General features: G+C 33.5%; 4 protein-coding genes and 1 long non-coding RNA gene across 8 annotated transcripts; 4 read left to right on the top strand and 1 right to left on the bottom strand.

Moving 5' to 3' along the window:
- Positions 1–3,456: 3,456 nt before the first annotated feature.
- LOC105787860 (protein EARLY FLOWERING 5) lies at positions 3,457–8,135 on the bottom strand. Its single transcript, XM_012614436.2, has 9 exons — positions 7,944–8,135; positions 7,431–7,524; positions 6,574–6,659; positions 6,440–6,489; positions 6,274–6,343; positions 6,071–6,152; positions 5,583–5,953; positions 4,565–5,080; positions 3,457–3,968 (listed from the first exon to the last, which is right to left on the bottom strand). Exons 1-9 carry the CDS (start codon positions 8,022–8,024, stop codon positions 3,750–3,752), a joined length of 1,569 nt encoding a protein of 522 aa, XP_012469890.1. The 5' UTR covers positions 8,025–8,135; the 3' UTR covers positions 3,457–3,749.
- A 1,471-nt stretch (positions 8,136–9,606) lies between these two features.
- Positions 9,607–11,458, top strand: LOC105787849 (uncharacterized). Of its 2 annotated transcripts, XR_008198008.1 has the most exons (5): positions 9,607–10,063; positions 10,237–10,331; positions 10,430–10,502; positions 10,759–11,125; positions 11,230–11,458. It is a non-coding gene; the product is annotated as an uncharacterized LOC105787849 (long non-coding RNA). The 2 variants fall into 2 exon arrangements; XR_001131695.2 differs by having other exon boundaries at positions 10,430–11,125.
- A 10,366-nt stretch (positions 11,459–21,824) lies between these two features.
- LOC105787824 (LRR receptor-like serine/threonine-protein kinase FEI 1) lies at positions 21,825–26,600 on the top strand. 3 transcript variants are annotated; one of them, XM_052633642.1, is made up of 14 exons: positions 21,825–22,087; positions 22,277–22,412; positions 22,519–22,590; positions 22,692–22,763; positions 22,851–22,922; positions 23,021–23,092; positions 23,218–23,289; positions 23,597–23,703; positions 23,798–23,971; positions 24,044–24,376; positions 24,468–24,722; positions 24,958–25,091; positions 25,196–25,342; positions 26,018–26,600. In XM_052633642.1, the coding sequence occupies exons 1-14, from the start codon at positions 22,003–22,005 to the stop codon at positions 26,063–26,065; spliced, it is 1,779 nt and encodes a 592-aa protein (XP_052489602.1). In that variant the 5' UTR covers positions 21,825–22,002; the 3' UTR covers positions 26,066–26,600. The 3 variants fall into 3 exon arrangements, with proteins under 3 accessions (XP_052489602.1, XP_052489603.1, XP_012469847.1); XM_052633643.1 differs by having other exon boundaries at positions 26,023–26,599; XM_012614393.2 differs by lacking the exon at positions 26,018–26,600 and having other exon boundaries at positions 21,827–22,087; positions 25,196–25,688.
- Positions 26,601–29,322: 2,722 nt separating this feature from the next.
- Positions 29,323–30,304, top strand: LOC105787840 ((-)-isopiperitenol/(-)-carveol dehydrogenase, mitochondrial). Its single transcript, XM_012614411.2, has one exon. The coding sequence runs from the start codon at positions 29,396–29,398 to the stop codon at positions 30,173–30,175; it is 780 nt and encodes a 259-aa protein (XP_012469865.1). The 5' UTR covers positions 29,323–29,395; the 3' UTR covers positions 30,176–30,304.
- Positions 30,305–40,306: 10,002 nt separating this feature from the next.
- LOC105787810 (uncharacterized) lies at positions 40,307–43,256 on the top strand. The gene is made up of 5 exons (XM_012614372.2): positions 40,307–40,694; positions 40,777–40,910; positions 41,944–42,091; positions 42,174–42,280; positions 42,956–43,256. The coding sequence occupies exons 1-5, from the start codon at positions 40,397–40,399 to the stop codon at positions 42,995–42,997; spliced, it is 729 nt and encodes a 242-aa protein (XP_012469826.1). The 5' UTR covers positions 40,307–40,396; the 3' UTR covers positions 42,998–43,256.
- The last annotated feature ends 26,831 nt before the right edge of the window (positions 43,257–70,087 follow it).

Raw genomic sequence — 70,087 nt, forward strand, 5'->3', positions numbered from 1 at the left:
AGAACAAATACCAACAAGCTTTGATGAAGAAAATGGTGAAGAAGTAAATCAGCCCCAACAATAGCATGTTCCAGTAGATGATGCCACTTCTGAAATTACACCGACAATGGACGAGCAGTCAGAAACAATAGCTAATTCATGTTCCCGCCGTGTTTGAAGAAGGCCAGCATAGATGTTAGATTACGAGGTAACTGGAATTGATCAATCTGAAGATGTTCTCACTCATTTTGCTCTATTTTCATATTGTGATCCAACAACTTTTGAAAATGCTATCAAAGAAGAAAAATGGCTAAAAGCGATGGAAGTCGAAATTGCTGCAATTGAAAAAAATAATACATGAGAACTGATCTTCCTGAAGGGCACAAAAAGATCACTGTAAAATGGTTCTATAAAATGAAATTGAAAGAGAATGGGGGCATCGACAAGTATAAAGCATGGTTGGTGGCGAAGTGTTACAAACAAGAATTTGGTGTAGATTACAAAGAATTCTTTGCTCCTGTTGCAAGGCTTGATACAATTAGAATGGTGATTGCACTGGTTGCTCAAAACTCATGGCCCATGTACCAATTAGATGTGAAGTCGGCCTTTCTTTATGGAGACGTACAAGAACAAGTATTTATTGAACAACCTCTTGGCTATGTTAAATTTGGTGATGAGCACAAAGTTTATAAATTTAAAAATGCTTTATACGGACTAAAACAAGCACCTAGAGCTTGGTATAGTCGTATTGCTGTTTACTTTCAAGAGGACGGTTTTCAAAAATGTCCGTATAAGCATACTCTATATACAAAGTGTGCAGATGGGGGGAAATGCTTATAGTATGCTTATATGTTGATGATTTAATTTATACGGGAAATGATAGAGCCATGTTTGAAGATTTTAAAAGGCCAATGATAACTGAGTTTGATATGTTTGATCTTGGAAAGCTGCATTATTTTCTTGGCATAGAAATAGTGCAATCTGTTGATGGAATATTTATTTCTCAAAGGAAGTATGTCGAGAAATTTTAGAAAGGTTTCAAATGAGTAATTGCAATAATGTTAACACACCTTCAAATGCTGGATTGAAGCTTACAAAGAATCTTGAAGGAAAGAAAATTGATGGTACTCTCTTCAAGCAAATTGTGGGGAGTTTAATGTATGCGACGGCAACAAGGTCAGATATCATGTATGCAGTTAGCACTATTAGCAGATACATGGAGAACCCAAAATAATTACATCTTCTAGCTGCGAAGAGGATCTTTCAATACTTGAAATGTACTTTTGATTTTGGGTTATTCTACAAAAAAGGGAGAAAAGTCAAGCTTGATTGGGTTCACTGACAGTGATTATGCAGGAGATTTAGATGACCAGAAGAGTACTTCGGGTTATGTCTTTATGATGGGTTCGGGTGCAGTCTCATGGTCATAAAAAAAGCAACCAATTGTCACCTTATCAACAACTGAAGTTGAATTTGTAGATGCTACTTCATGTGCTTCTCAAGCCATTTGGCTAAGAAATATTCTTGCTAGATTGCAGTTCAAACAACAAGGAGCAACAACAGTTTATTGCGACAACAATTCAGCCATAAAGTTGTCCAAAAATCCAGTACTACATGGCAGAAGTAAACACATTGACGTGAAGTTTCATTTCCTAAGAGACCTCACAAAAGATGCGGTAATTGACTTCATTTATTGTAGAAGTGAAGATCAGGTTGCTAATGTATTTACCAAGTCCCTCAAATTGGCATCATTTTTAAAGTTCAGAAAAATGCTTGGTGTTTGCACTTTGATCAAGAATTAAACTGATCACTTACAGCATCAGTTTAAAGGAGGGCATGTTAGAGTTAAATTTGTTAGTTTACTGGTTTGAATAAAGTTATTGATTCAGTCAAAATTTATTGTTGCTAGACTTTAGAAGTATCATATTAGTTGATATTTTCTAGTGATTTACGTATTAGGTTTGTTCCTATTTTTTAGTGATTTTTCAGTTGTAATTCAACCTATATAAAGGTTTCATTATTCATTCAATAAAGGAATTAGAATTCATATTATCGGAGTATTTCAAACCTCAATTTCCTCCTTTTATCCATCTGCTTAGTTTAACACCCCTAACCTCTTCAGGTCATCCCTTATCTTGATTCAGAGCTTTTGTATTTCCCTACACAACACCCGTCATCATACAAGTTTGGCGTAGACACTTCATAGCCAGTTCCTTCAACTGATTCACCTAGTTTTAACATAGCATAGACAAAGGACATTTCGAATTTTTTTTCAGTGGTTCGTACATCCCAAGTATATCAACTGTAAGAGAAACCAATAGATAATTGGTTCACTCCCCCTTAGCATTATGGGTTTAAGGTTTAGGGAAATTCCTATGTAAATGTTAGTGTGGTTAATTTTCTAGTAAAAGTTTACCCCCTTTACAAAAAGAAAAATTAATTATTTTCTTGTCATTTGTCATCAACACATAAATTATGTTAATCGCCTGCACTTTTTTCGATAGTCTCCTTCCCGTTCAATTACTAATAAGGAAAAAAATCTGTAATTTTATATAGTCAGTTTACCTTAGTGAAACTCTGTAAATTCATTTTGTTCTATTTTTCTTCAACATAAAATAAATAGATTTTTTTAGTTCTTACTTTTAGATTTAAAGAGATGTTATTATTCATAACACATGAAAAATTAATAATATGAATCTAAAAAATTGATATTGTCACCCTAGAGAGAATATTGATTTTCTTGCTCAAAGTTTCAATTAATTTTGTGTTTGTTATTTTGTTTTGGAGCCGACTCTTTGATCATCTGTGAGTTCGAGAATAGCAAAAAAGGTTATTAGATAGAAAACTAAAATCGATTAAAGTTAAAATCGAATTGATCGAAAAACCTGAAGACCTCCCTATAAAATCCTTACAATTTGACCACCTCCCCATGGCATCAGACAGGTTCATGCACAAGTACTAAGATTGATGTGTATAATTGTAATAAAAATCAGAGTTCTTTTTCTAATATAATTTTTAAAATTTCGTCGCAAATACTTGCATTTGCAATCTGGCACTTTTGATGGTGAAGAAGCTTCTTCTTTTTCTTCTTATTTGCTTAATGATGTAAAGAATTTATGCATCCCTTGATCCATGGAATTATCTACATCATTGCCGACGCACTGAATGATCAAAATAGATCATGACTTTAAGCGTGACCTCTGGTTTACATAATGGTTAATGTAACGTAGATTCTTATGCATTATTGAGTTCATATTTTATTCCTTTTAGTCAACTTTGATCTCCCTTATTTCTGGCCTTTGTGTCAATCTTTAATAAATAGCTAAAAAATAATAAGTATAAAAGAAAGGATGAGAACAATCTAGACCTATCTCATCCAGTTTGATTCTACCAAAACTGTTGATTAACAGGGAACCAGTGAATCAATAATATAAATATAATCAGTTTGTGGATAAAAATCAGAAGATTAAGATACAATTTTCAAACGCAAAATGCATGTAAAATTGATATGATGATCAGAGCAGATACATTTTATCATTCACTTGAGGAAAATTGCCCTCCATTACACCTATCGCATCAACTGAGAAAGTTTGTAAGTTTGCCAACAGAAAAATGCGGCAATCAGTTGATCATAAAACAGCTAAATGGAAAAACTGGACCAAAGAATAACAATTATCCCCAAACCCATACATCCATAAAATTAGCTTATACCTCTGCTTCATTCAGATTGCATGGGAGCCACTTTTCCTTGAAATCTCGCTATGGCAATATCAGCTATCAAGTGCACCAAGTGCCTTCATATCCTCGAGGAATGCTGTGTACGAGTCATCTATACTCTGTGCCTTCGGAGCTGATGATGTGCTAGCTGATTCAGGCTTCACAATGGTAGTAGCTACAGGCTTGGTGGTCGATGTCATGATTAAGTGTGAAGGCTTTGGCCTTGCTTTTGGGGCAGTAATCTCCCTCCTTACTCGAACAGATGCAGGCACCTAAGACTCGTAATAGCTTAAATCAGGACTGTGATAACATATATGCTGTCATTTTCTAGAGTTTTGGCAATATACCAACACAGCAAATTGGTCTTTAGGAAGAGCTAAGAACGTTCACAAAAATAGTATTTCTTTATCTGGTATAGTTTTCAAGATTAGAAAACAATGTTGGCTAGGATAAGTTATCAACTTAACATAAATGGCACAAAATATAGAAACAGAGCATACTTGACCATATTTGAGAAAAGATTCTTCAAAGTTCTAATCCTTACATGTAGGTTGTTGGCATAGACCTTAAAGATCATCTAAAAGAAAGCTACTAGCCAGAGGGGTAGGAGTGAAACTACTTAACCGTTTCAACATCCCAAATCTAAATAAATGGGAGCTCACTCAATGCTGATGCCCACATCATACCAAAAGGGACATGTTCCAAAAAAAATTATAAAAAAAAGAGAACATTTTAATCACCAAGCTACAGCAATGTGGCTCAATAAGCTCCAAAATTCTATATCTCATGCAATCCATGAATATGTATCAAATCATATTCATAGTCACAATAATTATAAACCAACATAATTCTAGCAAAGTGCACTTACCATAGCCGTAAGCTCCGGCTGGTGCTGAGCCAGTGGCCGCTTAACAACAGTAGATGCAGCAGATTTAACATATGATGGTTTCTGTGGTAAGGGTGGTCGGTTTGCAAGATTATAATCATCCAGCGCGGCGGGTGGTGGACCAGGCGGAAGTGGTGGTCTCATCATTGGAGGAGGTCCAGGTGGAGGGCCTAAAGGTGGTTTTGGAATAAGTGGAACCATCATTCCTGGAGGAGCAGTTTGACTAGGAAGTCCACTGGCAGATAGTGCTGCCCGCATATCTGGAAGCGGGGGTGGAGGGAAACCTGGTATTCCAGGGGGTAATACATCTGGCTGTAAAGCTGGGACCATGGCAGGTCCAGGCACCGGAGGTTGTCTGGGAGGAGGTGGAGGTGGTGGAACCATTTTAGAAATTGCTGTATGGTTATTGGTATCAGCTTCTGACGGAGCACCTTCACCTTGATTAGTAGCCAATTTAGGGGGCATTCCAGGAGGAGGGGGAGGGAGTACAGTTGGCACCTAAGAAGGAGAGCAAGACAGACAAATTAACATTTTTCTCAGAAAATATTTCTAAAGAATTAGGAAACAATTTCACCGTTCTCAGCTTTTGACCAAGTGTAGATCTTTCTGTGTAAGAAGATCAATGTTGACAAGACATGCGCCTAGACCTTGCACCTTAGGGCTAAACAAAAAATGCGCTAGAGGCCATAGGGAAAAAAAATAAGACCTAATTGGAGATCTCCTAAATTTCTGTTCTTTTTAACTTTTTTCAATGGATGTACCTTTGTTAGTGAGAAAGGGCACAGTATCAAACTCTCTACTGCTCAATATTTGAGTATTCAACAACAGACATGGGACCTTGAGGAAATCATGTATATTGTCCAATCAAATATTTTGCATGTTTTGTAGATAAACTAAACTCTTCAGATCTTAAGATTACACAAACACTTAAACATACATATTGTTTATATGCTCAAGCCAGAAAGGCAGCATATCCAGAGAGGCTGTTAGAAGAGCTTACCTGAGCCAGCTCCTTGGAGGTCGAGTCATCTGGCATGTTTCCACTAGTGCCAGGTGGAAGTGGCTGTGCAGACTGTGGAAGGGGAGGAGGTGGAGGTAGTGGAGGGCGAACTGCAACTTGCTCTTTAGGTGGGGGACCAGGAGGTGGTGGAGGCAAAGGAATACCCAAGTTTGCTGTGGCAGGCGTGGACGGCACAGGAGGTGGGGGTGGTAGAGGCAAAGATAAAGGCACAACCGTGCCATCCCCAGAGTTTGAACCAGCATCTGGCAAAGGAGGTGGAGGTGGTACAGCTAGAGGAACATCCTCTGACTCTGTCTGTGAGGATGATGCGGCAGCACTTGATGATGCAGCAGACAAGGGAATTCTAGGTCCTGAAGGCCCAAACAAAAGCAGACTAAAAGCATGAGTGAGAGAAAATAATAAGTAAAAAATGCAGGAGAGAGAACTATGTTTAAGCAGACAACAAATCAAAGAGGAAGTTGCTAGACCTATTGACGATTTGTACATGGGTGGCTTTCCAGGTGGTGGAGCCCCAGTGGGATTCAGAGTAGGGTGATAGTAAACAGAGTCCTGCAAAAAAAAAAAAAAAAACAGCAGCAGAGCAGCAAAGGAAAAGAATTAGGCTCCAAAGCAAATAGAGAGTCCATCAAAAAAATAATTGTACATGTTAGTCATCTGATTCAAATCTTACTTCAGGCTTAGGATGCTTTGCTCTCTCTTCCTCTTCTGCAGTTGTCCTTCTGCGAGGAGGCCCCAAGTGACTGCAGCAGAAGACAAACAATAGTAGGTAAATAAGAATTGGGAGATGATAAGAATGAAGCATTAACAAACATATTAAAACGATAATGTCTATTTACCTGAACATAACAGGGGTCTCACCCTTCTCCTTCATTTTGTCTTCGAATTCCTGACCAAGGGAGTAATGAAAACTGTAGTTATCTCATACAGACATGTAATTCTAATAAATGTCAGAAAAACCATAAATTATTACCTTCCTCTTCTTTAAGACAAGATTAAGTGTGTCTTCGAGTTGTCTCTTCTTGTGTTTTCTTGCTTTGTCTAATGCACCTTCAGCCTCTGCAGTAACTCAACAAAGTTATTGATCAGATTCTAAAATTAAAATCAGCAAAGAAATAATCAAATGTATTAGTAGAGAGAATAAGGTGAACAGAGGACACAACAAAATGAAGCAATAAACATTCAACAGGAATCACTGCTACATTGTACAAACCTACTTATAATACCTCTATGATACCCCCTGTCAACCTTTCTTCACATAAGAAAGAAAGAAGGAATTGGGAAAAGATAACTTATCTAGGTAGTTAATATCTATTTTTTCGTTAAGATCGCCATCTTACACTAGGAAAAAGTCAATTCATTTCCATCTTTATGCCGTATTTGATCAAACAAATACTTCACAGAAGGAAGACATATAGCCAAACATCCTAGTATTGACTTAAAAAAAATCAAATCATTGCTTAAAGGAAATACTGATTTTCTTCCATTTGTTTAGAAATTATTATGTTTCTCCAGCTAGTAAAAACTCAGCTAATGCCATGTTCAAGGAAATGTCCAAACACCACAAAAGATAATAACCAAAACCTACTCTAGATGAAGTAAAAATAAAGCAAAAAAAAACCAATCAGTAACGAAGGCTTGTTCAGTCCTTCATTAAAAGTACAGTCCTAAAATTTTGACCACTATAGGTAAAAAAGGGTAAAATCCAATGCTTTAAAATTTTGCAATTAAAGCATAACCACCACCATAAGCTCTACTCTTATTCGAGTTCAGTAAACAGAGATATTTACTCATTAATCAATCATGAAACATCTAAAAAGAACGACTTACTCATCACTTCTAACTTCTCAATCTGCTCCATGATTGCATGAGGATCCTTCTTCAAAATCCCCACCTCCCTCACCTTCTTTCTTTCCTTCTTGTTCTGTTATAACATATAAAACACCAACCACGATTTAAACATTCAAATGTACGAGAATGCTAAAACCAAGACAAGACTTATATTTATAAATTATGCAATCCTCTACTATGTTTTTTTTTTCCAATTTTGAATAAATAAAATTCAACAGCTTATTTAAGGCGAATATTAAATTTAAAGAAAATAATTTCCCCAGGGTTCTTCGGAAATTCACCTTTTTTAAGTAAATATTAAAACAACCGAAAAAAAAAATCAATTTAGATGACATCTTTTTTCCTTACCCTTTCAAACCGAAACAAAGAAAAAAAAAGCCAACAGGAAGATCGAATTGAATCCGAAACAATTAAAACCAAGAATTGAGTATCATTGAAGTAAAAAAGGAAGCAGAAAACCATGAAAAGAAACGGAAAGAAGTAGGATTGTACCCGTTTAAGTTCTTTCTTACGAAGCTCCTTACGGTAGGCATCCGTAGGGTTCATAACTTTGCCCCCTTTCGTCGTCTTCATCTTCTATTTCTCTTTGAAACTCTGTCTTCTTCACAAATTTTCTTAAATCTTTTAGGGCTTCTTTCTCCTCCTGCTTGTTATTATTCCGATTTCAAATTAGGGGAAAGAAAATCGATCGGCCTACGATGTTTCGGATATACACATTATTTTTACTGTCAAAATTACGGTTTTCTCCTTATCTTACTGAAGCTTGGGTTGGGCTTAAACTTTTTCAATGGCCGGGCATTTTCATATTTACGCCTATCCTACCTTCAGGCCCAAATAATTATTTTTGGATTAAATATTAATTTGGCCCCTGAGCTATACCTCATCCAACAATATGATATCTCAAGATTTTTTATCAATTTGGTACATATACTATTTCGCCATCTCCCAAAGTTGTCTTTCGTTACAGAATTATGACATGGCCAGACTGTGTTAGTGACACGTGTCTAAGTTTTAGAAATAGAGAAAGCATAAATGACATGAATTTTATACGTCAAATAAATGGAGGAATTTAAAAGAAATAATTGTGGCTTTTATTTTTTCAATTTCCTGTTAGCATATTCATTCAAAAACATAAATTCCTTTGACGTTCAACGTTAATTTGAATGGTTAATTACTATTTTGGTATCTAAACTATAGTTAAAATATAATTTAATTTTTTAAAATTTTTCTTAATAATATTCTAAACAAATTTAAAAAACTTAAAATTAAATATAAAATATTAAAAATATATTAAAAAAGCTTATATATAAAAAAAACCCTTAAGAAAATATATAAAAAAAATCAATTAAACCCCTGTATACCACACGATCCTGTGCCACACATGGTTGCATGACATGGCCATGTGGCCTATTGGTTTTTTGTGCAAGTTTGTCCACATAGTTATAGCGAGTTACACGGCCGTGTGTCCTTGAATTACACGGGCATAGTTTGATACATGATTTGACCGCACGGTCATGTCCTTGAGCCACACGGGCTGAGCTCTGTCGCACAGCCTGGTCACACAGCCGTGTGACCCATATTTTCACTTTTTGTCTGAATTTTTGTAAAAACTTCAGTTTAGTCCAGAACTATTCTTGATTTGTTTTAAATGCTTCGCATGCTCGAGTCTGAATATAATTGAATAACATGGAAATGGTTGTAATTCAATTATGAAATGAATTATTTGGTTATCTATGACTAGGTAGTGAACAATGTTAATGTTTTACCATTGTAATACCTTATAGCTCAGGTCGGCCGACCGGATCGAGTATAAGGTGTTAAATTCGCACCCAATTAAGCTCCTACTGTTAACTAAAATAATCAATTAAGTTCATCCGTTAACAGTTTTCATTATTGACCATGTTGACCGTTAAAATAAATTGGTAGACCAATAAAATAGTGACACGTGACAGTTTCAGGCTTAATATAATACTTTTACATTAAAATGATTAAAAAATTATAAAGAAAAACATAAATATTATTTTTTTAAGGGAAAGTGGGTTATTTTTTATTAATAAAACAATAAAACACAAAACAGTCTACTAACTAAAGCAACAAAGGAAACAAAACAAATAAAACAAAGTAACTCATCAATGAGTTGGCCGCCATTCAATGAGCTGAGACCTTTTCAAATTCCCAAAGCCATCTTATCTTCCCAATTCCATGACCATCTTTAGCAGAACATGGAAAAACTCAAACAACACTATCCTCTTCAGCAAAACCTTACGTCGTTCCCCTCCCATTATCCCAAGTCCAGCAACCCAAAAACATCTGAATCTCCAAACCAATAGCACAACCTTCCCCCAAGAAACCTACCCTTTCACCAATCCCACTCAACCTCATTCCCCATCCCTGCTCCTCCACCACGAAGACACCATCATTCAACCGACGCCTAAATACGATCCCTATCCCTTCCGACCCTCCAAATTCTTCAAGATCCCACTCAAGGGACTTAGCTTAACACCTTCGATCAGAACTTTTAGGTGCTACATTCACCATTTCTCCTCCCAACTCCCCCGTGCCGACCATGTCTCCACCACGGCCCTAACAAAATCAGGCACATTCCCCACCAAGTAAGCACTCCCACCCCTCATCAACCCCTCTTTTTGCTAATATATGAGCAACTGTATTTGCATATCTGGAAACATGTCTATATGAACACCTGCTAAACATCTCTACTTTAATCTTAGGCCCCTATAACCGAACCATCATTTATGCATGATCTCATTTTTTTAATCATCGACAGCGCATTACCTTCCAGAATAACCTCTCGAAATCCTAAATCAACCCCCAAGCTCATCGCTTGAAGACAAACGAGGGCATCCGTTGCAAACCCCGTAGGTATGTGGCAATTAACAATTTCTCTCGAACCCACCACTTGACCCCCTCCATTTCTGACAACAATCCCTGTACATGACCTCATTTCTTTTCCATTGAAGGCAACATCATAATTTATTTTAAGAAAAGGAGAATCCGGGGGCCTCCACCTCTCATACTCTATCCTTCCGACAGGTAACTTATTCTGCATTGCGTCATTTTCATTCATATCATTCTCAACCTTTTTTTAATACATCCTGTGGTAGAAGAATCACCTTGTCATGGATCAGCCTATTCCTCGCAGACCAAATAAACCAGAGGGTACAAACCACAATTCTGCATGTAGTACTTGGGACCATGGAAAAAATATAAGTAAATCATTCTTGTAAAGATGCATTAGCTATATTTTCAGGCCATCTCAAATCTAAAATTCTCCATATTTCCTCTACAGAAGAACAATATCTAAATAAATGTTCAACAGTCTCTGCGCCACCTGTACATTTTGGAGACATAGTTGAATTCCTCAGCCTCTTATTGTACAAACTATGATAGCTAGGAATGTAATTTTTAAACATGCACCAACTGTAATCTTTATTTTCTCTGGTAAATTAATCTACCAAAGTTTTTTGTAAAATGCTCTGTAATTATAGTAAGTACCAAGCACCTCAGGTGAAATATCCTCGTGAAGGAGGATCTTGTAAGCACTCTGCACTGCAAATTCACCCGATGGTTCATCACCCCCAAACCACCATATCGTCCAGTAGATTCCTAGCAAGAGGAATATATCTCTCTTCGCAACCTCATCAGTCAAATGCGAGGTGAGTTTCTGTTCAATCCACTGCCTCGTTTGAGGATTAATCAAATTCGATACTAGCCTTACTAACGTATTACTTTCTGGAACTGGTATTCCCTTTTCTGGCAGGCTAGGGACCCACATATCTTCCCAAATCCTTATATTTGTGCCCGACCCCACACGCCAGCACAAACCTAAATTGAGCAATCCTCGCGCAGCCCAAATGCTTTTGCAGGTATATGAAGGGTAAGCACCAAGATTGGCATTCAAAAATTCATTGACGGATATTATTTTGCTTTGAGTGACCTCGTTAAAAGGGAATTCGAAATCTTAATCAAACGCCATCCATGTTTTGCAAGTAAGGCAATATTGAATTTTGCCAAATTACGAAAGCCTAACCCACGTACTCTTTTAGTTGACACATTTTTAACCACTCGCACCAATGGATAACCTCTTTTTCCCCATGTTTTTGCCACCAAAATTGACTAATAATCTGTTCTAACTCCAAACAAAATGGTGTCAATAATAAGAAACATGACATAGTAAAGGTAGGAATAGCTTTCAACAAACTAGCAATACGACTTCTTAAACGGTCCTTTAATACCTAAAAAGCCCATTTTTTATTTCTACCACCATGTTGGGTAAACCCAAATAATGCTCTGGATCAGTAAAAGAACAGACCCCTAAACACACAACTATAGCCTCACTGTTCTGGTCATCCACATTAGTGTTAAAGTAACAACATATTTGTTGAAATTAATACATTGACCCAATGAATTCTCATACTCAACCAAAATTTGATTCAGATATTGTAACATCTTTAATCTGTATTCGTCGCTGGAATAGGGTTACAAAGCATTATTGGGGTTTACGGATCAATCAGACAAAAAATTTTAAATGTTTCATTACATATCAATACTCATAATAAAATCAATTAAAATCGTATATATCATCTCTTAAACGAGCCCTTAAGACTCGAAATACATATTAGAAATAAGTCAGGACTAAATCAGAAACTCAGAGAATTTTTAGAAATATTTAAAATTTTCAATACTGCAGGGGTCACACGGTCGTGTGGCCAGGCCGTGTGACTCATACGGTTAGGAGACATGCCCATGTCTCAGGTTGTGTGGGCATTCGAAATATGGACACACGGTCGTGTCTAGCCCGTGTCCGAACCCATGTAACTCTCTGACTTAGGTCACACGGCTAAGTCACGCGCCCGTGTGCTAGGCCGTGTGAGCATACTAGCTTGCATTTCTTAAGAAGATACAGGGGACACACGATCGTATCACTTAGCCGTGTGTCATACACGGCTAAGACACACGCTCGTGTCTCTACCCGTGTGGACAAAAATAGACCATTTTCTAAGTTACATTTCTCATCCAAATTAACATCAATCTAGCCATAACAAGGCATTCAATACAAGCTAAAATCAAGTCTTAAACATGTATTATGACTACATACAACCAATATACCCTTAGGTACCTCAAATGGTAACTTAAAAATTTGTCCACCAAATATCTAAACTTACCTAATTAATTTACCTAATCAAGTTACTAAAGTTCACTTTAATTCAATTATATACATACATATACTATACTAATATTACAATCATACCTTAATTTCATACCAATAATATGTATGTTGGTTATATAAACAAAATATTATTCTTAATATTTACATAAGCTAAACTTTGATTAAGACCATACAAAAAGCCTATACATGCCATATAAATTGTATTTAACGTTTCAAAAACTACCGAGATAAGCTGGATAGTGTGACTTGAGTGTTGATCCGATCGTCCAACCTTCCGAAAATCTACAAAGACATTAAACTATATAAATAAGCTTAATGAAGCTTAGTAAATTCGATGGGTTAAAAAAAATCTTACCAAACCTACTATAACAAGTTAAATAAAAAAAAATCATTCATGTCAATTCCTTGTCATTCACAACTTCAATTGAATAATACATTCGTATTCAAATCAATACAAAAATAAATAACATGTCTTTCAAATTCATTAAATAAATTACTTTACCGAAATCTTTTCATTTGAAGAACGACTTACGGATAATAATACATCGTCAACAGAAGCTCATAAGATCTAGTCCTCCTGAATACGCCAACAAAAGCTCGAAAGCTAAATAGAAGCTCGTAAGAGCTGAACATGAAGTAAAACATAATAGTTCGCAACAAATGCTGAACCTCGACTTACTTGTGAAAAATGCCGTTGTCTCCTTCCAATACCATCATACACCAAAATACGAATGTACTAAAATCCCACGTTTCATTCAAATCGAATATCCAATTTAATATTATAATTTCAACAATAATTCATTTTTTTAACAATAGAATAAATGCATAATACCATTCATTAAATTTATAGAAATATTAAATTTTAACCATACGAACTTACCTAGATTGAATTGTAGTAATTGTAGAAGTTCAGTGACTATTCTACTATTTTTTCTTTTTCACAAGTATCTACGGGATCTTGATCTAAAATATAAAATTATTTATTTATTACCATATATTTCATTTACAATTCATTTTACAATTAATACCCTTTTATTTTTAAATTTACACAATTTCTCCAAACTTTTACAATTTTTGCAATTTAATCCATTAATTAGTTAATCTATCAAATTAACTAATTTTATTAATCAATAATCTATCCAAATATTCTAGGTTTCATAAAGCCCTAATAAATCTAAAATTTACTATCAAACCCTAATATTTTAACATTTTCAAAATTTAATCCTAAAATTAATATTTAACAAAATCACTTTATAAAATCATCATACAACATGATCAAAGCTCTAAATTCATGTTATTCATCAAAACATCTAATATTTATCAATGAAAACTTCTAAAATTTTTAATAAAATAAAAAAGGTATGATTTAGTTGGACCTAATTGTAACAATCTCAAAAATATAAAAATTACCGTAAATGTAAGAATTAAACTCACATGACGTAAAAATATAAAAAACCAGCTTAAGCTCTCTCTCATATGGCTGTTTTGGCTGAAAATTGAAGAAGAAATGTCTAGAAAACCTTTAAATTCAATTTGTTTTATTTTTAATTTCATCAAAATTACCATTTTGCCATTGAATCATTTTATTTTATTATTTTCTCATCATATTCCGCCTCATCTTTTAATTTAGGTTTATTTATTACTTAAGTCATTCCTCTTTTATTAATCAAGCCATTTGATTACTTAATTATTATAATTAGTAAGTTTTGCAAAATTTTCAATTTAGTCTTTTTAATTAATTAACTATCATAACGTTAAAATTTTTCAACGAAACTTTAATACTACATTAGTAACACTCCATAAATATTTATAAAATATTTACGGCTCGGTTTATAGAAATAAGGTCCCGATACCTCACTTTTTAAAACCACTTGACCTAATAAATCATTATAAAACACAAATTACCAATTCAAAAACTTTTTTAAAACCATATTTGACTCGTAAACATTTACAAGCTTACTCGCTGAATTTCTTGGCCTCGAACTACTATTTTCGATATCACTGAAAAATCGGGCTATTACAGACACATTGCACCAGTCACAGTTGCTTCCCCAAACGGGACATAATCATCAATAAACAATAAATGGGATACTTTTGGACCCTCCGACAAATCTTAGCCCCTTTCACCATATTCTCTCTAAGTGCCATACGTATAAAGGAAGACAACCCCTTGTTACAAATTAGAAACAAATAAGGACTAAGCTGATTTCCCTGCCTAAGACCATTTTCAAGAGAAATAAACATTCTCATTTCACCATTCAAGGTCATAGAATAAGAAATAATACTAATACAATGAACTATAAAGTCAACCCAACTTCTCAAGAAACCCATTTACAACATCATTTTCGCTAAAAATTCCCACTCCACCTTGTTATACGTTTAGCCCATATCCAGTTTAAGAGCAAATTGACCTTTCTTACCCAACCCCTTACGTTTATATACATTAAAAATTTCGTAAGAAAGTTTAATATTATCCATTATTAACCTATAAAAGCACTGTGCGCCTCATCTACACAAAAATGCAACACATTCTAGAACCTATTCACCACTATTTTCAAAATAATCTTATACAAAACAAAACATAAATTGATAAGCGAAATTGCTGTATACACATAGGGTCACTGGTTTTCAGAATAAGGATAATAGTTGTTTTATTTATGTTGGCAACCATTATATGCCAATAATTTTAATAAAAAAGAGCAGGAAGACCATCCAACCTGGCTACTTTCGTTGGTCCCATAGATTTTAACGCAGTAAGAATTTCCTCCCTCTCATATCTAGCATTCAAACACACATTCATCTCCTCAGTAATACAAGGATCCACCCATTATAAAATATTATCTGTAACACTTCTTACGTACTCGATACCATTTTCGGAGTCGAGCATGAGGCGTTACTTGACTTAACTTAAAAGTTCGGGGCATAAAAATTTACTTTTAAAAGTTATTTCACTGTTCATAATAAGGCTATCCACCTGCGCAGCAGTTACTAAATTAATTATAACTCGAGCTACGAAACTCAAAATTTAGATCCGTAGCTTTTCCCTGAAACTAGACTCATATATCTTTTTACTATAAATTTTTCAGAATTTTTGGTTCAGCTAATTAGTACAGTTTATTAGTTAAAGTCTCCCCATGTTTCACTGATCGACTGTCCTGACCTCTCGTCACTAAAATTCAATTATCTCATTGTAAAGACTTCATATAGTGTTCTCACTTGTTTCTACAGAAAATAGACTTAATAAGGAATCTATACATATAAATTACAACTCATAACTATTTTTGTACAAGTTTTAATGATTTTCCAAAATCAGAACAGGGGATTCCGAAAACCACTTTGACCTTGTCTAACTAAAATGCAAATATCTCAGAATACATAATTCCTTTGTCTACACCGTTATTTTTCTATGAAAATAGACTCAATAAGCTTTAATTCTATATCTCATCCACCCTCTAATTCATTTTCTACTATCCTTGGTGAAATTGATTTACTACCAATTTTTACTTTTTCATGATTTCTATGCATAATTTAGCACCTAGACATTTATAACAACAAACACCTTCATACTTAGCTATTTTAATAACTATTCATCATCAAATATTTACATGTCATATTTTGGTCATATCTTAAAAATATACAATCGAAATGACCAAGTCCCTATACATGCCATAACTCAAAACTTTTATCGTCTTAAAATACCGAGTTGTGGTGGTTGATAGTGTGAACGCTATCCGACGTCTTCAAGATCCCGACTATTCTTGATAATAATATATAAAAGAAAAAGAAATAAAAGAAGTAAGCATAAAGCTTAGTAAGTTTACAAGTAAATAAATAACAACATTTATCATAAACAATTATATTCATAAATTTTCATTAAGCATTAAGATCTTTACTTTCTTCTTTACTTACTCTCTTACTCGTTTACTTACTTGCTTGCTTAACTTACTCCTTCGTTGCTGAAATTTCCTTTCTTAACTGATAACTGAGATACTCTTAATCTTATTAACTCACCTGAACTTGTCTATTAGACTTTTTCCTGAACTTTCATGTAACATCGTCTATTTACTAGCCCATTGAATCACTTGGAATACTAAGGATACTCGGGTCTCTTGTCTGAATATAACATGCCAAAGCTTTGTCTCAGACATAGTCTTACATAGGATGTTTCTTGTACTGCAATGCCATATCCCAGATATGGTCTTACATGTGAGTTCTCATATAGGTGCCTATGCCATGTCCCAGAAATGGTCTTACGGGGGACCTCTTATCTCGGTGCCAACGCCATATCCCAGACATGGTCTTACATGGGACCTCTCATCTCGGTGCCAATGCCATGTCCCAGACATGGTCTTACATGGGATCTCATCCTCTTAATGTCATGACATTTGTATCCGATACATTCCTCATATTTCAACGGGGCCTTTTAATACTGATTCTCTGTCATTTCATACTTGAGTTAACATTAGATATTTTCATGAATAAATATATAATTGCTGAAAAATAACAACATTAATAATAATTATCAAAATATTGCATTTATTTACCGTAAATTTACCTCAGTACAAAAATGTGATCAAATCTAACACTTTAGTCCTCAATCTTTTTCTTTTCCCGGTCTAGCTCCAGATTTCGTTCTTCGTGATAATCGAGCTTAGAAGCTTGAAAAACCCTAGCCATGGTTTCCCCTTGTGAAATTCGGCCATGGGGTTCAAGATGGACAAAAATTGGCTTTTAATTTTGTTTTTAATTTATTTTAATAACTAAATGACCAAAATGCCCTTAATGAAAAACTTTGGAAACATGCCTAACCATGTCCATTTTTGTCTACTAAATTAACCAATGGTCTAATTACCATATAAGGACCTCCAATTTAAAATTTCATAACAATTAGACACCTCTAACATGTAGAACTCAACTTTTGCACTTTTTACAATTTAGTCCTTTTGACTAAATTGAATGCCCAAACGTCAAAATTTTTGAACGAAAATTTCACGAAATCATTTTGTGAAATCGTAAACCATGAAAATATAATAAAATAATTTTTTTTCTCATCGGATTTGCGGTCCCGAAACTACTATTCCGACTAGACCCAAAATCAAGATGTTACATTATCAGAATTCTTCTCCTCTCGTGATGTAAATAAACGCATGAAATAATAATTTGAAATGTTGAACAAACCACCTCCTTTGTAACAAATTGACCATTTCCTCCCATTAATCCCTTAACCTTGTTAAGTTTCCATTTTTGCAACACAAAGTGATGGAAAACCCTGTATTACGATCTCCCAACTTTAACCAATTTGCATGAGCTCGTTGTTCATAGTATAGCTTGTCCTTATCAATTTCAAGGTTCATTTCTAGCTTTGTTCCTAACAGATTAGAGAGATTCTCTTCATCCCTATCCCCTTCATTAAGAGCACTCAGTCGATCACATAACTTCCTAAAGCGCTCCCCTTTTCAATTTCAAACTATTTTCCCAATGATCGAGTCCCGAACACATCATCAATAACCGTCAAGGAATACTTCCTACACTATTTATCCACAAACACTGAATCTCAACTTCACACAACTCCTCCAACGTCCAACAAGCTTCAAAACAGAATCCTCCCACTCTTTGACGTGCAACATCCTGCAGAGTATCTACCAACAGCGGACAATGATCAGAGAATGATTAGACAGATGCCTCAATGAAAAAGTAGAGAACCTCTCCTAGCACACAACGTTAGTAACCCCCGGTCCAATCTCTTTCTAATGTTATTTTTGGCAAAATTTCCCCTCTCCCAAGTGAACCAATGCCCCACATAACCCAAATCCTCCAATTGGCAACCACCAACACATTATGAAATTCTTCCATACTTCACTTATCCCTCGAAATACTTCCATTTCTTCTCAAAATAGTAGAGGATCTCATTAAAGTCCTATACTAACCAAGGCAAATGTTGATCCTGTTTTAAGAAACGTAAAAGATCCAATGTCACAGACCAATAATGAATATCAGGCGAGCCATAAAACCCCGTTAATCTCTATTTTTCACTATCCATATCCCCCCGATCTCAACATTAATATGATTTCTCGAAAAACTCCTTAACTTTACCGATACCTCTATTTTTTAGCCCAAACTAAGCCCTCCCCTAGTTTCATCTGCCCTCACCTTAATACCATGAACAAAAGCACCCTTCCTACGTACCCTTTTCATATTATTTGAATCAAGCTTTGTCTCTATAAAGAAGATGATTTGAGGATTATAAAGTTTCAGCATGTGCTAAAGCCTCCTCATAGCTCGTGAGCTCCCCAACCTACAAACATTCCAACTAATGATCTTCATTGTTGCCGATCGACTAGCCTCTTGGCGGACATCGATGAATTATTTTGACAAGCCAAAAGAAGCTCATCCATTTTCTCCCTAGAATTCGAAAACTTATAAACTATACCAAAGAAATCTATAGTTCTTTGTCTTTTCTTCCCTTCAGAACCTTCAATCAGGGAATCCTCTAGATCATGAATCATAGGATCCTGCCCCGTACTAGTAACAAAGCCCTTCTGTCTCTCTTTATCACTCAAAGAGGCACCCTTTAGATTTATTCCCAGAATCGAATTAATCCTCTACCAACTACTTGATCCTGAGAAATTAATAGCATTTCTCCCTATTGACCAATTAATCAAATTCTCTCTCGAAAAACCCCTTACCCCCTTTTCGTAGCCAAATGTTATCTATTGTAACAACCCTTCGTATCGGCGCTCGTAACGAAATGTCCCAGCCCATATCCGATTCATCCACATATTTTCTAAGTCTGACTGGGCAGAAACTATCACTATGACCCAAACATCCACATAGAAAACAAAAAAGTGTGAGTTTTTCATATTTAAACTTCACATATATGTGATTTTGGGAGGAAACTTGGATCTTCTTTCTACGTTTCAATAGAGATTTAATATCCAATTGCAACCTAACCCACATAAATTAAGTAAAACCCTCACTGGAATGCTTTGAGTCATACTCTTAAAAAAACCCAATAAAATTCCCCAATTGTCTAGCAACAAAAACCCGAAGGCAAACCATGGATTTGAACCCAAAAGTACGTATAAATCAGTGCCATATTCATTGAGTCTTCATTCTCTTTCAAATGATGAAACATTAGTAAATGATTATTGAAAATCCAAGGAGCACCCTTTAAAACTTTCTCAATGTCAACCTTGTGGAAAAAATGAAATAGAAACCTTTTCTCCCCCAAATTTAATATCTGAATACCCCCAATGGATGCCAGAGATTCACTAAAGTGTTACGCATGGTCGGAAAATGCACAACACTCGCCGTAATATAACAACCTACCAAACAAAGATAAGACAAACTCTCTTGATTCTCCAAAACCCCCTCAACCCGCAAGACCTCATCATCATCTTTCCCAATACGCAGATCCGCCATTTCATTTTCCATGAGAACCAGTCAACACATCCAACTGAAAATCAAAGCAAGGAAAAGACGAACAAAACACCAAGCAAAACGTGAAAACCTAGGCAAAAATAATCCTAAAGAGTCCTAAAACAAAACGAGCTATTTAGCAGACAAAACGTGCCATTTGGCAGACTAAGATTAACAATGTTTGTGAAATTTAAATGCAAAAAACAAAAATATTGTTAAATATTAAAAAATATATAAAAATGATAAATATTGTAAAAATATAAAAAAATCTAATTATTTCTAATAATTTATAAAAAATAATAAAAATATTTAAAATTTATAAAAAAAAGGCTTAAAAAAACAATTCCAAGAAAATGATGGATTGAAGGTCAGATTCTAGTGACGGTTGCAATGAAACTTGCCATATCGATGATGGAAAATCGACAAAAAATAAGAGAAACTCAATCTTAAGACAATACAGTTAAAAGAAATTAAAACATTATCCAAATTAAAAAAAAACCGGAACCATGAAATAAGACAAATAATCTTTAATTTCTCTTTTTACCAGCTCTGGAACCTTGCTTAGGTTTAAGTGTGAAACACCTAAGCATCGAAGGCAAGGGGAGAGCAGTCATATATTTTGATGGGGAGGGATCCACTTAATAATTTTACACTTTTTAACCATTAAATCTAAATAAAATGAGTTAGAAAGAGAGAACTGAGATGATAAAAAGGGAAAGACATATATTTATTTTAATCATTACTAGTTAAACATAGTAATAGTAGCATCTAAGCACATTGATTTAAACCGAAAATTAATTAAAATATTGATCCGAAACATTGAAATGATTGACCAGAGCACAGTTTCGATTTAAAAAATATTGATTATACTACAACAAAATAATTAAGTAGTATTAAACATGTTACTCAATTGAAGAAATAGCTATGGGCAACATGCAATTTTAAAATTACAGCCTTGGCATATGAATATCATGTTTTATCTGAAGAACATACTAAAAATACCCCATCAACGAAACCTAAAAAGAAATCTTTGATAAACGATGAACATCTAGAAAAGATGTTTTCTTTACTCGAACATCTGAAAAACACCCTACCAATGAAAACAACAAATCTGATAAAGCTTCAATCTCCCAAAATTCTAGTAAAATATGATTTCTTTGAATGAAGAAAATGTAAAAAATATCCAATCAATTACCCAAAAATATCCCATCAGGACATTTTAACCATTTTATAACTGAGTTTGTGCTTGATTGATAGTAACACTCATTCAATCAAAATTTAAATAATATTATTTTACATTAATTAGATAAAGTAAAATTATATTATAAATAAAATATAGTAAAAACATTTTAATTATAATTTGAAAATTTTTATTATAATATTTGAATTATTAATTAAATTTGTTCCTTAAATAAAAGGTGTTTAAAGTAAATGACAGTAGGTACAGCCTTAACCAAAATTAAGCAAGTTGAACTCAACTCTATTATATTACTATCAAACGTGCTGTATTACCATAAACAAAGATAAAATTCTCAATCCATACTTAAGAGATAAAAGGTAAATAAGCAGCTCATATTACGTTGCACCTATGGAAACAGAGCCTTGCTACAGACAAACAGCTCCAGCTCCGTGCATTGTTGGAATTTTATGAGTGAGTCAGACAGGTTTCAGTGCAGTGTCAGGCTTTTTCAAACAATACTTACTTTTAATATGAAATCTGTTTGAATTTTGTTTTTGGGGCACAACAACGGCTACTTCTGCCTGCACCATGTTCTATGCAATCTTTTCTTTTTTAAAAGAAAAAGGTTGCCTTTAGTTTTTTGTTCCATAAAATATTGGTCTTGCCTGGTAAAAACACACAACATCTCTCTTCTCTTTCATTGGTTTAATCAAATTTCAAACCTCCCTTCTCTGATAACACTTCCCAGAAGCTTGAGCTTGAAAATGAGGGTGTTGTTGAGTTGCCTTTTCTCTTTCATTTTTGCTTCAACCCTTTGGAGCATTGGCTCTTCTGCTCTCACTCTGGATGGTACTAACTAAAATACCCATCACTATTTTAGTGTTTTTTTTACTTAAAGTTTGAATTTTTTTTTATGGGAAAGTAGAGGGAAAGTGCTAAACTTTCAGCTTAGTGTTTGATATGAAGTAAAGTTGAACTTTTTTTTTGTTTTTGTTTTCTATGATCTGATATTTCTGTTTTTATATTGGATTTTACAAGGTTTAACATTGTTGGAGATCAAAAGCACATTGAATGACAGTAAAAATTTTCTTGGGAACTGGCAAGCAACTGATGAAAATCCTTGTAATTGGACTGGCATTTCTTGTTATCCTAATGACCATAGAGTCCGTTCAATGTAAGCCTCCCGTTTACTTCTACTTAGTTTTATTTTCTATTACTTATATATATATATATATATATATATATATATATATATTCATTCTTATGGGTTGGTTCTACAGCAATCTACCATACATGCAACTAGGAGGCATAATATCTCCCAGCATTGGCAAACTCAAAGGATTACAAAGATTGTGAGTTCAATTCCCATTTTTGAACACTAAATAATGTTAACAAACATTAGGCTGATTTTGATTCTTGTTCTTGTTATGCCCCACCTTTTTTTTTTTTGCAGGGCGTTGCACCAGAATAATCTACATGGACAAATTCCTAATGAACTTACAAATTGTACTGAACTGAGAGCCCTGTAAGCAGAATAAATTCATTTTAGGCATTAGTTCATATTTCACTTGTCTTGTTCTTGTCTCATTTTTGGAATTGATTGTCTGCACAGTTACTTAAGAAATAATTATCTGCAAGGAGGCATACCGTCAAATTTTGGAAACCTTACTTTTCTCACCATACTGTAAGATTCTTGGATATGCTACTGTTTCTTTAGTTGCATGGCATAAATGTTAATTGTGCTTAGCAATGGAATAAATGTGTTGGAAAATTGGTTTTTAGGGATTTATCGAGCAATTTGCTAAAGGGTGCTATACCTTCATCCATAGGTCATCTTACAAGATTGCATTACCTGTAAGTTCATGAAGAATTGTTGCTTGCCAATGTTCATTTGGGTTGTTTTAGGATTGAATTAATAATACAATTGTAAACAAGAAAATGAGGTTCCTTAAACTTTCGATGATTGCTATTTGTGGCAGCAATTTGTCGACCAACTTTTTCTCTGGTGAAATCCCGGATATTGGAGTCCTCAGCACTTTTAGGAACAACTCGTGAGTACCCTTCTCATTACCATGACCATCGGTTTATGTCTATGCTTGCTATAATATGTAGATAAATACTATGTTGTTTGGGCTCAGGAGTGTTGGATACATATATGTGCCCGACACAGGTATCTGGAGGGCCATATTCCCATAACCAAGTTCGGATGTGAGTTGGAAACTAGAATTTCAAGAAAAATGAAGAGTTGCACCAACTCTTAAGTTTAGCATAAGATTGTAGCTTTTTGCATCAATGTATGTGGAAGCGGTAAATAACCTAACCAATGTAACTTGATCAGGATTTTTTGCTTATGTTCAGGTTTATCGGCAATTTGGATCTATGTGGCCGACAGGTCAACAAGACTTGTCGAACTTCACTGGGATTTCCAGCAGTCTTACCTCATGCTGAAAGTGATGGAGTAGCAGGCATGCTTTGTTGTTACGTGCCGCTTTAGTTGTTACATTCTTATAAAGCTTTATGCATGTAATAAGATGCAGCTATCCTTTTTGGCTTTTGCAGTTCCTACGAAACGATCATCTCATTACATAAAAGGTGTGATGATTGGTGCAATGTTGACAATGGCCCTTGTGCTTGTCATGCTCCTTGCATTCCTCTGGATATATCTACTATCAAAGAAGGAAAGGGCTGTTAAAAGATACACAGAAGTTAAAAAGCAAGTCAACCACGATACGAGTAAGTTGGTTTATTTATCAAAATTTGGCTTTCGTATAAATACATGGTTGTTAATTATGTTCATTTTTGTAGGTACTAAACTTATAACTTTTCATGGGGATCTACCGTATCCTTCATGTGAGATTGTAGAAAAGCTGGAGTCCCTTGATGAAGAAGATGTCGTGGGGTCTGGGGGATTTGGTACCGTATATCGAATGGTCATGAATGATTGTCAAACATTTGCTGTTAAAAGAATAGATCGAAGTCGCGAAGGATCTGATCAAGTGTTTGAGAGAGAGCTAGAGATCTTGGGCAGCATCAAACACATTAATTTAGTTAATATGCGAGGCTATTGCAGGTTCCCGGCATCGAAGCTTCTTATCTATGATTATCTTGCTATGGGCAGCTTGGATAACTTCCTACATGGTAAGCTTCTTAATAGATAAAATGCATTCATTAACATGATATCGTTCTTTATTTTAATTGTTTGGTCTTGTATATCGATTTGCTTTTTTAGAATGCAAAGAAGAAGGCAGGCTATTGAACTGGAGTGCTCGTTTAAAAATAGCCCTTGGTTCCGCTAGAGGACTAGCATACTTGCATCATGACTGTTGTCCGAAGATAGTTCATCGAGACATAAAGTCCAGCAATATCCTTCTCGATGAAAACTTGGAGCCCCATGTATCCGACTTTGGTCTTGCCCAGCTTTTGGTGGATGAGGATGCCCATGTCACAACTGTCGTTGCCGGCACTTTTGGCTATTTGGCTCCAGGTTTTTCTTTCTCTATTATAGCCCATCATCTAGAATGTTTTGGTTGTCCGTAGTTTTTGTCACTTCACCTTTATTTTACGCACTTTCCTCCTGAAGTTTCACGACAGATCCATAGAGAGTCAACTAGTGGTGCCTCTTGGCATTTGTAAAATCTTGTGATATGCATGTGTACACCAACATTATTGTTCCGAGAACATAGAAATTATCCACTTACTGTTATGTTTCTACGGAACAGAATATCTGCAAAGTGGGATAGCGACAGAAAAGACGGATGTCTACAGCTTCGGAGTTCTCTTACTGGAGCTGGTAACTGGGAAAAGGCCAACTGATCCAACTTTTGCAAAGAGGGGCTTGAATGTTGTCGGCTGGGTAAGGACTTGAAATCGTTCGAGTTCGATGAAAAACTAATAATTTTTCATTTGTCCGAGAAATGTACACATAACCTTTTTTCTGTTTTGCTTGAACATTTGCAGACGAACACTTTATTGAGAGAGAACCGTCTGGAAGACATAGTCGATAAAGGGTGTACTGATGCTATCATGGAAACTGTCGAAGCAATTCTCGAAATAGCAGCGAAGTGTACTGATGCAAATCCAGATGAACGGCCAACAATGTGCCAGGTACTTCAGTTACTGGAACAAGAGGTCATGTCGCCTTATCCAAGTGATTACGAGTCTCATTCAGATTATTGTTGAATGAACATACAAATATTTATTTAATGGTGGTTGTTGCACATAAAATCTGCTGTCATCTCCTCGACTTTTGTAGGATGTTTTGCGATTTTGTCCCACTCTGGGGGGCTTTTGTATATTATCTCGAAATTGATCTGTGTGCATGGTTTTGAATCCTTGTCACTTGTGCTGTGACAGTGACTTGAAACTGCAGTGCTGAAAACAAATATTGCTTGAGACATTTATTCACTTTTATTACCAGATGGATCTTCAGTCCATTGCATCTTTTTCTTTATGTTCATGCTATTTTGTTGATTCTTTTTTTATGTATTATGAAATTTATAATCTGGATTTTGATGATCTGGCCGGGCCATGGTGCCTATTGAAATAAAGGAAGGCTACCACCGTTTAATTTTTTTTGGTAATAAAAAGAAGATGCTAAACAGCATCCTAGTTACAGACGATTGAACTTGTGGCCAACACGATCAACTTCCAGTAAAGATTCAATTCCCTCGGAGGTGAATCTCTCAAATGAGTCCCGTGTTCGTCTGCAATCTAAAATTAGCCATGTAGTCTGCAGATTGATTGGCCTCTCTAAAAACGTGTATTCTCTCTTGCAAAAAGTGCAGATATATGGCACATTACTATTCTCAACATCAACCCATTAATTAAATCAATGGTTTCCACCAGAAGACGTTGAACACCAATCTCCCAAGCAGGCAGTGACCCGTCCTGATGATGATACTCCCTGTGGCAACTTTGAACTCTCTTGAAGTGCAATTCTTCCCGTTTCACAGCTTTATTAAAGACTTCCTCCACGATGTGCGCAAAAACAATCCTTCTCAAGCAAATAGCTTCTGAGTTTGAAATTCTCTCCTCTGAATATTGCTGAGTTTCAGTGTTGCCAAAGCAACCAACCCCCACACCACACACTTGCATCCTGCATTTTAGAACTAGAATGTGTTTCTAATGGAGATGATAGGATTATATCTGAAATTAAGAGTAGAATAAGCATTTTAGATAATGTGTTCATTTAACTAAACATGGGTGGAGTTTGGTGAAAGATAAACTTTAGTGTTTTGTGTTTGGACAATCATTTTGAAGTGGGGAAAAGGTGATGAAAAAAGTTATGAGTAAAATGATGGTGATGTATTTGGATCTTTGCTTTGAATTGTTGATTAAAATTCAAACCCCATAACTCTTTTTTGTCTCTAATCCCTTTCATTGAAGGACCGCGAAACATGGCATCCTAAGTTGATAGCAGCAGCCAAAAGCAGCAGTTATAGTAATATTTACCCTTCCAAGTCATGTTTTCTGTTGTAATTACAGATTAAGACCATTAAAGTCAGCAACGTCTGTTAAGAAGCAACCGAGAGTTGTTTTCCTTTTCTGGTGATATTGAATATGTTTGAAATGCAGAGGTTGGTCTTTGCTCTTTTAGTTCTTTTTCATAAATTACTTTTCTTTGGGTACAAAGCTTATTATCAACTTATGCAAGGTTAATGAGGGGTCTCAAGTTCATTCTATATTTTAAACGAGTTCTACTCAAATCTTTTCGAACTTAAGTCTAGACAAATAACTCAACTCTTCTATTTTATGGTTTTATAATCTGGTGTTTGAATTTTAGTATTTGATCTTAACTTCTCCTACAGTCTACTGTATATATTTATATTATGATTTTGTTGCTTTATATACATTATAATATCACAAAAGTAATGCTTTTTGTGATGTTTTATTCAAAATATGAGTGTTGTGGAAGGCAATCTTTTGTAATTATATAGATCTAAAAGTTCTTCCTACAATATTTTTTCAAATTTTTCGTGAATGTATCCTTTATAAAAATAAAGGAATATAACATTTTATGATTTTTTATTGTTCATGACAACTAATATTACTTTCTTTAATGTGTTTCTAAAAGGTATTATACAAACTGTTCCTACATTAGGATTTAAATTAGGTAAATTATTCTCATATTAGGGCATTAATTCCAAACTTAGTAATTATTCGCATGAACTGGACAATTATTTCCACATTGGGCCTAAACTTCAAGGTTTTTAAAGAAATATCAGAGATTAATTTGGACCAAAAAAATTCAAACCCTAATATGAGAATAATTGCTAAGTTCAAGGTCTAAATTGGATAAAAAAAAGTTCAGACCCCAATGTGAAAACAATTGCCAATTTCAAGACTTAACTTGGTTAAAAAAAAGTTCAAACTCTGATGTGAGAATAGTTGCTAAATTCAGGTCCTAAAAAGTGACATTTTCATGCTTTTTACATTACTAAAACTAAAAGGAATAAATATCAAGTTTATACATGAACTTTGGTCCAATGAGTAATGTTATACATGAATTTTGATTTTGTAGGATTATACACATGAAACTTGAATCGCGGTTAATATGTATAAATGAAACTTTGATTTTGGTTCAATTGTTTACATTTGAAGAAATGAATACACACATTTATTTTCATATTGGATTAACATAATTGTTTGTGTATGCAATATATCAATGTAAAATGGTGTTAATTCGATAATATTTTTGTAATTTATGACGATTGAATCAAATCAAATTTTATGTATAAAATCATACAAAATCAAAATTCATTTATAAAACGATAATTTTGCTTTTATGTTTATTCCTTTGTTTCTTTTTCTTCTTTAGTAGGAATCTTATTTCCGATTTAATACTTGTATTTTAAAAGAAAAAAATTGTAGGATCCACTTCCATTTTCACTATTTATTTTTAAAAGAGAAATGAAAAATATGAAAATATAAAAAAAATCCTATAAATATTACAAAGGCATCATATAGGTCCCACATAAATTTAATCATGGGTCGGGTTGGGTTTGAGTCAGTCCAATGCAAAATTTTAGGTCAATTTCCTAAGTTCAGGCTTGGCTCGACCCGAAAAATAGACCTAAAATTCTAACCAAACCCGACCCATATTAAAAATACTAAACCCAAACCCAACCCAGCCTGCCTGTACTAATTTTTTAGATTATTTTTTTATATAAAAACAAATTAAAAATTTAAAAAAATATAAGATATCAAATACACTAAAAACATTAAAACAAATAATTCTCAACAAATTTAAAATACATTAAAGAAAATCATTATACTTAAATAATACTAAGATACTTACAACTTAGCAAATTAATACCTCCAAAATAGTAACAAAATTAATAATTAAATAAGAGTTATACAATATTTAAATAACAATAATAACATAATAATAATATAATATTAAAATGACAGTAAAACAACAATAAATCCATTTTTCGAGTTCATACTTTTACTTCGACACAATCTCCCACGTCATTTTCATATATCCGTCTTTGAGTAAAAGGTTAACTTAAAAAATATTGAGGTAAAAGTTAAAAGCAAATGTGATAATTGTGAGCAAAAATGGTTGGTATAAAATTCGACACGCAACTACATGAGGAAACACAACATAAAACATAAAAATAAAAGAAATATATAAAAATTATCTACAAAGTTGATATTAGATGTATTTTTTAAATTTCAAAATTCAATTATAATAAAAGGTAATTATTAAATTTATTTGATTAAATTTGATTATCAGTCTAGATTTAATTAATATTTTTAAGTGAGTTATTTTTAGTTACTATATTTTTAGATTTTAAATTTTTAATCTTATTGTAAATAATAATCATTAAATATCTTAACCAATTTTTGGTGTGTGAATAATATATAAAAATAACAAACTATCATGACATTATACATGTAATGTCGTGTTTATGATATTAAATTTTAAAAATAAAAAGCCTTTTTGTCAATAATTAACTTGATACAATATTTGAATAAATTAAGATAAGAATCTTCCAACTTCGAACCTTACGTGTATATCAAGCCAAGCATTAGAGTCTCGAGAAAAAAAGGTGAAAGCGACCCATGCTTGTCCTAACATATTGCTAATCCAATAACCATTTGGATTGTAATTCAACTTTAGAATTACCAATTCATTTCATTGTGTTATCTAAGATGACAGACTTAACCAAGAAGAAATTAGCCGGAAAAGTAGCCATAGTCACCGGCGGAGCAAGCGGTATCGGCGAAGCCACAGCGCGTTTGTTCGCCGAGCACGGCGCCCGTATGATCATCATCGCCGATATCCAAGACCAACTCGGCCAACAAGTAGCTACTTCAATCGGTTCCCAGAATTGTACTTACATTCGCTGCGACGTTACCGATGAAAACCAAGTGAAAGCATTGGTCGAATCAAGTATTCAAAAGTATGGTCAACTTGATATAATGTTTAGCAATGCTGGGATTATAAGTAAGTCCGATCAGAGCATTCTTGATCTTGATTTCCAACAGTTTGATCGGTTGATGGCGGTCAACCTCCGTGGCATGTCTGCATGCGTTAAGCACGCGGCGCGTGCGATGGTGGAGAACAAAGTGAGAGGAAGTATTGTATGCACGGCGAGTGTCGCGGCTAGCCGTGGAACGAAACGGCGGACGGACTATTGCATGTCGAAGCATGGGGTGTTGGGATTAGTTCGATTGGCAAGTGAACAGCTAGGGATGTATGGTATAAGGGTAAACTGTGTGTCGCCTAATGGGATGGCGACGCCGATGACATGCGAGGTGCATGAGAAGAGTGTGGAGGAGGTTGAGAAAATCTACGAGGCTGGAAGGGCTCTGCAAGGAGCGGTGTTGAGAGCCGAACATGTGGCGGATGCAGTGCTGTTTCTTGCAAGTGATGAGTCGGAGTTGATTACTGGCCATGACCTCGCCGTCGACGGTGGCTTCCAAGCTTAGTAACTTTTGCTTTTGCTTTCAGTAATTCTTTTTCTTAATTCTATGGTTTTTACAGAATATTTTGACTTGATTGTATTACTTTGTAATTGATATGCTTTCGTTTTTTTAGAACTTAATTATTTTCTTTTACTCGAAGTAGTCTTAATTCAATTGTGATCTTATTACTCCAGCAATTAGAAATATGACAGTTTGGAAGGATTATGAATAGAAGTAGAATCTGTATTATATGCAAAAATAATGACAAAGTATGTAATCGGCATCAATGGCGTCTTCAAGGCCCCTGGATAGGTATATTTACGTGCAATCACCAAATGAAGTTCTTTAACTGCTATACGATGATTGCTCTGGAATAGTTTAGCCTCGTCTCGCCTAACTATGCTTTTATCATTCTCGTACCATAAAAAAGGTAATTATAATTGTTAGCATTTTGAATTGATGAAATCTAAAATGCTAACATTTTAATAAGGAAAATTATTTGTGACACTGTCAATGGAGTTAGACAAGTAAATTATAAGGCGTGGTAAAAAAAATTTTCAACCCACTTATGAAATCTAAAAAATTCTACAAACAATGTATCTAATAATTATCCTTTTAAAATCTCCAAATTTTAAAATTCTTCAACTAAATACACTTTTGAAAGTTTATAAAAAATATTGCAAATTTCTTTTCACTCTCTCTCTTTTCTTCACAATTTTTTTCGTTGTTCTCTTATATCTTTTTTCTTAAAGCTTGTGGAATCTCATGTATCATCTAAGGTAACACATTGAAACATATATGATAATATTTAATTCTGCTTGAGTTAAATGTTTGCTAATTGTCACATGTTGACGAGATCAAAATATGAAATTTGACTTATTAAACTAAATATATTTGAATAAAATGATTAAAATTACAATTAATATATTCAACATTTAATTACTTCCACGTCCATGAATAATATAAATAAAAACAAAAACTAATAGCTTCTATGCATAATCGGGCCCGACCGTGAGAGTTGATTGAGAGTGCAACCGTCCAGGGTCCAAATTTGAATGGGTCCAATTTCTTTTTTCAATTTTTAATGTGGAAAAAAAATTCAGACTAAAATAAATTAATTAAATACCTAGAATTTTCAATTTTTTTACTATAAATGATTCATCTCCTAGGGCCTCAAAAACTTTTCAGCTTTATTATATTACATTTTATAATTTTTTTAAAAAAGATCTAATTTATTATTTCGTTTAGGACCTTAAAAATATCAAGAACAGTATGTGCATAATATTAACAATCCATAAATTAGGCAAAACTCACGCATAATGTACGTGGGTTACTTATATATCCAATATATATTAATAAGAAATGAATTAAACCTATTCTTTTTAAAACTATTATATATAAAAATTATTGAGAAATATTAATTTTAAATATATATATTTTAACATATTTATATTATTTATTAAGTGTTTTATTTAGTTAGTGTCACTCTAAACGGAGCCACCAACTCGATTAGAAAAATTATAAAATGCCCTTTTATAATTAAAATAAATTATATTATTTGAGTGTATTTTAGTCTTTTACTTTCATAAAAAATAGTAAAATAGAAATATGGTGGGATTTGAACCCACACCAATTGGATTGATAAAAACTTAAATTTATCACTAAACCAAAACACCATTTTGAATTAATTATACACTTTTATTTTAATATGCATAATTTATCATCTCTATCATTGTCTATCTATACTATTATTTGAGCTCTTTATAGAGTTGATGTCACCTGAATCGGGTTACCAACTCGGTTAGAAAGTTATGAGAACGCCTTTCTGTAATTAAAATAAGTTATATTATTTGAAGGTATTTTAGTCTTTTCACTTAAAAAATCAAAATATGCATATTATGATATTTAAACCCATATCAATTGCATGAGTAAATCCTTTAATTTACCATTCAGCTAAAGTTTTATTTTAATATTTCAAAATATTTTAATTTTATTATGCACACTTTATTACCTTCATTAATTGTACATATCCATATTATTATTTAAGCTCCTAATTGAGTTCATGTCACCCTAAATCAGGTCACCAATTGGTTAGGAAGTTACGAAATGTTCTTCGTAATTAAAATAAGTAATATTATTTGAGGGTGTTTTAGTCTTTTCACTAAAAACAATAAAAATATGCATATGATTAGATCCAAATCCACGCCAATTACATTAGTAAAACCTTTAATTTATCTTTCAACTGAAACTTTATTTTTTTACTATTACTAAAACCCTAATTGAGTTGGTGTTACGAGTTAACGGACACCAACTCGCTTAGGAAATAACTAACATACCCTTTTATTAGATGAAAGCTATTATTATTTTGATGGTATTTTTTGTCTTTCCATACTTTTCTATATATATATATTTTAAAAACTAAAATTAATATGATTGAACTTATGTTTAACAGATCTATAAACAAATTATTTACTACTATATCAATAATAAATCTTGAGTAAACTTTAAAAAAATTAACTTTTAACATAAAATATTTTCTCTAACTAAATTTGTGTATCTATACGATTAATAAAATTAAAAATAAAATTATTTATTTATTTTATAAAATAATTTTTCATACATCCTAAAAGGTATTAATAGAATTAAAACATTGATACGTATTCAATTTTTCAAAAACAAAATGAGTTTTTAATATTTTAAAACTTTATATAAATTAGAAAATTATCTTCGATGAAATTGGACATATGGACAACCAATATGTCAATATCTATTATTAACTTTTAAATGGTTCTTTTTCTTTCTATTTTTAATTTTGAAATTTATTTAATATTTTTATAAATTTTAATAATGTTTTACAAATTTTAATTTTTTAAAAATTTAAACTTTGAAACGAATGAACCTGGATATTATTCTAATAAAAAATTTAAATATTTCTTTTATTTAAAAAAAACTTTGAATTTTTATTTTTTGATGATGTGGCATTGTCACCTTAGCAACTTTTGCTAGCATGGGGTATTACATCAATGTCGTTAACGACCACGTAAGTGTTATGACAATTAATATTAGTCAAATGGCCTATTTGACCAGTTTTGTTAGTTTAGAGGTTCAACTGGGTATAAAAAGTTCCCAAGAACTTAATTGATTTTTTTAAAAAAGTTTTAGGGCTTTTTAAACTACTAAGTTTATCTTTAAGTATTTCAATCAAAATAACGGCATTAAGTTTTCACAAGAAAACTATTCCAACAAAAAAGATTTCATCTTGACCATTTTCAAATGAGTATTTTAAGGAAAATCTTAATCAATATTTTCAACATTATTTTTATTGTTATATGACTATTAATTAATTTTTAAAAATTTCAAAATGTCATACGAGAGAATACAATAAAATAATTTTAATGGTGGTAACAATTGGACCAAAATTTTATATCCAAAAATAGGACTATATTCTGAAAAATAAAAATAGAAAGACTAAATTTCAAATGTAGAAAATGTATAGGGACTTAGAACATATTTTAACATTTGACTTTTTGCTCTATAATTTAACACAAATAGATAATAAATCCAACGCGAAGTGTGGGCTGGAAACCATACTAGTTAATAGATCATAATAACTATAATCATAACCCATCGACGCTATATATAAAATGAATAAATCTCAAATTTATACATAAACTATGATTAAATGTGCAATTTGATATATGAACTTAGATTAGGTGCAATTATACACACAAAACTTTAATTGAGTTCAAATGTATATATGAAACTTTAATTTTGATTCAATTATACACATTTAAGGAAATAAATACATTAATTTATTTTTATATTGGATAAATATAATAATACATGTATACAATATATAAACATAAAATGATGTTATATCAATAATTGTGTCAATAATTTGTGAGAACTGAATCAAATCAAAATTTCATGTGCAAAATTGCACAAAATCAAAGCTCATATATAAAATTACACATTAAGCCAAAATTCATGTATAATTTTAAGATTTATCCCGTATAAAAGTAATGTCCAAGCCCTACCTCCTACTAGCACTCGTCAAAAATACAAACAAATGTTTTTTTTTTTTTTTAGATTTTAGATGAGTGGCCTAATTTCAGTTTTGATCATGCTCAAATTTTAAATTTAATTTTTATACTTTATTTTTTTCTTCCTCCTATTGACACCTATCCAAATTACAAACAAAGCTTTCTTTTAGATTTTAAATGAATGGTCCAATTTTAATTTTGGTCCTATAATATACTCAAATTGTTATTTTAAGAAATATATTTATAAGTTGAGAATAAATTCTCTCTATTTTTTGACGAATAACAATATTTCAAAAGTTATTTTTAATAGCTCCATCGGTGCTATCTATTTATAAGAAGAGAAGTAGAACCTTTGCAGAATTGTAGATGTTTATTTTAAATAGAAAAGCAACATCCTACTTAGAGTAAGAGATGAGTGAACGACTCACCCTTGTATTTCTACTAGGGTCGTTTCCCCCTTCATGTTATATGAGAGGTTTAGGGCTTCTCTCACATCGGGTCCAATTACGAGTATTTTCTGGACCTTTTTAACCTAGTACTCTGTAATGTGATCCAACCCGAATCAGTTTTTCTATTTCACAAAATAAAATTTAATATTTACATATTAAATAATTTTCTCATCCCAATTTTACTCCAGTAAAATTTTTAAGATTTTACCCCCAATAAAATTTTAAGAAATTTCATTCAATATGTCACAACTCAACATGTTCATTATGATCAAATGATTTATTTTCATTTTCGGGCTTCAAAACAATCCAAAAACATAAAACTCATTCTTCCATAATTTTCTAAGTAATCCTATATAGGATTTTAAATTTCCATTTTTATTTCCATTTTTTGAAACCTACATTCATTTTCAAATTATTTCATTTCTCTATTTCAGAGAAAACCATAATCATTCTTGAATGTTTCCCATTTCTCTTTTTCTATTCATTTCGTTCATTTTTATTCAAACACGCAATTCATTTATGCCTTCAATGAGCTAGCAGAGGGACCGATTGGACATATGTAGTTGAGGCTCAAATGATTTATAATTAAGTTCCAGCTTTTTCCCTATTAATTATAAACTCATTTAGTCACGAAGTCATTCCACTATAGTATTGTAACTAAGCTCTCCTTAACGACATACCATTACGAAAACAACTACTTAGTGCTCATCCAATGACCTTATCATAATTGTGTTAACCTCATAAGATATCATTGATCTCTTTGGGATAATCTGTTCTCCAAATATGATCCTATTTTGTCTCATGATAACCATTACATCTTCCTTCATGAAAAGTCAATCACTATCAAATAGTGATAAAGTTATCCATCATAAAGATGAACGACTCATGGTTACGTTTACTTTTCATCAACCATGTAATGCCAATGAGAGGATATCATTTACCCATAATTTGGGCTATGAATTCCATTGTTGTGAATGGCGTTATATACTACAGAAGTCGTATACCCAATGCTCTAGCTTTCGGTTCCTTATCTATTTGAACTCAAACTTTTACTTATATTAAAGTGTACAAGTCACGCATACATAATCCGTCATCCACTCGAAATTTAGGTATGTCACACTATGAACGTCACGAGTAAATAAATCCATAAACAAATCCAGGATCTATTTTGCTTGGGTCATTTTCGATATACTATCAGTCTGGTCAATCACATCCATGTCTCTATCTTTTAGGACTCATCCGTTCTGATGCCCAATGTAACACCCCTAACCCATATCTATCGTTGAAACAGGATTACGGAGCATTATCGGAGTTTACAGATCAAATAAATAGACATTTCAAACATTTCATATAATATAATATTCATGTCAGAAACCAGTCGAAATCAAACATATTGTCCCTTATACGAGCCCTCGAGGCTTAAAATACGCGTTAGAAACAAGTCGGGACTAAACCGGATACTCAAAGAATTTTTCAAAAAATATTGAAATTTTTCAAAGCTGCAGAGGTCACACGCCTGTGTTTTAAGCCGTGTGGACATTCGAAATAAGAACACACAACCGTGTCTCAGCCCGTGTAACTCACTGACTTGGGTCACACGGTCATGTCACTTGGCTATGTGTCATACACGACCGAGACACACGCTCGTGTCTTTGCCCGTGTAGACAAAAATAGACCATTTTAAAAGCCACATTTCTCACCCAATTTGGCATCCATTTACACCCAACATTTTGCATATATACAAATCATAATTAGGCATCCAAAACAAGCCAAAATTTAGCCTTAAACAGTTAAAATCATCACATACAACCAATATACCTTTAGGCACTTCAAATGACAATATACAAATATGTCAACCATGTATCCAAATTTACCTAAGTGACCAAATACATATATGCATAATTATACCAAAACCTATCATGTAGGTCATTTATAAAGCTCACCCATTTGGTACCAAATATACTATTCTAAACCAATAGTCAATATACCTATAAGTTCTCCATAACAAAGCACTAAATCACACCAAGGTATATAACATATCTTATATGCATATTCAAACCACATTTTAATTTCCATCATTCAACCATATCAAACACACATTAAATATGATAAGGCCACATATATATGTACATCAAAATATACCAAACACAAGCCAAATAAGTGACTAATCTCAACAAAACACTTATATGCCAGCATTGACCAAATTAACCTATACATGCCATTATAACCAGAATTAATTAACCGAAAGTACCAAAAGAGCCGATGGATAGTGTGATACGGCTCTAACAAGCTTCCAACCCGAACGAGCTTTTGAATCACTATAAAACACGAAAAATAACACAGAGTAAGCATTTAAGCTTAGTAAGTTCGTATAACAAAGAAATTAACTTACCATTTAATCACATTTAAGGTAAGCATACAAAACACATCCAACTCAATTTGGCCAAAAGCCTAAACACATATCCTCAACAACTATGTTAGTCATGTAATTCATATAATATCAAGAAACATGTATGAATTCAACCACTATTCAAATTCCATATACATGTAACATCTATACCATGTATCCATATATCATATATAAATCATTTCCATGTAATTCATGTAAATACCTGTACTAGTTCGTATCGAACTCATATAAACTAATAACATAACAGTGTTTTTGAACCATTTAGAATATCATTGGATACGCGGGTTGTACACACGAGGTGTACTGAATTGTAATCCGTTAATTTATGTACATGTATGCTCATACGAGTGGTAAACGGTAAGTTCCTCTGAGATGAATAACGGTAAGCTCATAAAAGCTGAAATCGGTAACCCTAATGACATGTCATTTGTATCCTACGGATTCCTAAGGTTCAAACGAGGCTCGATAATTTTCGAATATACAATCAGTATTCATTCATGGCAATTATACAATTCACAAATAATTAATTCAATTTAAAACACTATATACAATTTAATTACACGAACTTACCTCGACGAGTGTACGTAGATACGGAGGTGACTAATCCGATATTTTCTCTTTACCTCGATCTAACTCTTTACGATGTCTAACAGGATCTGTACGAATGAATTTAACTCATTTCAATATAATTCTCATTCAATTTAATCCAACATGGAATTTTGACAAAATTAACATTTTCCCTATACTTTTAATTCCTTTGTAATTTAGTCCCTAAGCTCGAAAAATGAAATTCATGCAATTTAATCCTTACCCAAGCCTAGTCGATTTTTATACATATTAACAGCAGCCCATTTATTTCACAAAATTCACAAAATTTACCATAAATTTATCACCTTTTTCAATTTAGTCTCTAATTGATAATTTTACCAAAAATCTCTTTACAAAAATTATTTATCTAACAACAACCATTCATTTTCTATCATCAAACTTTAAAATTCAAGCATATTCATCAATGTTAAAATCCTACTACTTTAACAAATTTGCAAATTAATCCCTGGGCTAGCTAGATTAAGCTACAACGATCCCGGAAACATAGAAATCATCAAAAACGAGACAAAAATTCATACCTAATTGAGCAAAATAAGCCTGTTGAAATTTCAAGCTTCCATGGCTAGGTTTTCTTTTAAATTTTTGGTGGAAGATGATAACAATGGATGATAATAGTTTGTTTTATTTAATTTATCATTTATTACCTATTTACTAATTTAACCTTAAAAACTAATCAAAATTTCAATAATAACAAACCATACTTATCCACTAACAACCTTAATGGCTAATTACTATATAAGGACATCCACTTTAAAATTCTATAGCTATTTAATACCTTTAGCTATTAAAACACAACTTTTGCACTTTATGCTATTTAATCCTTTTTATCAAATTAAGCATGTAAACAGTAAAATTTCTTATCTAAATTTTTATATGGTATTTCAATCATACTGTAGACCATAAAATAATAGTAAAATAAATTTTTTGACTTCGAATTTATGGTCCTGGAACCACTATTACGATTTCATTGAAAATGGGTTGTTACACCCAAGACAAGACATCTCCCCAATTGGACATGATAGACGACATATTAGTCTTTCAATCGGTTTGCTCATTTCTGATTAAACTAAGGACATGTTTAGGTTCGTCTACTAATACAAATTATCTTTTCGTATTACGATCCGACCACGTAATACCACTTAGTATTAGTTAATAATTAGACAACCAATGAGCAACATTTGCTTCCATTTTGCTTTGCGTGCAAAAACCATTTAAGGACAATAATACAAATTATATTAATTGTAATCAATGATTTGTTTTATTAACCAATTTGTTCAAAAAATTACAAGTGTATATTGATTAAGATACTACACTTAGGGCACCGCCTCCAACAATTGAGTCCTATGTCAGGGATTCCTCATTTTGCAGTGGCTCGGGATGGTAAGTGTTTGATTCAAAATCAATGGGAAGTGAAAATACAACATGTCTACGGGGAAAGAAATAAAGCAGCAAATGCATTAGCTAGACATGCCCTTGGCAGGGAGATAGGATTCTATAGTTTCTTGCAACTGCCTGATTATGTTTTAAATCTTATTCATGATGATTTAGAGAGTTTGACTAGGCCAAAATGATTTGGATGTAAAAGTTCCTTTTATGTTTTTTTACCAAAAAAACAAAAAAAACAAAAGGGTTTTAATGATGTTAACAATTAGACTTAATGCTTTTGAATAAATTTCTTTAAAAAAATTTAAATTTAAATTTAAATTTCACAAAGAGCATAGGCTTTAAACATATTTTAATTTTCAAAATTTTATTTTATAATAATCTAAAAAATTAATTGATTCAACACGAAGCGTAATAGAATTCATACTTGCATCTATATTAGAAAGAGTGTCCACGGGTGGTGGCTTGATGACACCTGCACAAAGGGAAAATGTTGTGGGATTTGGGGAAATGGATAATGGGTTAATTCCAAATTCGGTCCCTCACATTTTGTTGCTTATGCAATTAAGTCACTATTTGAAGCATTAGAATGTTCAATTAAGTCCATACCTTTAATTAATTAATTAATTTTGTTACCAAACTTAGACCAAAATAAGTTATATTTTCTCAGAATAATAAAATATTATGTTTGAATAAAATTATTAATTAATTATAAGAATTATATTTGGTGTAGAGTTTTAGACTTTCTGAGAAAAAGAGACGCATGTCAATTCTTTAAAGCCATTTGTAAAAAAATAACACACTATTAGTGTACCAAATACTAACCCTTATTTATAATGATAATAACTAAAAATAATTTAAAGTTATATTATAATAACTTGAAAATATTTTTAAGGAAACTCAATATTTTTATTTTTGCATTATTATGATTTATAGAAGTAAAAAATAAATTTTGTAATAAATTTCCGAGCGGGGCAAATTATACTAGTTAAGTTCACTATTAAATTAACATTGTCAACACTCTGACTAAAAAGACAAAATAATTTAAAATATGGTCCATTTTATTGGCTGGAAAAGAAGGCAACCGAAGGTTTCCTTTTCTTAAGCCATGGATTGCCTTTTCGAAGGAATGACCTTTGGAACCCTCTAAAAGTCCATGTCTGACCGCCCTTTCTCAATGGTCAGCTGTCTTTTATATCTCTCTCTTACATTATAAGACATCACATATATTCTTTTATTTTTCCCTTTTTAAAATCAACCACATAACATATATATGATATGATATATCCAATTGCAGTTGCTGTCTCATTCAGGAGACGGTGGTGGTGGGTTTTAAGACATTAAGGAATTAATGGCTGCCCAACTCATGAGTACGAGTTTTAGCTACTATTATCATCATCAAACCAATCCCATCATAGCAGCAGCAAGAACATTGAAACCATCACCTTCCTCGACATGTTTGAATTCACTGTTGTCTTTGCAGAGATTTGGTGTTTTTCAAAGGACAAGACAAGAGAAAAGAAGGGGATATGGTGTTGTGGTAGCATCAAGCAGTAGCAATGCGGCGGCACCGCTTTGGGATTCTTGGAAACCAGAGAAAAGCTCTGCTGCTTCTCCTTCTCTCAGTGACATCATTTGGCCTTCTGCAGGTTAGTAATATTATACAAAAATGTGCAGATGTTTTTTAAGTACATTTAATTTCCAGCTTCTTAATTTTGAAGTTTTGAGCAGGAGCATTTGCTGCAATGGCGATATTGGGAAAGATGGATCAAATATTAGCACCACAAGGGGTTTCAATGACAATTGCACCTTTAGGAGCTGTTTGTGCGGTCCTGTTTGCAACTCCATCCTCTCCTGCTGCTCGGGTATTTCACTTGTGCTCCCCATTTTAGACCTTTTCTTAGCATCAGAGTTCATGACTAATTATTGTACCTACAATTGGGTTCAATTGGCTGTTAGACTGAGTTGGGATTTCTAAAGAAATTTCTCATTTATAGTTCTATAAGTTTCAATGTTTATTGTTGATACCAAATAAAAGAGGAAGAAACGGTGGAGGTAGGAGGTCAGTTCATCCAATAAGGGCGGTGAGTCGTCGAGAGGAAGAGAAGAGGAGTTTAGGGTTTTTATACAGAGAGTTTGAGAGGTCACGTGATGGACTTCCATAGGTGGACAGGTCTCCTTATTGTACTGCAATGAGGGTAGTAGGCTAGAAAAATTTGGAAGGGTTAGAAATAAGTTGTAAATTTTTATAAGAGTTATAATATAATTTTACAATTGTAATATTTAATATTTTTATAATTTTTTAAAGGATTAAATTAAAATTTAATTATTTTTGAGGGATTTATAAATTTATACATTTTAAAGGGTAAAAAAAATTAATTTTCTAATTTCTTTTAGGGGCAGGCAAGGCCGCTCCTAAGGGTGGTTATGTTATATTGTCAGGTGATGATGTGAAGTTATAGGGTTTACAGAAAATGAATGATTGTTGTCATGCCAATATGATAGTCGTTCTAATAGTGGCAGCTTGGATGTTCCCTAAGTTCAGAGCGAACAGTACTGATGATAGAGATATGTTGGCGAGTTTGATCATGACCAATGGAAGTAGTCGGCCGTTGAGAGTACTGTGTCGATAAAGGTATCTATGGAGGTACCCTGTACGACAACTACTTGGTAGTGATGTTGCTTCAACTTTTTTATTCTTCTTAAAATATCCATGTTGATCCCAAATTCGGATAGCATAGATTACTTGAGGAATTAAGGATCTTTCTTAGGTTAACTTTCACTGGACAGAGACAGAGCATATGCACATTTTCTATATATGTTGGCCTGTTAACTATAAGTTGTATATATAGAGATGAAAAGTATAGGCAAGTGATGAAAAGCTGAATGATGTTGCAGAAGTACAATATGTTCATGGCTCAGATAGGTTGTGCAGCAATCGGTGTTGCGGCATTCTCAGTATTTGGGCCTGGCTGGCTTGCTAGAAGCGCCGCCCTTGCCGCTTCCATAGCTTTCATGATCCTTACACGTTCCAATCATCCACCAGGTATACTTCTTCTACCCATTGCTTTCAATTATATATATATATATATCCATTCCCACATCTGATGGTCTAATTTTGAGAACAGCTGCCAGTTTGCCAATTCTATTCATTGATGGAGTTAAGTTACACCACTTAAATTTTTGGTTTGCTTTATTTCCTGGCGCTGCTGCATGTATCATCCTCTGTTTGATGGTAAGTTCCTCTTCCTTTCGTTCCCTTGGACTCCATTACATCATAATATAAGCTCTTGAATTTTTTATTTTCAAACAACGGTAAAAGTATCATAAAAGCTTTTGTACTAAGAGTCAGGTTGCATTTGCCCCATTTAATTAAAAAAAGGGTAGATTAATCCTTGTACGTTAAATAAAAAACAAATTGGTCATTCTGTTAAACATTTCATCAATTTTTACGGTTAAAAACTGGTCTCTATATGTCAGCAACGTGCACTTACATGCAACTGTTTAGTTATTTCATCATCTATACCAGTTTTTAATAGTAGAAATTGATAAAAATTTTAATAAAACGGATCAATTTACTCTTTTATCTAACATACAGAAATTAAAAGCAAAATACAAATTAACTCTTAATATAATGATCTCCATTCAGACATCTAATATGATAGCAAGTGCAAATTTGTTATTTAGTAGCAAAGGTGATAGCATCTTATAAAAACTTCTAAACCACCCCATCTTCCATGTGAGTGTCAGATAAAAACAGAGTGTTATTATAGATGTATTTAATTTCTGTTTTTTCATATGGATGATCATACCCTATACTCGCATATAAATATTCACAAATAACATAGAAATGTAAGAATCCTATGTGTTGAGAGAGCCTGTAGTGATGTGTTTGTTTGACCTGTTGCAGCAAGAAGTGGTTTGTTTCTTGAAGAACAATTTCAAATTTTGACGAGCTAATTGCCTGCGCCACCAGCACATAAAACCCTTCGTTACATAAAGGACATTTGCGCTGCCATTGGAACCTACTGTCATATATGATATACATTTCCATATTTTTTTATATTTTATATTATTTAGTTTAACTTCTATATTTTGTATCCTGTTTACATGCATTGTTGACAAATTTCAAATGTCTAGTAATGCATTTGATGTAAAAAATAATTATAAAATGGAAAAAAAAGGCATGTTCATGATTGATGTGATAACAATGTGAGATTCATTTTCAATTTTATATGCACAATGATACAATTGTATTGTTAAAATTAAGGCCTTCGTAGGGTAGAAGAAATTTGAAGGATGGAAAATTAAAATTTTTTTATCGTGAGAAAAAATAATTTTGTTTAAATCTAAAGAAAATAAAACATTTGAAAATGTATAATTTTGAATTCTCTTATTTTTTCTCGGGATGAAAAATAATCTTTCCTTTTTCTTTTCCTCTCATTTTTATTCCCAATCAAGCATACTCAAAATTCATTCCCTCCTCACATCCCTTCCCTTTTCTACCCACCCAACCAAACACACTTTAAGAGTCAATTTATTATCTAATACCAGTGATATGTGTGACGTGTGATTTTACGTGTTTATTTTTTAATCCATTAAAAAATCTATTTTTATAATTTAAAAAAATATATGTATTAATTAAATGAGAATTGGTCTAATTGGTTAAGAGTGTTCACCACCCCAAGTGTGGCATGAGTTCTAGTTGTGTTTGTTTCTCGGGCTTTGACAATCTTCTCCTTGGTGAGATCCCGAGAAAGTGAAATTTTACATCTCTCATGCAATGCTAGATTCTTCGAAAGTTTAATTGCTGAATTGTTATCACAGTAAATTGTAGTTGGTTTTTGCTGGTGAAAATGAATCTCTGGAAGTATGCTCTTCAACCAAATGGCTTGAGTAGCACAAATAGTTGCATCCACAAATTTTGCTTCTGTGGTAGACAACGTAACAACTTGTTGTGTCTTCACCATGAAACAACTCATGAACATAAGCCAAAGTACTTTTTCTATCATCTTTATCACTGGCAAAATCACTATTGGTAAACCCAATTAGATCTTACTTTTCTCCTTTCTTGTACAAAATACCATATTCACTTGCAAATACCTAAGAACCCTTTTAGTTGTCAGCAAATGAGTTTCTTTTGGATTCTCCATGTACCTGCTAATAAGACTTACAAAGTACATTATTTCAAGTCTAGTGGTTGTTAAATACATCAGACTTCCTACGATTTGTTTGTAAAGAGTACGTACTGTCAATCTGTTTCTCTGAATAATTCTTCTCTAACTTCAGCCTTATATCTATAGATTTCTAAAATAGACCTAACATATTTCTTTTGTGAAATAAAAGTTCCAGCAATAAATTGCTTCACTTCAATTCCCGCCAAAAAAACAATGCATCAAACCAAGATCAGACATATCAAACTCGGTCAATATCATTGAATGCTTAAAATTTTTAAGTCATGCAATATCATTCCCGATCTAAATCAAATCATCAACATATAAGCATATAATAACAAGCTTCCCATCTTCAAATTTTGTATAAAGTGGATGCTTATATGGGCATTTTTGAAAACCTTTCATATTGAAATAAGCATCCATGCGACTGTACCTAGCTCTTGGAAACCCAACTCCTTTTTCAATATATAAACTTTATGTTCACTTCCATGCTTCACATAACCAGGTGTTGATCAATAAATACCTGCTCTTGCAACTCTCCATGTAAAAAGGTTGATTTCACATTTAACTGATAAATTAACCAATTGTTTTTAGCTGCCAGTGTCACCACTAATCTGATGGTATCAAGTCTAACTACCGGACCAAACACTTCTTTATAATGAACACCAAACCCTTGCTCACCGACACCCAGTGCTCTAGAGAATTATCGAATACATCGGTATATGCTTACAAACACCCAATGCTCTAGAGCTAGTAATGTGTTCTCATGGACACCCGGTGCTTTGGAGAACTTATTAATGCTCATGAGCACCTAGTGCTCTGGGGAACTCTCGAAATGTTCTCACAGACACCCAGTGCTCTAAAAAACTATCAAGTAACATTTAGATGGTACATTCATCCTTTTCAATCATACTAATACAAATAAGTTTTAGTTATCACCTTATTATTCATATTCCATTTCTCATAGTATCATAAGAATATTCATACATATTCATTTATCTATTTGATACTTACCATTTAAATACACATTTAATAAGCATATAATATAATCATTCGATTGACTCAACAAAATTTAGTCTTTCAAAACAGAATTCTTTACTTGAGAAGCAATGGCTAAATTATTTATTTCTCAATTCAAAAATTTAAAAATTAAAATCTGCTTGATATTTTAGAAACGAAACTCATGAAGCTTTCAACCACAATTTTTCCAAAATTTATTCTTTCTTACACTCATGCTAGGAAAATTTCAAAGTTGGGACAAAGCTGTTGCCAAATATCTTTGATCTCCTTCAATTGATTATATTTTATCCCAAAATATAAATTGGATAAATTTACTGTTTATTTCGTTAGAAACTAGAGTTAATAAGGTTTTAAGAACTATTAGACTCATCCTCTAATTCATTTTATATAATTTTAACTATTTTTCAAAGTAGGAATAGGAGATGTTGTCTATAGTTTTAACCTTTCCTAATTTAAACAGACTTATGTCCTATTGTATAATTCAAATGGGACTTTAATACAAATTGTTCAAGTGATATTTTAAATACATTCACTCCAATAATAAGACATTTCATATTTATTGACATAATGATTCTCATGTTTATTACACTAATTTCACATTAATAGCACAAATTCATTATTTCTACTAAACATTTTAACTTCAATATACATTTCAACTCATATCATGGCATTATAACATCTACATTATAACAACTCACCTTTCATTACCCAATACACATGGCATAACTCATGTATACTTACTAACTTACCATTTATGTACACATCCAACAACTGTATAGCATGACCAAAGTAACATTTAATGTAACACTCCCTATCCTGAATCCGTCGCTGGATTAGGGTTACGAGGCATTATCGATCCAAAACACTGTTCAGAACAGTCAATTCATTTTCATTTTTTTCTTTTTTCTTTTTTCTTTTTACCAATTAGAACCGTACGTAAATAATCGACCAATCATTCATAAAACATATTCATTCTTTGCCATCATTTAATCATCAAAACGTCCAATATCATAATAAGCATGCTAAACACAATTCCATCATATACACCATTTCCAAGCCAAATCACATGGCTAGAATTACATTTAAAAAATATACTAATAGTTCACTAGCCTATACATGCCATATACCATATATACAAAGCTTCAAAAGTACCAACAAAATCATCGATAGTGCGATGACGTTTCCCGATGATCCCCGAGTCTGAGCTAACTTCGATAATCTATAAAACTTTGGAAGAATGCACAAAGTAAGCTTTGGAAGCTGAGTAAGCCATAAGCAAATAAATCATTTCAATGAAAATTATAAATTCAATTCAACTAAATTGAATTCAAACAAATCACAAACACATATAAGTTTAACTAACTCATATGTATTCATATTATTACATTAAATGCTAAACTTACCTTTATGTTTCATAAACATATAATTTCACACATACCTGAACCATTTAGTTTAAATTCACATTCGGATTTGTTGAGAACACACAGAAATCTTATAAAACTTGTACAATGTCATATCCCAGATATGGTCTTACATGTTAACACATATCGATGCCACTGTCCCAGACAAGGTCTTATACGAATCATATACGATGCCAATGTCTCAGACATGATCTTACACGTTTTCTTACTTCGATGCCAATGTCCCAGATATGGTTTTACATGAAATCACACCTTGAAGTCCTATTATCATGTTATCAATATCAAATACATTTTCTAAGGTTCACTCAAAGCTATCGACTTCATAATTAAATCATTTCATACACAAAACCAGACATCCAATGCTCAAATCAATTCAATGATATATATATTCATATACAAATGCAATTCAGCAATGAATATCGATATACCCAACAATTCGGCTGTAACACCCCTTACCCGAGACCGTTTCCGAAGTCAAGCACGAGCCATTACTTAGCTTATCTTACTAATTCGGAGTATAAAAACTTGTTTTGAAAATTTATTTCACTATTTACAGCAAATTTATCCAATCGTGCAGCAGTTACTAAATTAATTATAACTCCAGCTACGGGACTCGGAATTTAATTCTGTAAATTTTCCCTGAAACTAGACTCATATATCTTCCTACCATAAAATTTTTAGAATTTTATGTTCAGCCAATTAGTACAGTTTATTAGTTAAAATCTCCCTTGTTTCACCACTTGACTGTCCTGACCTCTTGCCACTAAAAATAAATTTTCTCATTATAGGATTTTCATATGATGTTCTCACTTATTTCTACAGAAAATAGACTCATAAAGGAATCTAAGAATGTAAAATACAGCTTGAAAATATTTTTTTACAATTTTTAATGATTTTCTAAACTCAGAACAGGGGACTCCAAAAATAGATCTGACCCTGTCTCATTAAAATTCACATATCTCAAAATATAAAATTCCTTTTGTTAAACCGTTATTTTTCCATGAAAATAGACTCAATAAGCTTTCAATCTACATATCATTCACCTTCTAACTAATTATATACTATCCTAGGTGATTTTTCAAAGTCACATTACTGTAGCTGCTTCAAATCTGTTTCTTTGCAAATTTTTACTCTTTCATGATTTCTATGCATGGTTTATCACCTAAACATACATAGTACCAAACATATTCATACTTAACCATTTTAAAAGCCAAACATTATCACATACTCACACATCTTCCTTTAGATACAAACATTCAAAATGACTAATCCCTATACATCACTTAGGTATATACATTACTTAGGTACATGCCACGTTATCAAAAGAAAAGTGTAACACCCCTAACCCGTATCCGTCGCCGAATTAGGGTTACGAGGCATTACCGAACAAATTCAACATTTTTAAAACCAAACTGATCACAACGTAAAAATTTAATTACTTTCGCATAGCTATTATAATTTACAATCAAAATGTAATTAACATCGTACTCAAACCTATACATGCCATAAGATTGAGTTCAAATATTTAACAAAATACCAAAAGAAGTCGATAGTGTGATGGACTATCTTGATGATCCCCGAGCTCAGAACGCGACTCCAAAATCTATAAAAGCAAATGGACGAAAACAAACAAAGTAAGCTTTTATAGCTTAGTAAGTCTATAGCATATCTAAAATACATATAAAAGAATCATATAATTCTTTAATTAAATTTATTGAAATCACAATTATCAATAATAATTACTAATCAAACATTGCTATATTAAGTCATTTTGTTTAAATCTAAATGGATGTGTATTTATCTAATACACATAAACGAACAAATGTATATACATTATATGCATATAATCAATTTACTAACATAATCATTAACTGCATATACTGATTTCTATAGTACTTATTGTTCGCACTTCATCGGATCCATTTAAATATAATTGTTCAAATACATATACCAAAAGCATAATTTTATACTTATCCACTATAAGTGCCGAATGCACATTTACACCTATACCCACCTATGCGAATGCATACATATATACACATATATATATATATATATCCAACAATTTCATGACAACCGATATATATATATACATACTTACTATTCACAAAGATTGAACGATTATATAATCATCAACCACCTTGATACAATGTTCATAAACTTATCCATTTCATATAAACAAAATCATATATATTTATACTCAATACATAGAATCACTTAATTTAAGCAGATTCAACGGCACTTAGCACGCTAGGCTTATAGCTCGATTAGGATCACCAACACGTAGCCTCGCTAGGTTTATAACCTGATTCAGATCACCGGCACGTAGCCTGCTAGACTTAAAGTCTGAAAAATTCACTGGCATAAAGCCTGCTAGGTACAGAACCTGAATATCACAAATACAAGAATAATTTCTCATATTGGCATTACACATGTTTAAAACATATACGTATAATTCATGTAGCATTAACCACACTTTCAAGAAATTGGCAGACCATAGCTCAGTTATATCTGTACTTACAATCCATACTTTTAGCTCAATACAAATAATTGTATATACGTTTATACCCATTCAACCCACACTTATTCCATAATATATAATTCATACCTTAAATTCAATTCCAAAAAAAATTTATACAATTATATACATATATATATTGAGACTTCATATACATATTTTCATAACTTCCATACTTAAATCAATTCAAAACCCTATATATTTATATACACATATATTCGAACAATATATAAATATCTTTAATTCATAACATTAGATTCATTTCACGAGAATTGAAACATACCTTGAACCACTTATATATATATTCGTACCATATATATGTATTATACATACCTCCGCTTAAAATCAAGAATTTATACCTATGCAACATTCATACTTTAACTAATTTCAATAACTTATATATATATGTATATATATCCTAGCATTATATATACATATACATATACATGCTTATTCAAATATCAACTATACTCTTATACATTTCTTACCTTTATTTCAACCCATAAATCTATACAAGATTATACTTGTATATTCGAACATGCTATATATATAAATATCATCCATACTTCAAAATTTATTCAATCAATATACTTTTAAATATAGCTCAACACAAAATACAATTAGTATACATGTGTAAATATTAACTTAATAACTTTTAATTGCTAATAGACTTACCTCGGATATCAGCGGACACGATCGACTATTCGATTACTTTCGTTTTTCCCCGATCCAAATTCGTTTTCTTCGTTTCTTGATCTAAACATAATCAAATTTAACCTTTTCATTCATCAAAACATTCAATTAAGTCCAAAAATACATAAATGGGAAAATTACCATTTTGCCCCTAACGTTTTACACTTTTTGCAATTTAGTCCTTTTTGCACAAAACACAAAATACACAAAATTTGCCCATACCACACAAGGGCCGAATATTCATGGTTCTCATACAAGTCCACACATTGCATTTATTTCACATTTTAGTCCCTCAAAAATTTATTTTCACAATTTAGCCCTAAATACTCAAATTCATCAAAAATCCCAAGACAAAACATGTTAATCTAAGACATATCTTCCATTATTCATCATCAAACATCACAAAGCACAAATATTCATCAATGGCATAACTCAAAATATTCATTAAAATCAGAAATTCAAGCATGGGTGGGTAGTATTCAAAGCAACGATCTCAAAAGCGTAAAAGTTATCAAAACCGAACAAAAACTAACCTTGAATTAAGCTTCAAAAGATGGCGAACCTAGCTTAGGTTTCTTTCTTTTCTTTTCTCTAGTTTCGGTCAAAATAAGATGAAAAGTGTGGCTTTTAATTTGTTTGTCTTTTAATATATTAACTTTATAATATAATATATTATTATAACCTTTATACATAATATAAAAAGTATAATTTATAAGCATAATGTCATCCACTATCTTGAATAATGGCCTAATTTCCTATTAAGGACTTCACATTATAAAGGCATTAGCAAGTTAGCACTTTACACATTAATTAGTAAATTTCACATTTTACGCGATTAAGTCCTTTTATTAAATTAAGCACACAACAATAAAATTAATTCACGAAATTTTCACACATGTAAATTAACATATAATAAACACATGAAATAATATTAAAATATTATTTTTTTATTCGGATTTGTGGTCCCGAAACCACTATTCCGATTAGGGTCAAAACCGGGTTGTTACAACTCTCCCCCCTTTAGGGATTTTCGTCCCCGAAAATTCTTACCGGTGAATAGGTTTGGATAACACTCTTTCATTGTATCTTCTGACTCCCAAGTTGCTTCTTCGACCCCGTGTTTATGCCACAATACTTTAACTAACGAAATTTTCTTATTTCGTAATTCTTTGATCTCACGAGCCAGAATGCTAATCGGTTCTTCTTCATATGTCATATCAGAGTTAATTTCAATCTCCGTCGGACTAATCACATGTGAAGGATCGGATCGGTATCTCACGAACATCGAAACATGGAACACGTTATGAATCTTTTCTAACTCAAAGCGGTAACATCAATCTATAAGCAACCGATCCAACACGCCTATAATCTCATACGGTCCAATGAATCTCGGACTCAATTTGCCTTTACGACCGAATCGAGTATTTTCTTCCATGGTGAGACTTTTAAAACACTTTATCCCGATCCGAAATTCTATATCCTTTCTTTTCAAATCCGCATAAGATTTCTGACGATCCGATGCTGATTTCAGACTGTCCCGAATCACTTTCACTTTCTGTTCTGTCTCTTTAATCAAATCAACCTCGTGTATCTTATTTTCACTGAGCTCGGTCCAATATAGTGGTGTACGACATTTACGACCGTACAAAGCCTCATAAGGTGCCATTTTGATACTAGATTGAAATATATTATTATAAGCAAATTCAATCAAAGGTAAGTATTGTTCCCACGTACCTTCAAATTCGAGAATGCAACATCTCAACATATCCTCAAGTATCTGAATGATTCGTTCAGATTGACCATCTGTCTGCGGATGGAAAGCTGTGCTAAAATGTAGTTTCGTACCTAAAGCATCTTGTAGTTTCTTCCAAAATCGCGATGTGAATCTCGGATCTCATGCGAAACAATAGAAATAGGTACACCATGCAACCTCACAATTTGTGAAATATACAATTCCATAAGTTTATCGGCGAAAAATCTATCTGAATCGGAATAAAGTGTGTCGATTTTGTCAACCTATCAACAATAACCCAGATTGCATCTTTCTTGCTCGGTGTCAGCAGTAAACCGGATACAAAATCCATCGTGACTCGATCCAATTTCCATTCGGTATCATGATCGGTGAAGCAACCGGATGGTACCGATGCTCGGCTTTAACTTGTCGACAAATTAAACATTTCAAACAAAGTCGAAATGTCTCGTTTCATACCTTGCCACCAATAGTCTTGTTTGAGATCGTTATACATTTTTGTGCTACCGGATGAAGAAAATCGACTACTATCGACTTCCTTCAAAATCATCCGAATTAACTCGAATTTTTGAACACATAATCGGTTTCTAAATCTCAAACAATCCTCGGCATCAACTAAAAACTCTGAATCAACATCTAAGTCACACTGAGCTCGTTTTGCACTTAAACCATTATCGACTTTTCGAGCTTCACAAATCATTGAACAAATAACGGTTTTGCTTTCAACTCAGCTACTATCGCACCATCATCAGACAATACCATATGTGCGTTCATTGCACGCAAAGCAAAAAGTGATTTTCGACTTAGGGCATCAGCAACAACATTAGCCTTTCCCAGATGATAGTCAATCACAAGCTCGTAATCTTTCAGCAATTCTAACCATCGACGCTGTCTCAAATTCAGATCTTTCTGAGTCATCAAATATTTCAGGCTTTTGTGATCGGAATAAACATGACATTTTTCGCCAAACAGATAGTGGCGCCATATTTTTAACGCAAATACAATAGCGGCCAATTCCAGATCATGCGTCGGATAGTTCTTTTCATGTGGCTTTAACTGTCTCGAGGCATAGGCTACAACTTTGCCTTCTGCATCAAAACACACCCAAACCATTTAAAGATGCATCACTATAGATAACAAACTCTTTACGATTCGGGTGAACTAGGATCGGAGCTTGGTCAAAAGAACTTTCAACCGATCAAAGCTTTTCCGACACTTTTTCGACCACTCGAATTTAACGTCTTTTTGTAGTAGCTTTGTCATCGGGGTCGCAATCATAGAGAACCCTTTCACGAACCGTCTATAATAACCAGCGAGCCCCAGAAAGCTTCGAACTTCCGAAACATTCCTCGGAGGTTTCCAATCAAGTATAGCTGAAATTTTACTCGGATCAACCCGAATACCCGATGCTGATACAACATGTCCCAGAAAACTGACTTCACGTAACCAGAACTCACATTTACTAAACTTTGCATACAACTGCTTATCTCGCAAATTTTGTAACACAAGTCTCAGATGTTCGGCATGCTCATTTTCGTCACGAGAGTAGATCAAAATGTCATCAATAAATACTACCACAAACCGATCCAGATACTTCTTAAAGATCCGATTCATCAAATCCATAAAAATAGCAGGTGCATTAGTAAGTCCGAAAGGCATAACAAGAAACTCATAATGTCCGTACCTCGTTCGGAAAGCAGTCTTTGGCACATCGAGTCTTTAACTCAAGAATGGCGATAGTAGCTCGATCTCGATCTATCTTCGAAAACACAGTAGCCCCTTTCAACTGATCGAACAAATCATCAATCCGTGGTAACGGATACTTATTCTTTATAGTCACCTTATTGAGTTGCCGATAATCAATGCACATTCTCATCGTTCCGTCTTTCTTTCTCACAAATAGAACTGGTGCACCCCAAGGAGAGAAACTCGGTCGTGCAAAACCTTTATCAGTCAACTCTTGCAACTGTACTTTCAATTCTTTTAATTGGGTCGGTGCCATACGGTACGGAGCTATCGAAATTGGAGTCGTCCCTGGTACTAACTCAATACCAAACTCTACCTCTCGAATAGGTGGCAAACCCGGTAATTTTTTGGGAAACACGTCTGAATACTCACACATTATTGGCACAGATTCAATCTTCTTTTCGGTCACTTTACTATCAAGAACAAATGCAATGTAAGCTTCACAACCTTTTCTCACATACTTCTGAGCCGACATCGAGGATATTATTGCTGGTAAACCATTCAGATCATTAGATTCAATCCGAATAATCTCATCATTCTGACATCGTAGATCAATAGTTTTCCGTTTGCAGTTTACTATAGCATCATGCAGAGTTAACCAATCCATACCCAGAATTATATCAAACTCGTCGAATGGTAACAACATCAAATCAGCCGGAAAACATAAATCTCGAATCATCAACGGACAATTCTTGCACACTTTGTCAACCAAAACACACCGCGCGTAGGGGTTCGATACTTTAATTACAAACTCAGTAGACTCAACAGGCAAAGTCTTACTGAATACTAAAGTCTCACACACATAAGAATGAGTCGAACCAGGATCAATCAATGCAATAACATTAGTATCATAAAGAGTGAAAGTACCAGTAATAACATCTGGAGAAGAAGCCTCCTCCCGAGCACGGATGGCATATGCTCTGGCAGGTGCACGAGCCTCAGATCGAACTGCCGTGTCCTTTGTTTCTCTCTGACTGCCACTTACATTACTCAAATGCCTCGGCGGTCTACCTCGTACTGGCACATTACTCGGTCTGGTATTCTGCACAGTATTTTGCTCAGCTACCATTGGACACTCTCGAATGAAATGATCCTTTGAACTGCACTTAAAGCAAGACCGATCATGTAATCTGCAATCTCCACGATGCCATTTCCCACAATGCTTGCACTCTGATCTATTTTGTCGAACACTACCAACGCTAGCAATCAAGTAGCTCGTGAACTCACGGGGTCGATCTCGATCATACTTAGGAAACCTGCGGTAGCTTTAGATCGGCTATGATCCTCTCGGATTTCCTTGAGGTCGATTGGAACGATTCTTGAATGATCTTTTACGAGAATCTCGAGCTTCATAGCCAGCTTTCCTCTTCTCTTTCCCGAGCTCCTCGACTTTATAAGCTCGTTCAACAAGTACTCTGAACTCTTTTATCTCAAGTATACCAACTAACGGTTTAATATCTTCATTCACCCATCTTCAAATCTTTTACACATGATAGCTTCAATGAAACACATTCTCGAGCATATCTCTGAGTCTCACAAATTTCCGCTCATATTACATCCTTTGTCATACGACCTGTTTCAATTCAAGAAATTCCTTACGCTTCGATCAATGAATCTCGGCTAATGTATTTCTTACGGAACTCGATCGAAAGAATTCCTGTGTCACTCGCTCTTTCGGAACCACCGATACTAGTGTATTCCACCGGTGATATGCACGGTGTCCGTAGCAAAGATATGGCACATTTCAAGCACTCATCGGGGTGCAAGATAACTCATCAAACACTCGAATAGTATTATCAAGCCGAATTCATTTCGCTCGGCATCATCATCATCGGTAGCTCACGAACTCTTCACCCGTGTTTTCGAATTTTGTCAGCAGGAGGCTTAAGTGATCTCATCGGATCACTTACTTGAGGTATAACAGGAATCGAAGATGGATTAGTCGGGGGTAGAGGTTGTTGTGCAACCAGATTAGTTCGGACATATTGAGTAAACCACCATTCATCATTTGGTAAAAGGCTTGTTTAGCCTCTCCTCCGGTTACTCGAGATTGGTCGAGAATCTATCGCTCATCCCTTTAAAGGGAGCAGGCGCTATACTCTCAACATCATCTGCTACGGCTCGTTTGGGATCCATTACTATACGAAAACACATTTTTAGACGTCAGCAGTCATCACACTATCTTGATATAAAAATATGGCATGTATAGCTAGACTCATACATACTACGTTAGTCCAAGAATCGACTAAATCGTAGCTCTGATACCAATAAAATGTAACACCCCTAACCCGTATCCGTCGCCGAATTAGGGTTACGAGGCATTACCGAACAAATTCAACATTTTTAAAACCAAACTGATCACAACGTAAAAATTTAATTACTTTCGCATAGCTATTATAATTTACAATCAAAATGTAATTAACATCGTACTCAAACCTATACATGCCATAAGATTGAGTTCAAATATTTAACAAAATACCAAAAGAAGTCGATAGTGTGATGGACTATCTTGATGACCCCGAGCTCAGAACGCGACTCCAAAATCTATAAAAGCAAATGGACGAAAACAAACAAAGTAAGCTTTTATAGCTTAGTAAGTCTATAGCATATCTAAAATACATATAAAAGAATCATATAATTCTTTAATTAAATTTATTGAAATCACAATTATCAATAATAATTACTAATCAAACATTGCTATATTAAGTCATTTTGTTTAAATCTAAATGGATGTGTATTTATCTAATACACATAAACGAACAAATGTATATACATTATATGCATATAATCAATTTACTAACATAATCATTAACTGCATATCTTGATTTCTATAGTACTTATTGTTCGCACTTCATCGGATCCATTTAAATATAATTGTTCAAATACATATACCAAAAGCATAATTTTATACTTATCCACTATAAGTGCCGAATGCACATTTACACCTATACCCACCTATGCCGAATGCATATATATACACATATATATATATATATATCCAACAATTTCATGACAACCGATATATATATACATACTTACTATTCACAAAGATTGAACGATTATATAATCATCAACCACCTTGATACAATGTTCATAAACTTATCCATTTCATATAAACAAAATCATATATATTTATACTCAATACATAGAATCACTTAATTTAAACAGATTCAAGCGGCACTTAGCCGCTAGGCTTATAGCTTGATTCGGATCATGAAGACGTAGCACTGCTAGGTTTATAACTCGATTCGGATCAAAGACGTAGCCTGCTAGACTTAAAGTCTGAAAAATTCACGGCATAAAGCCCGCTAGGTACGAACCACGAATATCACAAATACAAGAATAATTTCTCATCTTGGCATTACACATGTTTAAAACATATCATTATAATTCATGTAGCATTAACCACACTTTCAAGAAATTGGCGGACCATAGCTCAGTTATATCGTACTTACAATCCATACTTTTAGCTCAATACAAATAATTGTATATACGTTTATACCCATTCAACCCACACTTATTCCATAATATATAATTCATACCTTAAATTCAATTCCAAAAAATTTATACAATTATATACATATATATATTGAGACTTCATATACATATTTTCATAACTTCCATACTTAAATCAATTCAAAAACCCTATATATTTATATACACATATATTGAACAATATATAAATATCTTTAATTCATAACATTAGATTCATTTCACATAATTGAAACATACCTTGAACCACTTATATATATATTCGTACCATATATATGTATTATACATACCTCTGCTTAAAATCAAGAATTTATACCTATGCAACATTCATACTTTAACTAATTTCAATAACTTATATATATATGTATATATATCCTAGCATTATATATACATATACATATACATGCTTATTCAAATATTAACTATACTCTTATACATTTCTTACCTTTATTTCAACCCATAAATCTATACAAGATTATACTTGTATATTCGAACATGCTATATATATAAATATCATCCATACTTCAAAATTTATTCAATCAATATACTTTTAAATATAGCTCAACACAAAATACAATTAGTATACATGTGTAAATATTAACTTAATAACTTTTAATTGCTAATAGACTTACATCGGATATCAGCGGACACGATCGACTATTCGATTACTTTCGTTTTTCCCCGATCCAAATTCGTTTTCTTCGTTTCTTGATCTAAACATAATCAAATTTAACCTTTTCATTCATCAAAACATTCAATTAAGTCCAAAATACATAAATGGGAAAATTACCATTTTGCCCTAACATTTACACTTTTGCAATTTAGTCCTTTTGCACAAAAGCAGAAAATACACAAAATTTGCCCATACCACACAAGGGCCGAATATTCATGGTTCTCATACAAGTCCACACATTGCATTTATTTCACATTTTAGTCCCTCAAAAATTTATTTTCACAATTTAGCCCTAAATACTCAAATTCATCAAAAATCCCAAGACAAAACATGTTAATCTAAGACATATCTTCCATTATTCATCATCAAACATCACAAAGCACAAATATTCATCAATGGCATAACTCAAAATATTCATTAAAATCAGAAATTCAAGCATGGGTCGGGTAGTATTCAAAGCAACGATCTCAAAAACGTAAAAGTTATCAAAACCGAACAAAACTAACCTTGAATTAAGCTTCAAAAGATGGCGAACCTAGCTTAGGTTTCTTTCTTTTCTTTTCTCTAGTTTCGGTCAAAATAAGATGAAAAGTGTGGCTTTTAATTTGTTTGTCTTTTAATATATTAACTTTATAATATAATATATTATTATAACCTTTATACATAATATAAAAACTATAATTTATAAGCATAATGTCATCCACTATCTTGAATAATGGCCTAATTTCCTATTAAGGACTTCACATTATAAAGGCATTAGCAAGTTAGCACTTTACACATTAATTAGTAAATTTCACATTTTACGCGATTAAGTCCTTTTATTAAATTAAGCACACAACAATAAAATTAATTCACGAAATTTTCACACATGTAAATTAACATATAATAAACACATGAAATAATATTAAAATATTATTTTTTTATTCGGATTTGTGGTCCCAAAACCACTATTCCGATTAGGGTCAAAACCGGGTTGTTACAAAAAGTACATCACTAAAATTTTTCTGAGGTCGGGATTACTCTGGATGCTGGACCGAACACTGGTTTTCTACTAACCTGCGCACGGAAACAACCGTACGCTGAGCATGAGAATACTCAGTGGTATTTCCATAATGCAAATTTCTAACATTAATCGATAAATTATATACATTTAATTTATGTCTACAATTATTCATTAATTGTCTCATACTTTAAAACAACTTCATCACTAATAACAATAAGCAATATTTCAATTTTATATTTAATTGTATTCATACCTTATTTCACTATCTAAATTTTATTGGATTTTTCAACATCTCATTTTAATAACTCATTCCAAATTCATACAAATTCAATCAATTTATCAACTCATTCATTATCATTTCTATTTATATCCAATTTATACTTTAAATCTTTTAATAATCAAATTAAAACATTTAGACCAATATGTTTCAATAATAATAATAATATTTAATTTTATAAAATTGTATTCAAATCAACTCATACACTATTTCTTAATTCAATTTAAACCATTAATCTTTCAATAAACATTTAATACATTAAATCAACTTGTTTCAACAACAATAATAATAATAACTATCTTTTAATTCGATTCGTTCATTTATAATCGGTTTACACTTATAATCTTTTAACACTCAATTTATTCATTAGATCCATAAATAAATTTCAATAACTTGTATTCAATTAAATTCACATATTATTTCACTATTTCAAATCATTTTATTTTCACTTCTCATTTCTCAACAATAGCTATTTCAATTTGCTTTTCTTTACTTATATTTTTACATCATCTCATACTATCAAAACAATTTCATGAACTATATCGTTATCTATTTCTTTAACCCATGTTTCATACATTTCATTTCCATATCTCGATTTAATATCTTATTTCAATTCATATTCAAGATCATTCAATAAAATTTATATTATCAAAATTATTCATTTACCCCTATTAACTTGACTCAGACTTTGGCGGATACACGGATCCAACCAAACACACCAGAATGGCACCCAGTGCCTCATCGGATAGTTCGAAGCAATAAAGTGACACCCAGTGTCTCATCGGCCAAGCCGAAGTAAGTTGGTACCCAGTACCTCATCGAATCTATCTGAAGTAACAGTATGACACCCAATGTCTCATCAACTCGAGGTCGAAGTATCCCTGAACTCTTCCAATCCTATGGCATGCCAACTATATCTGACTCAGCCTGACTAGTTAATAGGGTTTCTGAATCACATTTCAATTCAATCACTTTCTCATACTTTCAATTAAAATCATTTCAATTTAATCACCATTTGATTCAATACATTTTTCTATTTCAAATTCACTTTCGATTCAATCACAATTCAATTCAGATTCACTTCCCACTTTCTAATCAATATACAATTCAATACCAATACGTATATATATATATATATATTTCATTCAATTCAATCATGATACTCACCTCTATTTGCTTATCATGTATGTCGAAACCGTTTTTTTAAAAAACAAAAATTTAGTTGTCGACTTTAAAAATAAAAATTGGAGTCGCCACCGATCCTTGATTGGGGTGTGATCGGCTCACCTTAAAAACAATTTTGGTCTGCGAAATTTGAGAAAACAGGTTCGGGAGTCAGTTACGCACGAGGAAGGGTTAGCACCCTCGAAACGCCCAAAATCGGTACCAAATTGATTATTTAATGTCTTGGGGTCGAAAATTTGAAAAGATTTTAAAAGAAAACTTTTTATTTCATGAATGAATCAAAATAGTAAGACATTCTTATTTCAAAGAAATAAAACACCACACCCGGTGAGTTAGGGCACAATATTTTTAAATATTCAAAATACCCGAATATTGCCTTTTACTTTTGAAAATTCTTATTTCGAGAAGTCAAAATATCAGGACCAGTAAGTTAGGACCTAACATTTTTGAACTCCCAAGAATAAGCTTTTATTTAAAATTTGCGAATTTAATGCAAAATGAATACTTAGCGTTCTAAATTCATCGAAGAATAACCGCAATCCAGTAAGTTAGGACACGATCTTTCTCGAGAATCATGATTGCCAAATATTTAAAAAATATTTAAAAAACGATTTTAATGTTTTGACGAAACCAAAATGTATTTTCTTTAAAAACATGATAAAATGTTAATGCATATATAAAACACATATATAAGTATACATATAAAAAGGGAATAAAATACATAAAAACTTATAATAATTTCTAAAATGCATGTATATATGTATATGAGAATTGTGCAAATAAAGTAAAAATATAAAAAATATGTACAATATGTATATAAAATAATGGAGCATATATAAAATAATATATTAATTTAAAAACCAAAAATATATATATATTTATACTATAGAAAATGAATGTTTTAAAATATGTATTAAAATATGTAGGTATGCATATATACACGTTTGTAAAAAATCTATGAAGGATAACATAAAAATACGTATATTCATTTTTACAAAAGTATAACAAATGTTTGTATATAGAAAGATATATGTATGTATTAAAAGCTTTTTAAAAAATGTATGTATATGTATTATTTTAAAACATGCGTATATATATAGTAGGAATAATAATAATAATGATAATAATAAAGTCATAGTATAGCATAATTATTAAAAAAATGAATAAAATAGTTAATAAAAGGGTTAAATTGAATTAAAAAAGAAAAAAAAGGCCAAATTCGAAGTAAATTTGAAAACAGGACCACATTGAATGTGCGCGCAAGGATGGAGGACCAAAAGAGAAATTATTCCCGCCTTCCTAAAACGCTGCGCAGCGATGAGCAAGATGGAACAAAAATAAAAATGCGGGAAAATCTAAAAGAAATCAGAAATTCAATTTAAACGCACTGCTGGAACAGGGGGACCGAATGCACAAATAGACCATTTAAGGTCTGACGCGCGGACCCCCTTCCCCAAACAGCACCACTTCGTCTTTTGCTTTTAAATTTTAAAAGAAACAAAATTAAAACTAAAAGAAAGTTTCAGATTCTTTCTTTTTTCAGTGAGAATTTTTTAGGGTTCCCTCAACCCTTTGAGCACCGCCGCTCCCCTTTGCGCCAAGGCTCCGATTGCGACGGAGATGGCCACGACTCGGCGGGTTCGGCGTAAAGGTAAGTTTTTCCTTCCTTTTCTTTATATTTTAAATGAAAAATAAATAAGAAAAATATAAAAAAATAAAGAAAAAAACACGATTCACCTTCGAAAAAAAAATCTTTGGAATCTCAGTATTTCTCTCTATTTTCCTCTGTTTTTTTACACTCCAAAATTCCCCCCTTGTTTAGAAAATAGATACCCTTTATATAGCCTAAAAATATAAGCCATTTACAGTATTTTCTCCTTTTTAGACTATTTCTAGTCCACTTTTGCAGAAATCGTGAAGAGCACGACGCGGGGGGAGGCGATTAGCCAGACGTCTGGCGCCTAGGGAGTCTGATGGAGGCGGGGCTTGCTGCGGCTAGGGTTTGAGTTGAACTGTTTAGGGTTTCTGCTGAAAATGTTGTGGGCTGCTTGTTGGGCTTGTAAAAAACTGAGTTGTGCCCCATTGTTTATTTCACACGGGCTCGGGCTAATTTGGGCCTACTACAGCTACCCCTCTTTGCTCGTTGTCGTGTAACGGGAACAGAGCAAAGACTACAGGGCCCAATTGTGCCCGGTCCTACTAAGCCTCGATTTCTTCAGTGCTTCTCTTTTTTAGGTAGCATCATTCCTTCCTACTGCATTTTGAGAGGCATAGGAACTAGCGTTTCCATCTACTCCACTGCAATGTTAGGGAGATAGGATTCGTACCTTGTAGCTTTTCACAAGAACAAAATTCGCTATCTTTAATCTGCTCTACTGCAATTTCAGGGAGATAAGACTTATAACTTCAATTTGTTCTGCTACAACCAAAAGATAAATCTTGATGCGATCTGCTCTACTGCAACTTCAGAGAGATGAGATCCGTGGTTTTAATCCACTCTATTACAACTTCAAGGAGATAGGAATACTGGCTTCAATGTACTCCACTGTAACCTCAGGGAGGTAAAATTTGCCATCTTTGATCTACTCCACTACTTCCTAGGGAGATAAGATCTGTAATCTTCAATCTATTCCACTGTTGCCTAGGGAGATAGAATTACTGGCTTCAATGCACTCCACTTTAACCTCAGGGAGGTAAAATCCACCCTCTTCGATCTGCTCCACTACTGTCTAGGGAGATAATATCTGTAATATTCAATCTATTCTACTGCTGCCCAGGGAGATAGAATTACTGGCTTCAATGTACTCCACTGTAACCTCAGGGAGGTAAAATCCACCATCATTGATCTACTCCACTCTTTGCTAGGGAGATAAGATCGTAATCTTCAATCTATTCCATCGCTACCGGGAGATAGAATTCATCGGCTTCAATGTACTCTCTCTGTGACCTCGGGAGGTAAAATCCACCATCTTTTATCGCCCCACTCTCGCTTAGGAGATAAGATCCGTAATCTTCAATCTATTCCATCTTTGCCTGAGGAGATAGAATTCGCTTCAATGTACTCCATTGTAACCTCGGGAGGTAAAATTCGCCATCTTGATCTACTCCACTCGCCTAGGGAGATAAGATCGTAATCTTCAATCTATTCCATCACTTGCCTGAGGAGATAGAATTATCGGCTTCAATGTACTCATTGTAACCTCAGGGATGTAAAATCTGCCATCCTCGATCTGCTCCACTACTGCTTAGGGAGATAAGATCTGTAATCTTCGATCTACTTTACGCCAATACATGAAGACAAGATCTGCTTTCTTCGATCTACTTCGCCACCAGTGTGGCAAGACAAGATCTGGTATCTTTGATCTACTCCACTACAGTACATGAAGACAAAATCTATTTTTTTCGATCTACTTCGCCACCAGTGTGGGAAGACAAGATCTGGTACCTTTGATCTACTTCACGCTAGTACATGAAGATAAGATCTGCTTTCTGATCTACTTCGCCACCAGTATGGGAAGACAAGATCTGTTATCTTTGATCTACTTCACGCCAATACATGAAGACAAGATCTGTTTTCTTCGATATACTTCACCACCAATATGGGAAGATAAGATCTGTTATCTTTAATCTACTTCACGCCAGTACATGAAGACAAGATCTGCTTTCTTCGATCTACTTCGCCACCAGTATGGGAAGACAAGATCTGTTATTTTTGATCTACTTCACGCCAGTACATGAAGACAAGATCTACTTTCTTCGATCTGTTTCGCCACCAGTATGGGAAGACAAGATCTGTTATCTTTGATCTACTTCACGCCGGTACATGAAGACAAGATCCATTTTCTTCGATCTACTTCACCACCAGTATGGGAAGACAAGATTTGTTATCTTTGATCTACTTCACGCCAGTACATGAAGACAAGATCTGCTTTTTCCTTGATCTGCTTCGCCACCAGTATGGGAAGGCAAGATCTGGTATCTCTGATCTACTTCACGCCAGTACATGAAGACAAGATCTGCTTTCTTCGATCTGCTTCGCCACCAGTATGGGAAGGCAAGATCTGTTATCTTTGATCTACTTCACGCCAGTACATGAAGACAAGATCTGCTTTCTTCGATCTGTTTTGCCACCAGTATGGGAAGACAAGATCTATTATCTTTGATCTACTTCACGCCAGTACATGAAGACAAGATCTGTTCTCTTCGATCTACTCCACCACTAGTATGGGGAGACAAGATCTGTTGTCTTTGATCTACTTCACGCCAATACATGAAGACAAGATCTGCTTTTTCCTTGATCTGCTTCGCCACCAATATGGGAAGGCAAGATCTGGTACCTCTGATCTACTTCACGCCAATACATGAAGACAAGATCTGTTTTCTTCGATCTGCTTCGCCACTAGTATGGGAAGGCAAGTCTGTTATCTTTGATCTACTTCACGCCAGTACATGAAGACAAGATCTGCTTTCTTCGATCTACTTCGCCACCAGTATGGGAAGACAAGATCTGGTATCTCTGATCTACTTCACGCCAGTACATGAAGACAAGATCTGTTATCTTTCAACCTACTCCACTGCTGCTCAAGGAGATAAGGCTTTATGATTCCACCGACCTGTTCTCTGTGGAACATGACCTGTATGATGAACCTAATTATGCCTAGTGATTAGGATATCATGATTGGAATGAATCACATGCTCCTAACTAGGCGTGTATGAATGACATTTGAATGAATGCAGAATGTCATTTTCGAGAATGATTCCTCCTTGTCACTTAGGTTATCATTACTCAAAGTTTATTTAAAGTTTTATTGCCAATATGCTATGGCTCCTTTTTGCTCAGCTAGCAAACCCAATAAGCACTTAGCCAGATTGCCCCCCACTGTAAACCTCCAAGTTTGATCTGCTGGGATGTACAAATTGTACCATCTTTCTCCCGTTGTAACCCAAAAGTAAAAAGATTTGACATTTTCTCAATCCTCTGCTATCACGATTCAAGGATACAGGATGTGACCCTCTTTGGTCTTTTACCATTCACTAGGCGTCATACCAAATGCCAATGCACAAATGAAAATTTTTCTTCTCCAAGATTAACTTCTTCTCATTATTTGGTGAACATCGCTTGCACCATTATCGAAGTCTTATCACCAACACGACCTCGTCATCTTGTTCAGTCAATGTTTTCAACAACAAAATGTGAAGGGATAGTTCTAATTTAGACTCTCCCTCTTAGATATTCAACATTTAAGCTCGATGTATTCTACATAATAGCCCTGTTTCAGGTTACTTTATTATTTAGAAACTTCTAAAGTAATATGCAAAACTTCTTTTGTGAAAGTTTCTATTAATTATTATTCTAATGCAACATGCTTGTAAAAAGATCATGGATAAGAATAGAGTTGGCTCTGAGCATAGCTCGAAATGAATAAATTGTCAAGGGTAATAAAGATGGATAACAAAGAAATTGATTTAGGAATACATATCTTGTAAATGAATGAAGTGTTCCAAGAATAACAAAAATAGTATAAGGATTAGGTGCCCCAGATATCGTAGCTTGAACTTTGCTGTACAGACTTTCTAAAGACCATTCTGAATTTAACATGTGTTTAGGAGATCTACAGTACTTTGTCAATGCCCCAAAATGTCGCCTACCATTTCCTGTTGATTCAGGTATAGCAAGACCACTGCATGCCCCATGTTGATCAATATTTGAGCTACTCCGATAATCTCATGCCACATTCTGATCAATATTTGAGTCGCCCTTTTCGGGTTTTCAACTCAAATCCCCTTTGGTCTAAGGCGCCCATTGCGGGTTTTCACCTTAGCCTCTCCATTTTACTTTTCCATTTTTCAATTTTCATTTTCACTTTTTCATTTTTCATCTCGTCATTTTTTCGACTCAAAGTGCCCTATGCGGGTTTTTACCTTGGTCATTTCATTCTTTAAGCGGAGTATTTCCTGACTGAACCTGAGTTTACAGGACTTTGCAGGTTTATTATCCATCTCCTTCAAAATCAAAGCTCCTTTGGAAAAGACCTTCTCTATAACATAAGGTTTTTCCCAATTTGGCATCCGTTATATTTTTTGTAGAGTGAGGACCTTCCTCAACATTAGGTCCCCATCGTGGAATTCTCTGGGACAAACCTTTTGCTGTAGGCTCGCATCATTCATTTCTTGGTATATCTGACCCTGATGAATAGTTTCTAGCCTTTTTCTTCAACTAAGTTCAACTAACCGTATCAGGATTGGATCTTCGTCCTACTTCAGCTCAGCCAAAACTTGAAGAGAAAGAATTTCAACTTCAATGAAAAAAAATGGGATAAACTGGAAAGAGTGGCATTGCCCCGGTAGAGTTTTCATTGCACCATTCATGATATTCGCCTTGAACATAATGTAAATTTCTAGTATCGTGCTGTTGTTCAGATTGCAATAACAGCACTTAAACCGGGCACATCCTGGTATGACCATGCGAAGGCATCTTTGAATGCTTGAAGTAACCCAACAATGTCTTGCTTTATTTTTTCGGTCATGCATATTCCCTCAAGGTCACAGTCTCTATTGTCTCATTTGTTTCTCTTATTGCATTACCATCCTCAACAAGTCAGGAGATAAACTACAATTTATGACATCTTCAAAGTCATGAGATCTTTCTAAACACATATCTCACTCAAAAGGTGATTTTGAGTCTATAGCAGTGTCACTCATGTCATTGATATCCAAGGACCTATTGTAGGTGCTAAAGGATATACAAAGAATAATATGAATGAATGAATGAATGGTTTGGCAGAAAAAATCCAAAAGAATGGAAAAAAATCGTAAAAAATGAAAGAACATTTGCTCAAAGATGATTGCAATAATGTATTTCATTAAAATAATAATGTTTAGACGTGAGCCTATCTCACAAAGAAATTCTTATTGCTTCTAGGCTGAAAGCAACAAGTGTGTTCTGAACATTACTCTAGCAGACTCTAAATACATCAAGGGTTTCCTCTACAGTCCAATTATTTAGAACACCTCAAAGGCGAATATCTAACAATGACCCTTTTAATTGTGTCTGCATATATGGCATCGATGTGCAAATTTCTCATCACTTCTTCATACATTGCAGTCCATCCATCCTCAATCATGATTGGGTAGCGGATTTCCTGCGCTAGACGAGTCACCAAACTTGACAATACCCATGTTGATAAGTCTTTCAACTTGCTTCTTAAAGGCAGTGCAATTCTCAATCGAGTGTCCCGTAATTCCCGCATGGTATTCACATTGTGCGTTCGTATCATACCATTCAGGATACGAAGGTTGTAGAGGCTTCACATGAAAAGGGGAACAACATGTGCATCAAACAAATTTTGATACAGCTCCCTATGTGACACCGAAATTGGCGTAAATTGGGGCCTCTCAGTGTTTTATCTTATACCAGCTTCCTGTCTCGATGAACCCTATTGATTAGTAGCCACCTTTCTTGGCTGACTCACAGTAACTGGTTTAGAGTAACTCGTGCTGTTCACCTCATTTTCTCTTCTTCTTGAGACTGACCTCTTGTTACTCTCATCTGCATCAATTTTCCCACTCCTTATGGCATTCTCGATCATCTCTCCATTCATAACTATATCAGGAAAGCTTTTTGTAGCACTCCCTAACATATGCGTAATGAACGGTGCCTTCAGTGTGTTAATAAACAGCATGGTCATTTCTTTCTCCAAGAGTGGTGGCTGAACTTGGACTGCGACTTCCCTCCATCTTTGTGCGTACTGCCTAAAACTTTCGTTCGGCTTCTTCTCCATATTTTGAAGGGTGATTCTATCAGGAGCCATGTCTGCTACATGACTATACTGTTTCATGAACGCCTGTGCCAAATCCCTCCATGAACTAATCGTGGTACGACTCAATTGATTGTACCATTTAGATGCTGCCCCTGTGAGACTATCTTGGAAACAGTGTACCAATAGCTGGTCATTGCTAACATATCCAGCCATTCGCCTGCAGAACATGGTGATATGAACTTCTGGGCAAGTTGTCCAATTGTACTACTCGAATTCTGGCATCTTGAACTTGTGAGGGAGTACCAAATCTGGAACTAAGCTTAGCTCTTTAACGTCAATCCCGCGATAGCTTTCAGTGACTTCCATCGCCTTGAATTTCTCCTCGAGCCATTTGCACCTTTCCTCCAACTGCTTTGGCAACTCCTCATTTATTCTTTCCTTTTCAGCCACTTCATCGAAGTCAGGAATGGTAGAGTTAACAGGGTAGTTTTCGGGGTTAGAGCCCAATCTAGCTTGAAAGTTCGAAGCACTGGCCTGAGACTGCTAAGGCCTGATTGTGACAGTGGGTTTGTGCAGATATTCAGCTTGAGTTCGAACATGTGGAGGAGTAAAGCCTGGAGGATAGAGTGGTTCATCGACATCAGCCATGGGACCCTTTCCCTTATCACCTCCTCCAGTCAACAGTTTGGTTAGCTTCGCCATCATATCATCTTGGGATTCTCTCATCTTCTCAGATATATCCTGTTACATCTTATCTAACCGCTCATGCACCTGTAGCTGAAGTCGGTCTTGCATCTCCTTCTAACACTGTTCGAGTTTTTCCAATCTCTGATCCATGTCCTTAATCTTTGCTCAAGTACCGTAACGGTGTTTGGTTGGTTGGTTGGTTTCCAGGTTAACTGAGCAATGATTTTAGTTAATTAGGATCTTTTAATAATCTTCCTCTGTTTTTTTACACTCCAAAATTCCCCCATTGTTTACAAAATAGATACCCTTTATATAGCCTAAAAATATAAGCCATTTACAGTATTTTCTCCTTTTTAGACTATTTCTAGTCCACTTTTGCAGGAAATCGTGAAGAGCACGACGCTGGGAAGGCGATTGGCCCAGGGCGTGCGGCGCTGAGGAGTTTGATGGAGGCGGGGCTTTTGCGGCTAGGGTTTGGGTTAAATTGTTTAGGGTTTCTGCTGAAAATGTTGTGGGCTGCTTGTTGGGCTCGTAAAAAACTGAGTTGTGCCTCATTGTTTATTTCACACGGGCCCAGGCTAATCTGGGCCTACTACAATGTATATTAATTTAAATTTCAACAATGAATAAATAAATTCGAATTAGGGTAATACTAACCGAAATTTCTCTCGAGTCACTTCTTGTCCACCTTTTTCCTTTTCCTTTCTCGGACAATGACTCTTGCACGACATTAGCAATTGAGCTTGGAACCTCAAAACCTCAATTTTCTCTTTTCTTTCTTTCTTTTCCTTCTTTCTTTCTCTGTTTCGTTTGCCTATTCCGTTTTTATCCCCCTTTTCTATCTTTTATTTCTTTTATTTAATTAGTTTAATATAATAACAATAAAATAATAATATAAAATTATTTACTTAAATAATAAGTAAGTATGTAATAATTACTAATATATGTATTTCATTTTTCCACATGTCATCATATGCACCATACATTTGTCAACAATTTTTTGTTTATTTAAAATATAATAATATAATATAATTAATATAATTTACAATATAATAAAATAATAACATACTTTAAAAAAATCTAAGATTTTTATCATGCAATGCCGACTCAACTTTAGAAAATGCATAATTTCCCATTTCGTCCTTTTAACTTTTCTTTAATCTATAATTAAACTTTTATCTCTATTGCAATTTAATCCTTTTCATAATTAACCTCAATTTAGACAAATTCACTTAATTAAAACCTAATTAACCACACAACTAACTTCGTAAATATTTATAATAAATATTTACGAATCTGATTTACCGAAACGGAGTCTCGGGAATACATTTTTTTCATTTTTTGTCCCTTTTTAATCAAGTAACCATCGAAACGTTAAAATTTCTTAACGAAACTTTAATACTACCCTAATGACACTCCGTAAATATTTATAAAAATATTTACGACTTAGTTTATAATATCGAGGTCTCGATACCTCATTTTCGACCCAATTTACCTAATACTTTCTTTTAAATCACAAAATTCACTAATTCAAAAATATTTCTAAAATCACACTTAACTTATAATTATTAATTAATAAATTTTCTAACTTTTTCATCGGATTTAGTGATCTCAAATCATTGTTCTGACACTACTGAAAATTG

The sequence above is a fragment of the Gossypium raimondii genome, chromosome 7 (assembly GCF_025698545.1).
Source record: "Gossypium raimondii isolate GPD5lz chromosome 7, ASM2569854v1, whole genome shotgun sequence".
In the NCBI taxonomy this organism is placed as follows: domain Eukaryota; kingdom Viridiplantae; phylum Streptophyta; class Magnoliopsida; order Malvales; family Malvaceae; genus Gossypium; species Gossypium raimondii.

Bases quoted from the DNA above. Each gene is read 5' to 3' on its own strand.
- LOC105787860 (XM_012614436.2), bottom strand. From the start codon at position 8,024: ATGAAGACGACGAAAGGGGGCAAAGTTATGAACCCTACGGATGCCTAC. The intron at 6,490-6,573 runs GTAATAATTTAT...TCCCTTGGTCAG, and splicing joins TTGTCTTAAAGAAGAGGAAG to GAATTCGAAGACAAAATGAA. The intron at 6,153-6,273 runs GTAAGATTTGAA...TTTTTTTTGCAG, and splicing joins CAAAGCATCCTAAGCCTGAA to GACTCTGTTTACTATCACCC.
- LOC105787824 (XM_012614393.2), top strand. From the start codon at position 22,003: ATGAGGGTGTTGTTGAGTTGCCTTTTCTCTTTCATTTTTGCTTCAACC. The intron at 22,591-22,691 runs GTGAGTTCAATT...TTTTTTTTGCAG, and splicing joins CTCAAAGGATTACAAAGATT to GGCGTTGCACCAGAATAATC. The intron at 24,377-24,467 runs GTAAGCTTCTTA...TTGCTTTTTTAG, and splicing joins CTTGGATAACTTCCTACATG to AATGCAAAGAAGAAGGCAGG.
- LOC105787840 (XM_012614411.2), top strand. From the start codon at position 29,396: ATGACAGACTTAACCAAGAAGAAATTAGCCGGAAAAGTAGCCATAGTC.
- LOC105787810 (XM_012614372.2), top strand. From the start codon at position 40,397: ATGGCTGCCCAACTCATGAGTACGAGTTTTAGCTACTATTATCATCAT. The intron at 40,911-41,943 runs GTATTTCACTTG...ATGATGTTGCAG, and splicing joins CATCCTCTCCTGCTGCTCGG to AAGTACAATATGTTCATGGC. The intron at 42,092-42,173 runs GTATACTTCTTC...TTTTGAGAACAG, and splicing joins ACGTTCCAATCATCCACCAG to CTGCCAGTTTGCCAATTCTA.